The sequence below is a fragment of the Spea bombifrons genome, chromosome 2 (assembly GCF_027358695.1).
Source record: "Spea bombifrons isolate aSpeBom1 chromosome 2, aSpeBom1.2.pri, whole genome shotgun sequence".
NCBI classification, from domain to species: domain Eukaryota; kingdom Metazoa; phylum Chordata; class Amphibia; order Anura; family Pelobatidae; genus Spea; species Spea bombifrons.
Window position 1 is genome coordinate 9,353,810 of NC_071088.1, and position 72,089 is coordinate 9,425,898.

The 72,089-nt window shown below is 42.1% G+C and overlaps 2 protein-coding genes and 1 long non-coding RNA gene across 3 annotated transcripts; 2 read left to right on the forward strand and 1 right to left on the reverse strand.

The window, feature by feature from the left end:
* The first annotated feature begins 628 nt into the window (after nt 1-628).
* On the forward strand, nt 629-25,241 carry URB1 (URB1 ribosome biogenesis homolog). The gene is made up of 39 exons (XM_053456808.1): nt 629-845; nt 1,793-1,932; nt 2,232-2,383; nt 2,805-2,937; nt 3,256-3,352; nt 3,689-3,774; nt 4,067-4,192; nt 4,754-4,884; nt 5,648-5,843; nt 6,388-6,525; nt 7,056-7,229; nt 7,459-7,621; nt 7,854-7,976; nt 8,207-8,319; nt 8,753-8,869; nt 8,988-9,104; nt 9,358-9,496; nt 9,610-9,780; nt 10,025-10,224; nt 10,773-10,985; nt 11,591-11,770; nt 12,381-13,197; nt 13,410-13,611; nt 14,370-14,559; nt 14,901-14,959; nt 15,157-15,350; nt 16,322-16,432; nt 16,740-16,803; nt 17,016-17,184; nt 17,379-17,481; nt 19,734-19,894; nt 20,441-20,552; nt 20,785-20,891; nt 21,018-21,161; nt 21,378-21,487; nt 22,239-22,415; nt 23,234-23,475; nt 24,110-24,739; nt 24,915-25,241. The coding sequence occupies exons 1-39, from the start codon at nt 710-712 to the stop codon at nt 25,139-25,141; spliced, it is 6,864 nt and encodes a 2,287-aa protein (XP_053312783.1). The 5' UTR covers nt 629-709; the 3' UTR covers nt 25,142-25,241.
* LOC128474464 (uncharacterized) lies at nt 22,423-32,923 on the reverse strand. Its single transcript, XR_008346349.1, has 4 exons — nt 32,670-32,923; nt 30,632-30,731; nt 26,903-27,007; nt 22,423-22,560 (listed from the first exon to the last, which is right to left on the reverse strand). It is a non-coding gene; the product is annotated as an uncharacterized LOC128474464 (long non-coding RNA).
* A 3,220-nt stretch (nt 32,924-36,143) lies between these two features.
* MIS18A (MIS18 kinetochore protein A) lies at nt 36,144-39,190 on the forward strand. Its single transcript, XM_053455581.1, has 5 exons — nt 36,144-36,409; nt 36,940-37,006; nt 37,744-37,866; nt 38,161-38,257; nt 39,008-39,190. The coding sequence occupies exons 1-5, from the start codon at nt 36,181-36,183 to the stop codon at nt 39,080-39,082; spliced, it is 591 nt and encodes a 196-aa protein (XP_053311556.1). The 5' UTR covers nt 36,144-36,180; the 3' UTR covers nt 39,083-39,190.
* The last annotated feature ends 32,899 nt before the right edge of the window (nt 39,191-72,089 follow it).

The window sequence follows — 72,089 nt, forward strand, 5'->3', positions numbered from 1 at the left end:
AAAAGAAATAAGATTTTTATAATATTATAATAAAAAATAGAAGCAGCATCTAAATTTTTCTATTCAGCGCATGTAACAGAAACATAGAATTTGCCATCAAAACGGAAGATTGGGCGCCATTAGGTCGAATTGTTATGTTATATACTACTTGTTATGTCCTGTTTACCCGTTGTACAGCGCTGTGGAATATTATGGCGCTATATAAAACAATAATAATTGTTCTTGGTTTTGTCTTAGATTCAGCATCCATATGCCTATACCATACATTACTTACAATTATTTTTATTCCGTAGCGCTGTAAGCATATTTATTTATAATTATTATTATTTATTGCTTTTTATAGCGCCATCAAATTCCATAGCGCTGTACAATAGGAATACCCTTATTGTTATTAGCCTCAGTCACTTCTGCTAGTGCTAGGAGCTGTTCTACTTATTTACCACCCTCATGTTAAGCATACAAGATTACAAATTCTATCACTGGGAGTAAAATAGTATTTGGCAGTTAAAATAATGCTGGGGCTTACGGAGAGAACTATGCTCGTTGCTCTCTAGCTTGTGCTAACCAGGGTGCGGAACGAATAGACTGCGCGCTTTGTTTCCGAGGGAGAGGGGAGAGCGCTGGACCGTTTCCTGAATGCTGCCACACGTGGTTAGCTGACAGTGAGGATTCCCTTATGCTGTGAGTTGTGCGCTAGCTCGCACTCATCATGGGGAATAAGCGCCGGAGTTCGGCTCCTATGGAGCCTGCTGAGCAAGAAGCAAAGAAACCCAAACCCCTGGAAGTGGAGTTCACCGGGACTCACTTCAAATCCATGCTAAAGGATCCGCAGACTGCCCTGAAAGGTGAGGGGAGGAAGCAGGAGCAGTCACAGTAACTGGTCTATGTAGGGCAAACTTCGACTGGCTTCTCAGCTGCGACAGAACTACAACTCCCATGATCCCTAGAGAGTCTGCGCCTAGCCAAATTCCAGCTTACAGTCATGGGAGTTGTAGTCCTCGAAAGCTACCTGTTGGCTTAGTGATGTCAGTAAAATAATATTCAAACTGTATTTTCTCTTTATAATAGACTGCTTCTGGTATGAGATTCTGTACAGTATGAGTATGGTGTAGAGTACTTTAATAGGTGTTCTTCTTTAGTGAGGACTGTCCCTTTAAATAGTGGGTTTCATCTCACCGTTTTTATTATGCACCTTGAAGAGCCAACCTAGACTTGTACTCAGGTGAACCCCAATAAGACCAGCCAAGCATAATAGTTAACGCTGTGGGATGGAAGTTTTCATTGTTGATTGTTTTGTTTTTGTTTGTAATTTACCCCTTACATGGCAGATTACATGAAATCTATTTATATAGCGCCCACAGATTCTGTAGCGCTGTTACAATTGGGGGTAGTGTAAATATTTAACATAGACAATTTAAAATCCACACGCCAAGATGTATTGGTAAAAAAGGAGATGAGGTTTCATTTCGCCTCTTTGTATCGTTGATGCTTGGATGGGCGCCTGGTCATGTTTGTTTCACCTGTATCCTTTGTGTTTTATTCGATCAGGTTTGCTCATTTTATACACTGTGTCTTGCTGGCATGTTATATTGCAATTGCTGTATTACTTCCTTTGCCTTTGTCCCTTTCCCCTTTCCCCCTTCCCCCTTTTTTTGCCTTCTGTACCCTTCCTTACCCCATCCTGCATAAAATTTTGAAAAACCCAATAAACTTTGGATTTTGAAAAAAAAAAGGAGATGAGCTCCCTGTTTTTGTATGCTTAAAATCTATTGGATTTTTTTTGTTTTGTTAGGTTTGGGACAATTTTTAAACCTATCCAGAAAACTGCCTTCCACTGATTTGTATGACGTGGTCGAGGGGTACATCAAGATCTCTGTGGAATGCATCGAGATTCTCAAATTGTTAGATGGAGAGAGACGCCCTGAAAATGAAGTAGGTGACATCTCTTTGTAGATGTGCGTGTCGGTAACCAAGGTGGTGCCAGGAGAGTCTGATCCAGTTGTGAAAACTGTTTTAAATCATGTAAAAATAATTGTAGCAAACCATACAGTATGTTCCACGCGTTACTGTAAAGTGGCCACGTGCGTTTAGAACTGTTACGAATGCTATAAGGCAATACCTACTGTATTATTCATTGTCCCAGTGACACAAAGAAAATACAGTGTTGCTTTTATTTTCACATCATATTTTTTCGTGAAGTTTTTGCTTATCAAATTGCTTAATGATTTCAGAATATGATAATTTTTCAAGTTCTGGAGGCTATTTTATTGAGGACCGCCAGCGACCTCTCACACTTAAACGTGGCTGGTGTCAACATAGTGAAGACCATGCTGAATTCACACATGAAGATTATATATGCGTCTGTATACTCGGTGACCCACAGGTAAGTCACGGTGAGCTATGTACATTGCAATGTAAATATATATATAGTGTGTGTGTGTGTGTCTTTCTCACTCATGTTAAATATCTTAACATTACAGCACTATGTACAACCCAGTACTTAAAAGAGGTACTCCAGCCATCATATACTCATATACTTTAAAGCATGGGGGGGGGGTTCTGCAGAACTCCCTTCAAACAAATTTGCCCTTTTACCTGCCCCAGCTAATTGCCTGCAGGATATGTGTTCGGTTGAACACATGATGTATGTATGCATCACCAATGGTGGATCATTGGGGAGCAATGCAGCTCTTTTATGCTTTTTATAAAGTATGTCTAAATGTAATAAAATGGTAGTGACAAAGTTAGCTATTAATAGCATAATTCTACCTAAATCCACTTTTTGTTTGTTTTGTTTTTCTCAGGATGTCTCGAATTTGCCTTAATTTGTTGTCTGCAATGGTGACTCAAGGACCAGAGTGCGCCAGGGATGTTTTTAGCCATTTTGATTTTAACAACAAGTTCCTGCCAGGGTTGTTAAAAAAGAGAGATAAACAGGTAATGGAATATTGTGAACTCATCTGTCACAAAAAGGGATTGTTGTTATCATCCTACTGAATTGAAAGACAATAGTTTGAAATGCTGATGGGTGAATACAGTAACAAGTGCATTCTTTGTTTACTTTTAGTCTTTTAGGGAAAACAAATGCTTAAAAAATATGTATTGTAGGAAAGGCTTTTTGCAGAATTTCTTTTGAGTGCTGTGTAATTTACAAAATATAGATTATTTTAATATGTAAAATCCATTGTTTTGATGGAAGTACTTTTGCTTTTGTCTCTACGTATAAACACGCAGCCGGTTTCTTTTCCGTTACAGGGGAGACCGGATGTCAGGATGGCGTATATTCAGTTTGCTCTGTCTTTCCTGATTTCTGGAGATAACACAACCATCGTTCAAGTCCTAGAACTAAAAGGTATTTGCTTGTTGTTAACTCAACAACTTTCAATCAGAAATGTTCTGTGAATAGGACTCTGAAAACCGAGAAATAAAAAGGACATTTAGGAGAAAAATATATTGTTTATTAAAGGGGGGGGTAAGAAAACAAAATCAAGTTTCCCCATTTTTTGTTTCTGCACATGTAATTATATATTAATTTTGGGTTATTCAATAAAGGCCACTGTAAAAATAAGAAAAAAATATACTGAAATGGTGTAAAGTGGTAAATATGGCTATAGCTATCTGGTTAAATAAAATATTGTTATATCTGGCCTTTCTTCTGCTGAGTAACTCTTTGTTTTCCGTATTACAGATTTCATTGGAGAGATTTTCAGCACTGGTGTAAAGGAAGACAGAATTTCTATTGTTAATCTCCTGCTTTCGCTGCTTGGAACCAAGGTACTCGCTGTATACTATTGGTAGACGGGGATGTCCCGCTTTCGGGTTATATAAACCAGAATTAGAAACTTTGCTATAGAACCATTCCTTGAATCTTAACGATAATTTTATGATTAACACAGAAAGGTCCCAGGGACAGCCAAAATCTCCAGTTTCCTAAATAAATTTTTAAAAAAAATGTAAAAATAAATAGAAATCAGTTTGGAATTCTTGGTAAATTGAAAATGTTTGGTTATTGCTAGATATACAATCTGTATGACTATAAAAGAGTTTTTATATTTTTTTTCCCTAGGTTGTTCACAATAAAGTAATCACAAAGACGCAGAAAGTTCGCTTCTTTACATCAGTCATGTTAAATCACATTGCTTCGCTTTACCGCTGGAACGGTATCGTTGATGTGAGCACAGAGGATGTCAAGGTAGTTCACTGATTAGCAGCTCTTTTGCAGATTCATTTTCTTTATCTATTATTTTTCTAATTTAGTACTCTGCCTTTTCTTTGGCTGACCCAATCTCAACATACAACCGCCAGAGTGACCAAGGTCTGAGCTTAACCTTTAATATGTAGCACAAAAAAGTGACTGAAAATATATATTCTTGGACTGCTGTGCGTTAGTAGGTATACTTTGTGGCTGTCTGGCAACATGATTATGTTCCAGTCCTTGATCGGTGTGACGTTCTTTTGGACGCACCTGATTGCACAATGTTGTATGGTTTTCAAAAGATAAGCAATTCAAAGCCAAGTATGGTTTTAGCAGGAGTCACTTTATTTTATCTACCTCTGTTTGTTTTAAACGTTTCAGTCTTTTTTTTTTTTTTTTACCCAAAACCTTTTTTCCCCCCTTTATTCCTTTAACTCGGATGGGAAGACGAGATTTTACCTTAGTTGTATTCTAAGTATTTTGGATTTTATGTATTTTGGCTGTAAAGATGTGGATTCTGTTTTATCTGCCGATTTGCTGAAGTTCTCTACCTTTAAGAATGTCAAGGATACAAAGGAAGCTGGAAAAGTCATGGTGAGGGAATTGGTTCATGGTTTCCTTATGGACCTCTGCTGTTCGCTGAAGCATGGAATTAATTTCTACGATCCAAGTCTCGGCACGGCTGGAAGGTAAACACAAAATTCTGTTTGAAAGGGATACCAAAGAAGCAATGCTTTTCCATTTGCAGTGGATTTCCGCTGAATTTAGCATGCCTTTCAAATATGGCGGCAACCACCTGCTGGAAAGAGCTCTGGAAACGATTAACGATTGCTTTCTTTGCTCAGCTGGTGTTGCTGAAATGGCTCGATATAGACGTATTCAGCAACACCAAAAACAAATCAGGGAGCCACGTGATTGCTCTCCTGAGCGATCACAAGCACCATATTGAAAGGCAGCATGCCTCTCACAACATGGCGCCCTTCTGCAGCAAACAATAATGGTAAGAAACTTCCAAGAGTGCTGTCCAGACCCTCACGAGACCTCTGAGCTCCTTGTACTTATTGCCCCATAACTGTCAAAAAAAAACATTAAAACATTGGGTATTTCTAAACTCAACACACACCCCTCAAATAATTTGGGGAACTGACACACCCTCTGCCCTGTTCATGTATATCTAATTACCTACAAATAAGTTTGGATGATCCAAAAGGAATACAATGCAACGTATAACAGTGCCCGCTTCACATTTTGTTAATGACTTCTCTCGTCATTGTCGTGTCTCATTACCCATAGAGTACAGCGCCGTGGAATATGATGGAACTTTAAAAAAATCCATAATAAAAATATCAGAGATAGTACATGCTGTTCAATAAACATATTATCTGAATTTGTATGTATATTTTAGCTACATTTTAGATGACTGGTTCCTTCTATTTGTATTTACATTTCCAGGGCTGGGAATTTGGTACTTTTGAGGTTTTTGGTTTCCCTTAAAAGTGCCACCGAAGATGACCTGGTAGCTGAGCTCGCGGTGAATATACTCAAGGTGTGCCCTGATTTACTGGGAAGGTACTTTAAAGAAACCCAGTATTCATTCGCTCCGCGTCTCAAATCTGCCTGGCTGGACAATATCAAATTACTTAAAAAGGTGAGGAACCAGACTTTTTGATTGCACAACACCATAAATGTGTATAGTTAAAGGCAGTCGCCATTCGTAACGCATGCAGCCTTCCAAAAAAAAATAATGAAAAGGGGCTACACTATTATTGTTTTTATCAATGTCTTTTCTAGCCTCACCAACATAAAATGTACTTTATAAGCTTTGTTTATATGCAATCTTATAAAAAATTGCCTTACACGCTGTCGCCCCAGAGGTGCAGAGGCTAATGCATGAGCATAGCGGGGATTCTGAGTTCATTCATTCATTTACAAGGACAAAAGTATTCATTTAAAAAAAGACACTCGGCTATAATATGCATTAAATTGTATATGATGGCGGCAGTGTCCATTCAAGCAGAGAGGCCTGTGATTTGATAAAATGCCTTCTTTGGTTATAGCGTATGAAATAATATTGGCGTATTCCCCCATTCAGACTTTATCGTCACTTATTTAAATGTCTCGCAATCGCAATATGTGGCCGGCCGTGGCGGGTTCTGCGTATATTTACCGGTAATGTTTGTTTCTCCCTTCAGATTTATGAAGCCCTGCCACCGGTCTCTGCTGCTTTCAGGACGACCGAGTTTGTCCCGTTCCCGCGACTCATATCCATGGTGATGGTAACTACAGTAGCGCCCGTCTGTAACAAGGCCTTCTTCACACAGGGACTAAATGTGAGTGTTTTATCACCAACAACATACCAATGTAAATATAATGGTTTAAAGGCTGTGAAGCCGTTATGGTGCCATTAATATCCATGTCATTTTAGGTGTTATTAAAATATATATCTATATATCTATATATATATATAAATCTATATATATATATATATATATATCTATATATATATATATATATATATATATATATATATATATATATAAATATATGTATATATATATATATATATATATATATATATATATATATATAGATACTGTTTAAATGGGCAGCTACATTAATTTTTGATGTTATTTTCTTCATAAATCGCAGGGGATTATGAGATCTGAAATAAGAGCCATTGGACCAAAAACTTCCAAGTCAAAAAAAAACTATTGGGAAATCTGCTAATTCTGTTTGTGTTCCATTTCAACACATAAAGCCAGGGATCACTGGGTGCAGTTTAATTCACGTCTTGTGTGATTGATTTGACCGGTGACTGGTAATAAAGTGATTTTTTTTATTTTTGTCCTCACCGATTTAGCTGCCAAACAAAATAGTTAAGCACACGATCCTGTCCCTCGTGTCCGCCATACTGAAGCGGGCAGAGCAGAACATCCATCACTGCCTGCGAGAAGATGTCTGGCAAAAATCTGAAATATACACGCTGGCTGCAATGGCCGAATTCTCCCAGAAATACAAAGAAGCCCTCAGTAAGGTAAGGCGACTTACGCAGAGGCAGCTAGGCAGCTGTCTCGCTGTAGTGGAACTCTTGCTTTAATTATGTTTACTCTGCCGTGGGGGTAAGTAGGAGAGTAATACGAGGTTCTTAGATCTCAGTCACACTGGGATAGTACAGAAAACATTTCAGCCTTTAAAATAATAATAAAAAAACAAAACAAAACCAGCCCCTGATAATTTATTTTTTTATCTTATTTTGTTTGCAGCTTTTGCCAGATATGAATACCGTTGTAGCTGTATGGCAATCCCTTTTAAAGACAGAAGGCGCAGAAGCTGATGGTAAAAAGGGCGCCGAAGAGACCCCGGATGCAGAAACAAATCCAACGACCTCATTCCAGGAAATTCCCGAGGTTACGGAAGAAGAACATGGTTAGAGTACATTCTTAGACACTTCTGCGGGGGTCTGGTCCGTAGCGGAGGAGCCTTCATGGGATAGAATGCAAAAGTATCTAAAAGCAAATATAAATCACTTGGAGTGATTGGATACAGAGTGTAAATCTACTTCCTAACTCTGTTTTGTTTTTTGGGGGGAACTATCCTTTTTTTTCGTATATGTGTCCATGTTTTAGTGGGTACTGAAGCCTCTTGTCTTTCCGTCCAGGTTCAGATGACTTCCAAAGCGTTCTCCTGAAGGCCTCCCTCTTGCAGGTCCTGTGTCTGTATCAGAGGGTCGTTCCACACCTGGTAGCTCAGTGTAACTTCGATTTCAGCAAACTCCTAAAAGGTAACCTACCTTGGCGCATTCTCATCTAGATTATAAGCTTCTGGGCAGAGCCGCCACTTGTATTATAGTTTGTCCATAATAATAAAACTCTTTACTTTAGCTACCATATCCAAAATCATAAGTGCTATAAGTACACCGAGAATTAAATAGCCGGTATATAAAGAGGAAGTCCCAGAAATCATACGGTTTTGTTTATTTCATGCATCTGTTTATTCTTCCCCAAAACGCAGGTATTGTGAGTGAGAGCGGCATTCGGGAAGAGGTTCCTCCTATGCTTCAGCAGCAGATCCTTCAAGTTGCTCTTGAGCTTCCAGCCAGCAAGTTTTCTTGGTTTAAGTTCCAGGTATATTCCTTTGTTCTTGTGTTCTGATTCTCTCCACTTCACACTTCTGTGATAGATATAGATATAGATATAGATACACACACATGTAATACATAAAATACATTAATTAAGACACTTAACATTTTGCTGCTAAAATATATATTTAAGGGTCAATAAAGTCAAAACAAGGTGTGGATAAATGGTACATCGTATCCTGCATTATTCCATCTGGATCCAGCTTATACAGCCAGAAATATACAAAACAGATAAAACAATTCTGTTTTTTGAACATAATTGTTTTATCAGAACGTCTTGTGGGCCATATGAGTAGATTTGCTTTTAGTAAAGTTGTATATTCATAATTGTTAAAAATCCTTAAAGTAAAATTAAATCAGTTTTAAAGTGAAATCTCTCTTCTTTCCGTCGTGTCTTTATGTTCTTCATTTTGATTCAGTTTCAGGATGTCCCGGATGTGTGTGGAGAGAAATCTGTGTTCTATCTGCTTCTGAAAATGTTTGTGTCCTGTAACAAACCACAGCTCAAAAATTCAACCAGACTATTGATTATAAAGGTACGCTTTAATTTATGTTTTTAGTGTTTTTTATGTTATTTTTATTTATTTACTAACCTTCAGATACCACATGCTACCAGATCGTCTTCATCTATCTCTTTATTTTAACTCTTTCTAGGTTCTTCGTGACAGTGGAGTGTTTGAGTATACTTGGAAAGAGTTGGACCTCTGGTTGAGACATCTCGATAAAGTAAAAGCCGACTCAAGCGAAACGGTCATCCGGTTTTTGGAACGGGTATATAATCTTCCGCACTTGTTACATTTTTCTGATTGCGTGTAGACTGTCCGAATTCTCATGTCTAATGATCCCAGCTCTCAAGCCGTTCAGTTATTCTGCCCGATTGCTTGTGTACCGGGTGCTCTTTTCATGATGGTAGAAAAGGGGTCACTGATGGTAGAAGTGGGTCATTGGAAATTCATTCTTTATATTGACTGTTATGCTTTTAAGTCCCCCCCCCCAAGCCTAACTCCTTATCTTTTCCCTGTAGGTTTTAATTAAAGTGGTGTCTAACCCCTATCCATACTCCGACAAAGCAGCCGATTATGTCCAAGAGGCCAGCGTCCTGCAGACCAGCTCCACCAAGCAGGACTCCGATACAGTCAGCATCCCTATCTCACATATCGACGGTCAGCTCGTAGTTTACTTTGCATCATACTGAATGCACGATTTGTCGTTTTCTTGCGCTGTGTACTACCTGGTTTTTGCCGTATTCCTTTATGTCTGTTCCTTCCTTGTACAGATGTTCTGGACATGGTGGATGTCATTGTTGAGGGCAGCGAAGGACTCGATGAAGAGATTGGCTTTACCCTGGGCGAGGACCTGATCGTCCAAACGTTTCCTTTTAGTGCTGTTGTACCTGTGGCTTTGGAGGCACGGAATAAGCTGCTGGCCCTGGAGGAGAATGGAAATGGTATGCATAGCAGTGGATCATAGTATCTTCCTTATCCATTCTAGTCTTTGTGCTGCTCTACTTGGAAATTAGGAATTGCGTGGAAATGTTGTAGATGGGTCCATTCCCATTCATTTGTTTTCCCCAAAAGACTTTAACCCTTTCCGTCATTGTTAGTAAGTACTGAAAATCTTATTGTGAACTAAATTATGAAATCGGACCAAGAATCCTGCATCGCTTCACATTCTTGCGTTTTATTTCTTAGATTGTGTCCTGCAGTATCTTGTCTCGGTTTTAACGGATGTCCTTCACACCCAGAGGGACCCACTTGCTCTTTGTCTAATGATTCAGTCTTACGACAAAGAATTAAATGCTCTAGACGCAAACTCCTCCAAATATGCCTTGCTTGGGCGGTTTTATAAGTACTACAGCCTCTGGGTACCCACTTCTAACAAAGAAACCCTGGTAAGTGAGCCTGGATTATATTGGGTGTTGGAATGTTCTTCATCTAGTCTGCCTGTTTTTCCTGCTGTATTGTCCTTAATCAGTTCCTTGGTCTCATCTTAGATTCAGGATAACCATATGCCTATCCCTTGTATGTTTAAATTCATTTGCTTATTAGACTCTACCACTTCTGCTGGGTGGCTGTTCCACTAATAGCACCTTGTCAGTAAAATAAGACGTCATTATGTTGTAGCTAAACCTCTGACCCTCTAATTTAGGATCTTGAGCTCTTGTCCTCCTCAGGTAATATGCTTCCCTTTATGTATTTAAATGCCGTTCCTGATCATTTTATCCCGGAGACCATTCTCTGAACTCTTTTTAGAATGTCTGTATCCTTTTGAGATGAGTTCTGGAGATCTTAGAACATGACGCTGATGAAGATGATATTTATATCATGAAATATTTTAAAACTAAACCTTGGATTTGTATTAAAGACTGTTTGGAAGACTTAATGTTTTTATTATAAAAGGTGACACTTTAGAAATCGCGATCTTTGTACATCGTTGCAGTTCAGTGGACTTGATGACTCTGAAACTGGTCTGGCAGATGAATCCTCGTACTCCTCGTTGCTGAAGAAGACGTTTATGAAGAGTGGTCCTTCAGACAGTCACGAAGAAGAGACTCTGAAAGATGTAATCTCGCAGGTCGCACTAGAGGAGCTTCCAGTAGCTGTCAGACATACAGTGCTTTACCTCAAGACGACCGCGGACAACTTCAGCAAGGTCAGAGAAGATGAGTGAATATTCTTCCCTCAACAGAGCTGACAAAATGCCGTCCTCGCACTCTGCGCACGGTTTTCAGATTAGCACGTAATATAAATTTGAATTGAAAATATGACTCATTATTTAAGTGCAGAAGTCATAACAACAGGCAGGTTAGAAAAGATATCAAAACAAGAGAAGAGGTATACGGATTATTTTATATGTAGGAGATTTTGTAAACCATTGACCGCACAAAATCCCAGGGCCCCCCATACATGTGTCTCGTTTTGGATGTTAATGCTAATATTATATGTTATGCTAAATATTATTGAACAAATAAATGCTAAAATATATAGTGAGGCAGATTTACAGACGTTATACAAAAATGCACATGAAACAGAAGATGTAATGGTGTTTTTGTCTGTTGTTTGTTAATTTCTTAAGTACATGAGTTTCAAAGTCTACAGTGAAGCAGCATTAACAGTTCCTGAAATACTTATTAATTTATCCAAAAGGTGCAAAATCATTGTTTTTGTCTGAACTATTTTTTGGGGGTTTTTTGAGTATCCATCCAGCATGTGGCGCGCTGTCACTTTGAAGAGATATCTTTTTTTTTTCATTTCCAGGTGAAAAAAGCTTCTGGAGCAAATCTAGTCCGCCTTTTCCTGGATCTTCTACAAGGTCTCCTGCGCAGATACGAGGTGGCAAAAGCCAGTCACCAACAAGCGGTAGAAGAGACCAAGACCGAGTCGGAGCTCTTTGTGGACAGTGATTCCATAAGTGTGCTGGAGTCTCAGGAGAACACGGTAACCCGACTAAACGTTTCTTATCGATACTCGGTGGCGAGAGTGAACGTCTTCTCTGGCCCCACACAACCGGGTTACTGTCACATGCTGGTAGATCCCTGCTGGTGGATATCTAAGAATGTATTGTGATTTTCCAGACACCGTTGACCTCCATATTCTCTGTTAGCGTTCCAGGGCCTGTCGTGTCCATATATCCACTGTTTGTTTTGTTTTGTTTATTGCCTCTGATCCCAATAGGTTTATGAGAGGCTCTCCTTTTCCTTTGGGGAGCTTCCATTTACACTGCGTTTGACATCATTAAATGTTTTTTTTTTATTTGCAGCCCATGTGTTAGAATTTTCTTTTGCCTTTTGAAGTTTTGAGATTTGGTGCAAAAGAGCGCAGGGTTAATGTAACACTAATCACCTAAGGTTCCTTTTATTACATTAAGGTTTCTCTTTGCAGAAAACGTTTTCTCTGAATATGCTGACAAACTGTTGTCTCTGTTTCTAGCTAAGTTCTTGCACACACGCTACTCATTATAACTGTAGAATTGGGATAAAGATTGATACGACACCAGCTTGTGAATTAACCCGCCGCTTCCTAAACGCTTTTCCTTCCTCTGTTCTAGATTCTGGAAGATATACTCGGCGTGATCTTCAGACATCCCACTTTGGAGAACTGGTTCTTGGCTCTGGAACGCCAGTCCGTCCCACCGCATAGCTTAAGCCCTGTGAGCGTTAAATTGCTGTCCTCTAGTTTGAATCAAGGCGTCATCCAGCTGCTGACCTATAGTGCCCGTCTGCTTCAAGAAAGCAACCATTTGCAATTGGCATCCAAATATTTCGACTCCATCTCAGAAAGCGTCCTAAAGGAACTTGAGTCATTTAAGAAGAAATCGAATAAAATATCCCATCCGTTCGAAGCTTTGCAGAATTTACACCCGTACATGGACACCGCGCAACTGAATCCAATCACCCTGGCTGTTTTGAGGCTCCCTAAAGAATTTCTTCTGGTGGATAAAGAATTAAGCGCTCATGGAAGAATCCTGGTCCAGCTTCTTACTGAAGGTTGTCAGAGAAAGCAACAGCTGGCAGACTTGACCTCCTCCGTGGAGCACGTGAGAGGAGTGGGTAGCCTCCTATCCACATCTTCCGCGGGAGAGATTGAAACGGTGCTGTACGAGGCTCTGCGGAACGAACCGGCGCTCGCCCACGTTTGCGACGTGGATGTGTTGACCCACTGTCTCAACGAGATGACCGAGACGTGCCTCTCCGTGGCAGCTCTGCTGATTCAGAACAGCAGGACCCACTTGCTGCGCTTTGAGTTGTGGTGTTTAAGTCCGGGAATAGAGAAACGCCTGAAAAAACACATGGACGTCTACCTGCCGCTGATCAGCAAGTACTTAGAATGCCGGGAAAACTTCACGTTTTCACGCCCTTCCGAAGGTAAGTAATAGACGGAGCGCTCCATGAATCGAGTCGCTCAGAGCTTCTGCGCTCTTGATGCAACAATGCGTACTTTAGATATGTAAGTGCATAAACCGCTTACAAAGCAAGCATTCACATTTTATTATCTAAAATAATTTATTTAGCTTTTAAGGGCTCGCGTTCCGGCAGTATTGCCTTTATTGTCACATCTCCTGCTCCGTCTCTCTTAGTGTCTTCTGCTGTTCTGCACGTCCTGAAAGATGCCTTCTGGAGCAAACTGGTGAAGGTGGCGCTAACCCCCGAAACCCCCGAACCTTCGCTGGATCAAGCGGCGGTGCTTTCCCGGCTCATCCGAATATCCGCTTCCAACGAGTTGGAGAACGTTCTCGATCAGCTCCCGGATATTTTGGCGCAGTCTTGGAGTCGAGAAAAGTACGTGTGTTATCTGTGTGTCTTTTATAAATATTTGAAAGAAGGCAGTAAATCAGCAGCTTCTGACATCACCGACACTGCCTTATATGCAAATGGAGTACTCTAATGGAATTTACATATCAATCTCTGTATATATCTCATGCATACAATAATTCCCATAATGTTATAACGAGAACTAGAATACATGAATAGGAATTTGCCTTTGTGTTTGCCAAGTGTTAGTCTGGCAGCTATGTATTCCATCTGTTTCCTTCCTTGTTGGAAGGTTGTAATTTATTGACCAAATCTCGGTTTTCAGAAAAATAATTGATATTTGTCTAAAATAAAGAGTAAAGGGATAAGTCATAGTGTCGATCGTTCTTATGCAGTGAAAGAGTAGAAAGTTAAGATTCCCTCTCCCAAAACACGGGCAGCTATGGGGTAGCGTGACTGCCGGCGCAGGCACGGGACAGATGTCCAATAATGGCTGCTTTCACCAACTCCAAACAGGATTTTCTACACATTGGGGTTGAGCTTCTGATGAATCCTATTCTTAATGTAAATATGGCAGCCATATTCTTCTCATCTGCTGAGTGATTAGCCAAAAAAAAAAAAAAAACAACTTAAAGGGATCAACTAAAAAGGTGATATCCGACCCGTCTTACAAATGGTTGCCCGCTTCTCATTGCCTGAGCTACTTTACAATATTCTCCGATGTCTCGCAGCACTTTTTGTTAACGATGACCTTGTTTCTTTTTCCCCGATTTCACTTCCTGCAGATGGCTTTTGGCTGAATCTGTTTCACAAGCGGCAGCCTGTGCTGGGCCACGGATCTGTTCTTGGAAGCGGACGCTGTTGGCGGCGTGTATGAAGTGTCTGACTGCCGCGTACAATGCCAACAAAGAGCAGGAGGAGGGTGCCGCACCGGAAGCAGAGGCTGCCATGGCTTCCCGTCTCAAGGACCTCATGGTAGGAGAGAAGAAGGAAAACTTCCCGGTTTACTGACAAACCTTTATATAGTGATGTCATCTGTTTCTAAACGAGCGAGATTATGACATATGCATATCTAGATTTATAGGGCTGTGCTGTGTCCATACATTCTTCACTCTTCATAATCTCCATTACAAGTTGTGGAATACATGCATAAGTCTTACAATAGACTTTTTTCTACCAGCCACCTTAGAGAAAAACTTAAGTTGGATCTGAAGGTGTAGTTAACATTTTTACTTGAACTTCACGACTACGTACTTTTTCTTGTGTTTGGATACTTTGATCATCAGCTTTTTCCCTTTTTTCCCCTTCTTAAACAGCCTTTTGTTAAGGAAGATGTGCCGGATGAGTGGAACAAGCTGGTGAAAACCGGACTCAAGTAAATATTTACTAACTTTTCAGTTAAAATTGTTCAAATAGTGTGCCTTGAAGAGGGTTTGCTATACATTGTCCTACATATATAGCCGCAAAGTTAATTAGAGGCCAGCCTTGTTATTCGTAGTATCCATTTGTAACGGATTTATTAAAAGAACGTCAAATAATCATTTTATTTTTTTTGCTGCCCGTCTATTACAGATATCGTTACAAGGACTGCACTTTCTTGGATGTTCTTAACGCCGGCGTTGTCCAGTGGTACGACTCGGACGGCCCGTGCACCGCGGCCCTGGTGGAGTTACCCGTTGTTCACATGATGATAACGCAGCATTCCTTATTTTTGCCCACCCTGCTGAGGTCCCGAGAAGAAGAAGATGCGCACAGTGACACGCGAGGTGGTAGTTTGGGGGGGTTTTTTTGCGTCGTTTCCCATGCATTACCGTATTATCTTAGACATTTAAAATTGCCTTGTATAGCCTAAAGTGGGGGTTAATAATTCTGACCGGAAGCAGCAAGCTTCTGTAGGGAGACCTGCGTGGAGAATGCGTTGTGGGTTATAAAAAGCAAATTCTCAGTGGTCCCATCTGGTCATCATCATTAAAGGGAATGTTTATCCCTCAGATCCTTGGTTAATAATTGTTGAATGGTAACAACTGTCAGTTTTTAGTTTTTATTACTAAATGTGAGGTCAGCGGAAGCCCCAGAAGCTCGGATCCTTCTAAGGGATCATTTTTAAAGTTGTTGTTCCACTTAAATTCTTGGTTGCGCTGTCTAGTATGTAAAGCGGATAAGCCCTATCAGATCTGTTATTTTAGTCTTTCTTCTGAAGTTTTAATCAACACAAACTTTTAAGAGACATTTTCAGTTTCTATGGCAACAGCCTGCATTTGTGTCACATGACAATTGAGTGACTATATAAGTACGAATGAGGCAAATGTTTTACATGGTTGAAGGGTTTTTCACGCGGAGGGGATTGACAGCACTAGCGCGTTTCTAATTCTGCATTTTGTTGCCCATCCAGCTTTTAAAATGGGGGGAAATGGGCATTTATTATATGGGGGTGTGGCTAGAGGCGGTGCTTTGATTGTGAGTGATGAAAACGGTTTACTTAATGAATAATACATTATTTAATGTACAACGCTGTGATATCATACCCGGCAAGCATTCTGAGCTCCTAGAAAACATCAAGGGAGGAAAAAGTGACAGGCATTCAGATTTTAAGAGGGACTGTTTTTGGGGCTCCTTCGGAACTGCGGTGCTATGTGTCGACCATTGTCTTGTAGTAATTCTTTACAGGCTTGTGATGAGAACACAAACTCCAGTTGGTTATTATTTTTTTTTTATTATTATTTATCCCACCCAACAGAATTGTTAGTGGATCTGCTGAGGACGATTGTTAAGAAATGTCCGTCTGTCTGCGATGGCAATCACTTTGCTGTGCTACTGGGAGCCTATGGAGCAACTATGAGCAGGACAGGTAAAAGAAAACATTAATAACGTTGGATTATCGTCAGAAATGAAGCCTATAGTGCATATTTTATATGTGCTATATATATATAGTGTTATTGCTGTTGGTTCCATGAAGACTCGATGAGAACATGTTTATCGTGGCTTCCTGGTCTTTATTTGTTTCTATAGATCAGATTATCTGCTGATTCTGAAATAATTCATAGGGTAAATGCTACAACATCTAATGCTGGACTGATTCCATTGGATTTTATTGTGTTTTAATCTTTACAGCTCTTCCTTAGAATATCCAACTCTCTTTTTTTTTTTTTTCCCAGATCAGAAAATCCTGCTCCTCCTGCAGTCATATGAAAGGAATAACCTCAGTCTCACGGAATTCAGGTAACCGCTCGGCAATATTGTGGGGTTTTAATCACAGCAATGGGATTTGCGATGAGCTGTTTCATTTTACCAAACCGTTATGTAGGTCCGGCTCGGAGAAAGGAGAAAGTTGGTGGAGTTGACCATTCTTTCAAAATGCAGAGAAAAGTTGATGCTTTTAAATGTCTTATCTCACGGCAGCTTCGTGTTTAACCCCTTCTCTTTCACCCCAGACTGCTTTTATGGGGACCGGCAGCGGTCGAGCATCACAAGACGCGGAAAAGCCTCGGGAAGTCCTTGTGGCAGCAGCCGAGTATGGAGGAGATCCTCTGTCTGCTGGATCGTGACAAAATGATGAAAACCATCCTGAATTTCCCACTGCACCGAAAGCTCACCACAGAGGTACCTAACTGCTGATAACCGCGTCCCGATCCGCCGTCCGCGGGTAGCACAATGTCCTCCTACGAGTGCAGGAGCGTAGCTTCTAAGCAAAAATTAGGAAAACCTGCGTGGATTCTGCCTGTGACGTAACCGTAGAATTTCATGGCCGGTCGGAGCCGAGTCCCAGCTCTCTGAACGTCGTTTTTCTGTTTCAGGAGGGGAAAGAAGCGATATTTGAAGATCGGGAAATAAAAGATTTAGATCATCTTTACGATCCTTGTTTCCTTCTTCCTCTTTTCAGTGAATTAATTAGGCCGGGTGAGTAACGATGCAGTTATTTAAGACTATGTCCATTTGGTCATTTCATATTTAATAGAAGTTGTTGCAAAGAAAAAGTTCTATATATATATATATATATATATATATATAATAGTTGTCCATATATTGTGCTAAACCTATGGGTTGGAATTTGTGTTTTGGCCATCGGTCTGTATAGCCGGCGCGGTCACCATTCTTGTAGAATCCCAAAGTACAATGTAATACAAACATACACCACTCTATAATAAAAACATTGTAATTACCTTCCTGTTCTGGGTATCTGCATGTTTTTCCTCCCCATATCTTCTCCCCTATTAGTCTGCTGATTGCTCGGGCAGCCTTTGCATAGGCAGGAGAGAACTTTGACGGGAATCCACTACAGATATTCTAGTTCTAGTGCCATATTCCAAAATGTCCAAAATGTAATAAAAGTCAAATGAAATGCTTTTACACGTAATACATATTTCTCAATCCAGCTTTCGCCTGCTTGCGTCTCAGACTTTTCTTAGAATGCAATCAGATATGAGTTGCCATCATTTTTCCAAACTTCCTGAAATGGCCAGCATATATCTTATCGCTGCGTAAAATCTGCACATAATATTTGGATAAGACGCTCACGGCCAGTGGAAATTTTTATAGGAATCTGCTGAGCGGCTTATATGCGGCTGGCCGGTCTTCCAAGGTTATTTAAACATGGGAAGGGTAAAGCGACAACGCAAATGTGTCTGGCATCACAAGGGCACTCCCTATACAAGAGGATCATGAGCATTAACTGAAGCTCGCGTTCTGTGACCTTTTGTTATGCGGTGTGGTTTGTCTGTATGCCAAAAGGTACCACGGTGCACGCATGGGCTTTCTTTTTGTGACATGGGGTGAGCATGCTTGTTCACTAAGCTGTTTGGGGAAAACTAAACGAAGCGGAAGGCTTTAATGGGGAAAAAGTTAAGAAAGGATTGCAGTTGCACACTGGATTGTATTTTTAACAGATTCTGGCAATTTGTTTTTTTAAATTACAGTACTGCAGATATCCACTAGGGGGAGTGACGTGAGGTTTATGTATCATGCACTCCATAGCTGGATCCTTTCTGTGTGCTTTATACACAACTGTCAATATGCATACAACTCTCGCAAAATCAGTCGACACGCATTCAGACACACGCACACTGGCAATAACCCAGACACTCATCACTAACATGCACATCCAGACACTCACACTAACACTCATGCACACACTCTAACACACACACAAACATACCCAGAGATACATTGTTCACACACACTGACTTATACCCACCTACACACAAACACACGCTAACACATCCAGAAACACACTAACAGACCCAAACATACGTACATTCATAGACACACACGCAACTTACCTTGCAAATCCTCAGCCTGTCTTTGATGCGGCTCACTCAAGGATTTGCTGCGCTGCTCAAAATTCGGCATTGCGCCACCCTGGCCACCCCCGCCTCATCCTGGAAATTAGGGCGATAAAGAGTTAATTCCGGATGTCAGGACTTACCCCTTTATCTCTACTCCCGCATGATAGCTTTATCTATTTTGTATGGGGCAATTGCCCCATTGCCTACCCTTGATCCAGCAATGGTTGGAGGTTTGCTTACGCTGCAGATATCATACGGGTCACCCCCGGATGTCCGGCGGTCCTCGTTTGACCAGCGGGCCGTATGTTGGACGCTCCTGCGTTAGGTTATTGGTTGAGCATGACGAGAGTTGCAGATCCTACATGATGAGACTTAATGTGTCGTCATCCAGCGTGTTTTCATTAAGCAGTAGTCCGTTCCTCGTGAAGTCATTGATTTAGAGCAGGGGCGTCCAACCTGCGGCCCTCCAGCTGCTGCAGGACTACATCTCCCATCCTCTTCAGCCAGCCCCTTAGCTGAAAGAGCATTATGGGAGATGTAGTCCTGCAGCAGCTGGAGGGCCGTAGGTTGGACACCCCTGATTTAGAGTGTAGGAAACTGTCAGAGGAACGCTTGTTCAATATCATTCTAACGCTTTTTAGAACCAAAGGGACCTGTCGCATATCTCACTGTATTTTGAGAAAATGTGTGTGCTCCATTATATATGTCCTGATAATTTTTAAGATCAAATAAAATACCATAAAATACCATAATTCCATTTCCCGACCTTTATTTCTCTATTGATCTGCGCATTTACTGTTTAATTCATGGATACAGAGAAATATAAAGCTGAGCTGTCTTGACTTTTTCCCTGCTGATCCCTCGCAGAGCTGGTGGTTGACTGTGCAAAGTTTGTGGACGTGAACGCCTTGGGGCTGACCGTGGTGGCCCTCAGCAGTTATGATTACAATATGCGGGCGGCAGCCAATTACATCCTGGGGTCTTTTGTCTCTCAAATGGAAGGAGCGCGTTTCCGAGATAAGAAGCAGGTAAGCGCTGAGAACCACGTCCGTTATGTGGCTGGATTTTACCAGGTGCATTTATAAGACTTCACCGCAATCAAGAACACAAGTTCTTATTTATTCCAGGAATAGCACAGGTAAACAGTTTGAGAATAAGCCAGTTTTGGGCCCGTTAGCAAACTCCAATACATAATGCACGTGTTTAGAATTCTTATTGTCACTGCGCTCCAGAAAACGTATCTCAAGAATAATGGACTCCACAAGCATCTTCTGCTCGCCTCTGATTGTGTTGGCCATCACTTTCTTATCGCTGACTCCGGCTCTAATGCCGCTGCTTTTGTTGGCCTTTCATCCTCATCTCTTAAGCCCCTTTTTTTCAGCGGCTAATTTTACCCCTTCGTTTGCCCACCCGTCCTACTGTGGTCATCATGCCAATGCCCCCAGCTCTTTATCCCGTCATATGATTGGGTTATTAGTGGCTTTTGATGAGGTCTTTAAATTCCACCCTTGACTTTTGCGATCTCTTCATTCCTTTTCATGTTGGTCGCTTTGCTCTTGAATTGTGTATTACAGCTGCAGTATCTCATGGACATTGTGAAAAATGGGGTCCGGCAGGAGAACCTGCGCCTGACGTTTCTGTTGGCCCTTTATGTCGCCAAAGCTGCCCAACAAGTTCTTAAGCCAGGTAGGGCCATGTCATTCAAATCAACGGGCATAATCAACATGGGTGTTGGATTGCCAGTATATCAGTCATGAATCGCAGTGTGTCTGTGTGTAATATATACATATATGTATAAATGTATAATATATAAACACGCACTTATTGCTGGGGAGGGAAAGAACCAGTCGTAAAGGGATTAATACATATAGCAGAGGAAAAAATAAGAAAAAAATACCCCTTCTTTTCTTTGAAACAGAGGACCACATGTATATCAAGATATCCAAGTTTATTTTATCACATCAATACCTGGACATGAAGAAAGTGCCTGATTTCTATAAGCTCTTTTACAGCTTTGATTTAGAGGTAAAGTACAAATTTATTTTATTTTAATTTTATTTTTCTTAATCTTTTGCTTATGTGGTAACGAAGAGCAGTCCACTTTTTTTATGGAAAAAAAAATCTTTCTTTTTTTTTCCCCTCCCCTGTTAGCACAAAGCAGAGCGTGAATGGATTCTCGGGCTTCTGTGCGACGGACTTCGGGACAGGCACTGCTACGAGCTGTGTGATTACCAGAGGATTTTCCACGTCGTTCTGGCTTTCTATAACAGTCCTTTGTGCGACGAAACGTTTCAGGTAAAAGGAATGTTCTTCGCACGCTTCCCTCTAACCATATGATCAATAATATAAAGAAAAGGTTCCGATGTGTGTGAAATCTTTGACTTAGAGCATTGTTATTACATAGAATTAAGGAGATGAGGCATTTTTGCAGGTTTTTATATACAGAATTCTCGACGTAGTTAAGAAAAGCTTGGAAAAATTTGGCAAAAAAAATGTTTGTTCTCCTTTCAGAATCAAATCATCGAAATATTACTGAAGGCTTCTCGCGTAACCAAAGCCGCTTATCAGCTCATCCGTGACCACAGCTTGTTAACCTTCATACTGAATATCCTGGAGAAACGGTGTGTTTTACCCAAATGCCCCCCGAATTGGTCTTCTGAAAAGCAGTGATTGTTTTCTTTAGCAAAATAATATTGCAGGTTCTGCTCATGATCAGCTAACCCGTTCTTAGACTTATGATGGTCTTTAATGGTATAGAGCTAAGCATAGAAAGCTAAAAGGGCAACGTTGGTAACGGCTAACTGAAATATATTAGATTGCAAGCTTTCAAGACTACCTAGGTCTCTTCTTCAGGCATTTTATAGCAGACAGACTTAATGGAAACCGCGATCTGACAGCTGGAGGGGCCGATAGCTGAGACTCAAGGGAGAAATGCTGTGTTATTACATATAAGTCTTGTTCAATACAGAGTAATACCGAATGGCCATAACAGACAGTATGTGCGCTTCGAATGGTTAGGTGGGGCGTTCCAAACACTTGAGAAGCAAAATCAGTAACGGATATTATATTATACCTACGTGGGCAGGAGAGACCCCGACATGTGTAATCTGCCTTATTTACTGGGAGCCTGTTACACCAAATAGCATAAAATTACTTAGGTTTTTATTAATTTTTCGTACTACCCATCTGAAGTACCCTTCTCTTCAGCGCAGTCAGGATAATGACATTATTACATAATAAGGAGACTTATGGGTTTACCGGCTATGACACGGAAGCTTTGCTGGTACATATGTGTTTTATTTCCCATTCCGTCAGTAGGGAACATCCATTGCATTTACCAGAAATTATTTTATTTTATTTCTTAACTTTCAGGTATCTTGAAAATAAAACATTGTCCAATGTGGTAGCTTTAATCGCTAACTTGTGGTTAACGAATCTGGGAAATAAGGGCAGTCCGCCATCCGGCGAAGAACAGAAGCAAAAGTTCCTCCCTCTTCATCTGGTCAATGAATTTCTCGGCGTGTCGATGGCGTTGCTCAAACACATTCGGTGGGTCATCTTCTCTTATCTTCCTCGGAGTGTGGTCGGGACGGAGGGACGTCCGGGAGATGTTCTGTACGCCGTCCTTTGTCTTGTAAACATTAATGGGTTTTAAAGCTTGAATTTCCAGTGTTTCTCTAAAAGGCTCCAAAACCTTTAAAATAAAAAGGACAAGACTGAGGTTTTTTTTTTATATAAAGTTCTCAGGCATCCTTACTATTTCCATGCCACATAAAGGTTAATCCTGAGCTGGCTCTGTGTAGCAACCCCCCCAACCTTAAAAAAAAAAACAAACAAAATAAAATATATATATTTATTTAATAGGCTCTATTAAATTATCAGGAAGAGGTCCTTATCAGCATGTTCCCATTAAACCAACGAACAACATGTAAGCCCAGGAAACGGGATGAGTTAAACTTTAATATTTCTTACAACAAATACTATTCCATAGGTAATAATAAAAATAATAAAGCAAACATATTTGGTCACGCTTTCATGTAAGTAAATGGGGCTGGGAGCCTCTTTTTAATTACAGCACAATTATTTCTTGCTGGTGTCAGTAAGGACACATTTTCATCACTAAAAGTTTTCAAACTAAGAAAAACATTTCACTTAATGGGCCTGGATTTTGCATAGCGTGTAACTTTAATTAGCGCTCATCAAAGGTACATCATGCCTAGCAACCGATTCCGATCACCGTGTAACCGTGTAAGATATATTTACTTCTGCTTCTTTTTATAAGACGAAATCTGATAATGTGTTACTTTTGTTTGTTTTTTTTCTCCTTTTCGCTTACCATCTGCTGTATTCTGTTTACCGTATAACAGGCCAAATTTAGACCCCCTCCACTTGAACCAGTTTTTCAGCACCGTGAGCTCTGTGCTGCGATACCGTTCAGTGGTTCTGGGAGCCTTTAAGGAAATGGGCCGATTTGCCGTGAACGAACGGATGCTGTCGAGCAAGGACATCCTCCTCCTCCTGCATAAGTGGAGCACCGTAGAAAAGGACCTGGTCCTTCAGGAGAGGCTCGCTTCTCTGGCTCAGGAACATAAAGTCAAAGAGCTGCTAAGTATGTGGGTTCCAGAGACTCCGGGTCTCTTTCTTCTTTCTCTGGGGTCTTTTTCTTCTTTCTCTGGGGTCTCTTTCTTCCACTCCCCACTCAATTCCCCTCCTATTCCCAAACCACGTAATGCTATTTGGGGCTATCCTCACGCTAACTGCGCTCTCATGCATGGCTTGCCCCCCGCCCTCATGCATGGCTTGCCCCCCGCCCTCATGCATGGCTAGCCCCCCTCCCTCATGCATGGCTAGCCCCCCTCCCTCATGCATGGCTAGCCCCCCTCCCTCATGCATGGCTAGCCCCCCGCCCTCATGCATGGCTAGCCCCCCGCCCTCATGCATGGCTAGCCCCCCGCCCTCATGCATGGCTAGGTCCCGCCCTCATGCATGGCTAGCCCCCCGCCCTCATGCATGGCTAGCCCCCCGCCCTCATGCATGGCTAGCCCCCCGCCCTCATGCATGGCTAGCCCCCCGCCCTCATGCATGGCTAGCCCCCCGCCCTCATGCATGGCTTGGTCCTGCCCTCATGCATAGCTTGGCCCCGCCTCTTCATGAAGCTGCTCCGTGCGTAAAAGGAGAGCTCTGAGTAGCCTGAGAAGTTTGAAGGACTTAATCCCAATGAATGTATGTGAATTTGTTTTCAGGCACTATTAAGGAGAAATATAAACCTCAGGGTAACCAGCAACATAAGAAGAAGAAGGACACACGCGATGAGGCTATTGTGGAAGAACAGCTGCAGCCACCCAGCCTAGACATTTCCAGAGATCACATGAAAGCCATATTAATCCAGTGGGAGCCTGTTTTTTCAAACCCACCCATATCGGTGACCCCAGACAAGTCTGAATCAATGACCGACTCTTGCCACTCGACCAAAGACGGTGAGGCTGGGGACAGAAGCGGCGATGCAGACATCCTCGTGGGTGCCACAGCCTGCCTGGTCGCCGAGTGGATTTTAAATGCTGAAAGCGAGCATACGCCAGACGTCCAGGACATCTACAAATCTTTATCGTGGTTTCAAAGGAGTATCCTGCCACACTCCGCCGTGGTGCAGAAACTTCTGAAAAATAACACGCTGAAAAGCATCATTTTTAAGCTGTACAATAAAGTCTGCGGTCGCGTGACGCTGGAGCCTAGCAGCCTCGAGCTTTTGCACGCCTTCAACATGGTTATGGTGCGGTTAATTGAGAGCCTGGATTTGGGCAAAACCTCTTGCCATGGTGCTGTGAAAGAGCTCTGCTTGGTACCCGATAACATAGTGGACGACGGTAAGAGAGGTGGGTAAACCGCATCCGATCTTTGATATTAAGACGTTTTACTCCATGTGCCTTTAAATGGAATTAACCATTTGTAGATCTAATGTTTTAGTATTTAGTCATATAGTTGAATTGTGTTGGTTTTTTTGCTGTAGGGTTACGCTTTAGTGACCTTTTGCGTGTTTTTCTTTCCCAGCTGCAGGTAATTTCTTGGTGTCTCTTTACGTTGGAGATGTTTGGCTTGTAGAAAAGTCAACAAACATGTTTAGGACTCATGTTGAGGCTGTATGTTCCGCAAACGATGTGAAAATTCCAGTTTCCAAGGAAAAGACTCCTGCTCGGAAGAAAAGGAAAGCCGCCCAGGAAGCAATTGTGTCCATTTGTAAAGAATTGTTGCCTACGACGATGGCTTCTCCTCGTTGAATCCGTCGCCTCTTGAGAGCTGCTTCATCGGTCGACATGATGTTATCGAGCTGACCTGTGTTGTAAACTGGATCATCTGTTAAAACGTATCTGTACCGAACCTTTTAATTCTCAGACCGTTATGGAGAAGCACTTAAGAGTAACTTGTGAGGGCCGAGAGTGAAAGGATGAGCAAAATAGGAAGAAAGGGTCTGTCATAGCGGCTAGGACTCGCTACTTACCACCAAGTAATCAGTATGAACACAAAATGCCTCCAAAAAGACCCCTAAATGAAAATTCATGTTTAATTTGGGGGGTCTGTTTAAATTTAACAATATTCCCTCCATGAGATATAACGTATCAGTTACATCTACATAAGACACCTTAATAACCATTAGACTGGATCACTGAAGTACATATAATTCTCCTGAAATGTTTGTCCTCTCTGGAACATAAGTAATAATATATCCCTTTCATATCTATAAGGTAAAGCTGAGGGCAGAGTGAGCATGCGCGGCTTCTCCATGAAACTGGTTGATGAGAAAATTTAAAAATGAAAAAAAATGTACAGACACGGATTTTGTATGCATTCAATTTAATAAATCAGATATCTAGCGTTTTAATTTAGTATGGCCTTTTTGGGGCATCTCTGTATATTTTTCAGTATTCTACTACAGTATTTAAGACACTCATGCATTAGATAAATACAAAGTAACCAACCCCCTAGCTATGGAGAAACGTCAATTTCCATAACGGCTAGACGTACCAAAAAATGTGTATCTATGGCGGACTCGCTATCACTTAAGATGTAGTTTGACAACCAGGGAATATCCTTTTGGTTCTTCTCGTATGTATTTCCAGCATAGTTCTGTAAACTGAGTAGCGGACAGTTTGTAAAGGCCTCCTTTACGGGTCTCAGTGTGGCGGGGAAGAAGTTTCATCTAAAATTATTATTGATATGAATATTTTATAGCACTACACTCTGTGAGGTAAGGGAGACTTGAGCTTCTCCTGTATTAAGGTACTGACCCCTGCAGACCGGGGACGCCCCACAAGAGCTGCAGTTTTGGAGATGCTCTGACCCGGTCGTCTAGACATCACAATTTGGCCCTTGTCAAAGTGGCTCAGATCCTTACACTTTTCCTCCTTCTAACACATCTGCTTTGAGGACAAAATGTTCACTTGCTGTCTAATATAACCCCCCCCCCCCTCCAACCATGATAACAAGATCATCCGTGTTATTCACTTCACCTGTCAGCGGTCATAATGTTATGGCTGATCGGTGCATTTTCTGGCATGCCATTCAACAGTTAATTACCACTTATTACGTTTTATGACTCCAATAAAATGTTACAAGCCATAGTTAACTAAAATATAACATTTTCTGGGTTAAATAACACATGTTACATTTTATTAGAATCATAAAAAGTGGTAGTTAACTGTTGGATGACATCCCACAAAATATGGTCCAGGTCCCAAGGGGAGCAAGGGTGAGGAGCCAGAAGAAATGGATAACGAATATTCAGAGGTTTCTTCATTTTCATTTGTTAAAACTGGAGTTTGTATGAACCTGAATACACAAGTGTAGCATGTGAGTATTTAAATTCAAAAAGCTCATCCAGGGATAACTTTAACCTTGGAGTTAAAGGCTGTATTTTCTTTTTCAGAAATGCATTTTTGTCTTCACCTAGAAGATCAATGCAGTTTGAAATATTCGGGTGAAAAGGCTGAGATTTCCCCAATCCAGGTGTCTATTACGACTTTAGTCTGCAGCAGCCTTACCTTGAGAGCCTCTGATGGTTTCCATCATCGCTATCCTCTCAATCATCTCCGTTTTCTACTTCATGTGTCTGTCTCAAGTTAGCTCTGGCTGTGTACCTGTATTGACTGGAGAAGAGATATGTTACACGCTAACAGACACAACGTATTCCTGGGGGGGCTTCCCACGCGTGTGCTCAGAGGGTCTTATTAGACCCCCTCCTAATGATTGAGTGGAGGCAAGTATATAACATGGCAGGTAACGTGTTCAGCCGAATACATAGTGGGGGTTGGGGAAAGGGGCAAATGCATACAGAGGACTCTGCAGAATCCCCCCATGCATTTGCAAGAGGGGCACCATGATAATTTACCTCTTGCCTATCATGCATTAAAGCGCATAGCGCACTGGAGACTGTACGTACCCAAGTGTTCTGGGTGCACAGCCCAATCTACTTTCTGGTGACAGGTGGGGGCATCTCGGGGGTTATAGCTAAGAATTATAGGTTTTGTAGAAAAAAAGGAGGTCTGCTGTTGACATAAGCATATTAAATGTATATAAACCTTAGCAGATTTGTCTTTTTTAAAAAAAAATCCTGAATGTTTAAATACATTAAAAAAAACCAACAATATCCTATCAGTGCCTGCTTTTGTATAAAATGACAAGCATTCCCCCAAAAAGTATCCATGGCATTTGGTTATAAAAATGTTTGTATTATGAGCCAAACCATGAGATCTGCTGGGATTTTGTTGCTCCCCAAATCATTACATTTTCTCCAGCTAAAAATTGGTTGTTGTATTTTCCTTGTACTTTAAACAAAATTGGCCTTGGCTATTGGGCTACAAAGCCAAAATTTTAAGTAGATCAGAAACAAAGTACGGTAATTTACTAGAACATTCTCTTTTATGAAGGAAAAAAATCCATGACCAAACAGCCTTTTCGGTCACTTGGTATGGGCACCTATTTAAAATATTACTGAATTCATTGGAACATGAAAAAAATTTATTGGGAAATAAAAAATATAATTTCCCCCCAAAAAAATGTCATTATTATAAAACGGTCCTAGGAAGATTTGTCTATTGACATAACATCTATGTTTAAGGTCAATGTCTAAATGAGTTATGGGCACACAGTGTAATTCATCATAACGCATTCTAAATAAAGATTCTGGGAACATTAATAGTCTGAGCAAACAAAGCTAAACACATAGTTACAGAGTAATTTCCCTTCTTTTATCGTAAACCTGATGGTTGGATTATAGGATACTGCCAGACAATGACAAAGTCAAAATAAATTGCCTCTTAAGTTAAGCATAGACTTTGGGGGTTTATTCACTAAATGGAGAGTGTGCTTCAGCACCTTGACTTCACTATACATTGAGAAGCTTCAACCTCAATAAGAATCTGCTGCAGGAAAAGCTTGGTTGGCCCTGTATGATGTATAGTTAAACCAGTGATATTCCCCCCCCAGTCTCCTTATACATTATACAGGGCCAGCATTTCTCGTCGGAGAACCTCTGGCCCTGTATAATGTATGGAGGAGTGGGGCCCTTTCATAATGAATAGAGGAGTGGGGGAGATGAGGCTCCGACTCACTTGTCAACTCTCCCTTTAGAGAATAAGACCCCACCATGGAAAAGACGTGTGGAGGAGTTACTTAGTAAAGGCAGGTTGCATGCTTTTTGTATACACAGGTGGAATATATATTTAGAGGGCAGCCCTAGACAACCCTGTGGTGTAATACTAATTATGCATTATGAATAGATCTGGGCAACATTTTGAAAAAGCACTAGTTACTGATAAATAAGCTTTTTATTTTCCTTCTGCTAAGTGAAGATCCCACACAAGGAAAAACCTTTTTCTGGTTAGTCATCTGAATTTAGTTCACAAGAACCCAGGTGAAAAGTTTTGAGTTAAAAATATATGTATATATATATATATATATATATATATATTTATAACTGTATTTGTAATTTTTGTTTTACTTTTTATCAATGGGGGTCTCTGTCAGATGGGTGGGCACCTTGGTTGTCAGAATGGCTGATCGGTATATTTAAGCAGTGATCAGCTGCCAGCATGTTGTTTTTTTGTTTGTTTGTTTTTTAACGATTTCCATGGGGACCGGCGGCTAAAGTAAGCTGTCAGTTCCAGGCAGAAGGCAGCTGGTTTATTTTTTGGTAAGTGACCAGTTGTCAGCTTTCTTACACACAGAAAAACAGTGCATAATGCAGTTGTGTGCAAAATTTTGGGCAAATTTCACATTTTGTTGAAAGGAGCAAAAATAGCATATGTAGTAAACAAACTCATGACATATTTCTGCAAATTCTAAAGCACAGTTACTGTTTATTTGCTGATATTAATAAAGTACAACAGGAAACGTGACACGTGCAAAAGTCCGGGAATCCTGTCAGTCAGCACTTAGTAACATATAGAGTCATATAGGGGAGGGCAGGAAAGGGGAAAACAAATGGGTTCCTCGTTTCTATCAATAGCTAGAACTCTTTTACTACGCAGCTTGGACATCTTTACTTTACACAGCACTAAGCAGATACACCACCCCTACTTTACACAGCACTAAGCAGATACACCACCCCTACTTTACACAGCACCAAGCAGGTACACCTTTACTTTACGCAGCACTAAGCAGATACACCACCCCTACTTTACACAGCACTAAGCAGGTACAACACCAGTACTTTACACAGCACTAAACAGCTACACCTTTACTTTACGCAGCACTAGGTGGCTACAACACTTCTACTTTATGCAGCCCTAAGCAGATACAACACCTTTTATACCAGGCAGTACTAAGCAACTTGAACACTTTTACTTTTACTCTGCTGCTAGAACATCCTTTTCATCAGGTGGTACTATGTTCTATCTTAGGTTGTATTTGGTAGTAACTCTGGTAGCCATGTATTCTTTTCATAGACTGACTCTTAAAGCTGTAACAGAGGGTGATTTGTAATTGAGTTGCAAACGTAAGTTTATGTCGAAGTTTGGTAAATTTGCAACAAAAGAGTGGTTATTTTAGTGGGTCCTGCCCCACCGGGTGTGGGTTTCTTAACACCTATCTATATCATACATGAGCAGCACATACAGCCTTAGTCCAACCTGCAATGCCTGCTCTGCTGATATCTGTTTCACTTATTTGATTGGTTTTAGGGTAAATGGCTCATCCAAACTACCCCCATACCTTCCAACAGTCCCCTTTTTTTGTGAAAGTCCCAATATTCTGGGAATGTTCTGCTGTCCCAAGTTGCTGCCCCATGGACCTTTTTTTAAGGCTGTGGGGGGTCACACGCAATTCAAGGAGATCCTCTGACCTTCTTTGACTGGCCCCCAAGAGCTGTAAAAGCAATGGAGGTCTGTGCCACCAAATTTTCTGTTTTACTTTTTTAAGTATTACATTTGCAGAAATATAATACATTTTAAATTTAGTCACAGGTTAGGGATGCCCACATTGTGCACAGAACTGTATGATGTCATATCACAGCATCATCACTGACTGTATAAGTGTCTTTTAAAGAGGTGGGGAAGAGAAAGACACGATGTCACAAATCTTTTGCACCCCTGGTTAAACTGTGTGTGTGTGTGTGTGTGGTGGGGGGTAATTGCAGATACATGGGGCCATTACACACTTGCGACACAATTAAAACTGGAAGATCGCTGTCACACCACCAATAGAGACTGTAAATAGAGCACAGGATGCAGCTTTGGCCTTTAGAGTCTTGACACAGGAGATGACCTACTTACTTTGCTCGTGCTGAGAAGGTTCTGGACATGTACAGCAAAATAAGGAATAAAAACGCCACAAAAACTGCTAGACCAACCCAAAAAGCAATAACGATCGAATCTGTAAATGAAATCCAAAGAACACATGACAGCGTTAGTAACATAATGAGGTCAGTAACAGGCTTGTTATCACCGCCAATATTACAATCACAGCTGTAGTCTAAGCAGTCAGGCCAGGACAAGCCACAGACTGGGTGTTATCCACCCGTTTCTAAGCCAATCATTTCTTGTTTACATTAAAGGACCAGCGAAAATAAGGGTTTTTCGAAGTTCGACTTTCAAAGTAAAATCACATAAGCTTTCAAGATCTCAGAGGTCCCTTCTTAAGATTAACTTGCATACTATGGCATGCTAGTTGGCAGTCTATTGGTGGGGAGATGCACATATTCATAACAGACAACTCAACTGCCATCCTAAACACATTTAAGTTAGAATGGAAAGGGTACGGTCATATCAACTCAATGGAAGTCTTTTGTTAAAGCTGGTTCCTTTTATTGGCACAACATAGAAAAATATACCTATTGTACAGCACTGTGAAGTATGATGGCTCTATATAATGCAATACGTAATAAGGTAAAGTTACATAAGCTTTTGGGACCTCAGAGGTCTCTTCTTCCATCTCAGGAAGATACCTCTGATGCCTACAAAGCTTATGCAATGTTACATCTTTTCCCACGTATGCCCAATAAAAGACTCCAACGGAAAGCACTGCAACCCAGCTACTCACAAACAGAACAAACATGAACACGATGGATCTTCCAAATGGGCAACATTCAACTCAACTCAACTTCGACTTGACTTTTAGTGAATAGACTGCATTTGGAGTGGAGTCATTACCTCTATAACTCACCTGTCAACTCACATGGGAATTCCCACTAAATACCTTTTTATTACTAGTATGAGATTACAAATATATTTTGAAATCAATCTTTAAGCAGTTCTAATTTTTACATACAGTATAATGTTTTCAAGCAGCTGCATATTAACCATTTGTATGTGTTCCCAATCTACTAGCCAAACACTCTGACTTCATATCATATATAAGGCCTGTGATAAACAACGGAGTGACTCTTAATCCCCCAACCAGACACTCTGACTAATGAAATTCAATGGAGGACCAAACTTCATTAGCGTTGCCATAAAGAATCAGCTCAGTGTGGTGCTTGAGCATGAAAGTCACTGAAAATATCACATTATTGACAGTTAGTTTATTGGAACAAAATGTTGTAAAACCATTTTTTTTCCCCAACATTAACCTACGTTATTGTATACAGCGCTGTATATTATGCTCAAGGCGGAAAAAATTTCCTTTTGAAGTGAATAGACTAAATAAACTAAAGCATTCACCATGGAAAATGCATTTTTCATTCATCGGTAGAACGTACAAATATCTATATTTCTGAGAAATGTTTCTTAAAGCTGTTCAGCTCTACGCGTTGGAACTTCTTGTGTTATTGGCACAGTTGGCACGTGTGTTAATTAATCCTCCCCCACTCCATTCTCCGTATGCATTCCCTGGGGCTAAGGGCTCTCAGATATCAGCTCTTTGATATAACGCACTGTATTATTATCACACAAACATTTTTGAAGTCAAAGGAACTGGAGGTATCCCTATCGTGACCATACTTCCTAAGTATTGAAGAAGAGACCCTATTTTAACACGTTCGCCCCAAGTAGAAATCAAAGCGGTGATAGTTTTGGAGAATCGGATAAGGTCAATAAAACAAAATTGGAGACTAGAGGACAGTGTCAAGGGAAAGCTATAAAGCTGTATTCCTTATATTCAACAATGAAGATTCTATATTTGCCACCTAATTACAAAATAATCACCCTTCTGAGTTTTGGTATTGAAAGCTTTCTATACACAGTATCCTCAAAAACGCATAATTGTTATGCCGCTCACTAATGCTAATTGTTGTTAATTTTAATGTGCTTAAATCCAAACATAAAACGGATAAAACCTAATGAACGGGGAATGCGGGTGGCGTTTAGTACTCACATTTATTAGCTTTCAGCTCATTTCCATCAAAGGAAACGAAATCCACATAGTCGTAGTAGTATTCATAAGACTGGATGTAATCCGAAGCGTTGTTTACTTTGGCCATCTCCTCATTGTGACCAACATCCATATAATGAATAAAATTCACAGCTTTTACCAGATTCCGTGGGAACTCGCCGTCCTCAGTACAGGGGCATATATTTTTCAAATGTACGTTTTCTTATAAACTTTTTACAAAACAGTCCTGTGTCGGCTTTGACCGCTTATTGGCTTCTAGCTGTAATCTACCCTCCACCCTCCCTTCTTCACCGAGGAGATAAAGATCTAGAACAAACACACAAGGAATTGGGCAACCTACTACAGGAAACCGAGCTCTGCTAAGCCACGGCGGAATCGGTTAAAATATATTCAATGGAAATATGTTCGTGTGACAGGTAAAACGGGTTTGTGTTGGATTAAGGAAAGCTTACATTTCGCTAATTTGGGAAAACAATTTATTTATTATAGTAGCTGCAGAAACACACTTGGGCTTCCTGAAATTGGCCGTGAGATTAAGGGGACACTTCAGCCATCATTTGGGCTTTAATGCATATGATAGCAGAGAGGACCCTTTATACTTCCACGATGTCTATTTTGCAAATGCACAGCATTTCACCCCCCCCACCCCAGCTGAATGCCCTGAAGAAAATACACTTCTCTTCAGTCAACTCCAGAGCTGGATTGAAGAGTATTGCAAGCAGTGGACTGTTCGGACCCCCGTGCACATGTGTGGAAAGTGCTGTTGTCAATTTCAAGGAAAGCAATTTCCTTGCCACTGATTGGCTGCTTCAAGCAGCCAATCAGTGACAAGAAATGTTGCAACCTCAAGGAGAAGGGCAGCTGCTGCAGCAGCAGTGCAACTTCTAAGTTGGGTAAGTGTTTTTATTCTTGTTTTGGAAGAATGCATATTAAATTACTCACAGAGAGTTAGAGGTGTCAGGGACCTTAGACTGGATTTTCAAAAGGAGGTATTTACAAAATATTTGAATGTCCAGCAGAGCTTTTCTTGAGAAGAAATTTGCCAAAGACATTAGGTGCTTACACTGGCTTATGTCATACCAGCTATAATTGGTCATCGCAGCAATCACGTGACTCTGCCACTCATCAGTGAGGACTGTTTTGGTAGCGAGGCAGGCATTTACACTTGGTGCGAGTATGAACGAATGAGCACAGAGCACGGAGTTTCACGTGACATTGTGTTCCGTTGCAATGGATCATACCATTGACTGGGAGAAGCACCTCTTCTCTGGTTCTGCGGGTCAACACACGAATCCTACGGGTCGTGGGAGCGGGGTCTTCACACGCCTCCACCCCGCCCATTTCCCATTTAAATGGGGATATTTTGTGAGATGTCAGCAGGAACGCCGACTGACATCAGCGGGACCACCCACCGACGTCAGTGAGACCACCCACCGAGGTCAGTGGACAGTCCTGGCCGTGTCCTGCAAGGGTAGGCTCCGAGTAGCCGAAACTCAGAAGTTCTCAGGTACGCAATGGCCGATTGTTTATATGATGAAAGAAAGTTTAAGGTTTTCAGGAAACAATGGGCTGGATCCATGGGCTGAATGATTCTTATCTAACATCATAGAACTTGGGAAATGTCAAACCCACCAGTTTAGTGACCTAGTAAGAAAACAGCTGATCTGGAAACTCAGCAAAGTACAAACGTTAAAGAAATCAATATTTGCAACTTAAAATAGACCGTAAAATGACAAAAAAGTAATTTGCTTTTTCTCACTTCTTTAATTATGTAATCTTTCCATCCAGCTCTGCAGCGGGAGAAGATTGACGTGACTATGGGGACATTCTTTAAAAAGATTGTTTAAAAATAATCCTGGCGAATCATTTACACGGTCTAAAGAGAATACATTCATTTGGTTTTAATCTTTATAATTTAAAATAAAACATGGTGATTAAAAATGTCTTTTAAGAAGGAAACAGTACATTCTAATTTTGAGTGTTCTGGAACAAAGTCTATTGTTGACACAGATGGCGAGTCTTGATTTGCGTGGGGTATTCTTTCATATCTCTCTGAATGATATGACAAAAGGGAGTCAGGGGAATGGTTTGGGTAGCTTGAGGTGAATGTTTGTGAATAGCAAAGTGAGTTACGTGAAATGCTTCGTTAAAAAGATGTTGTTTTTTTAAATCTTTTTCCATGAGCTTTGAAGGCAAAATTACAAAGACAGACTGACAACGTTTAGCCAGGAGGCAATCCCAGCTTCATAACTTATATTACATTTTAAAAAATAGTGCATGAATGATTATTAAGAATGTCTACTGGTTGGTCCTGTCCAACAAACGGTGGACATTCAGTGGCTTTACACAAAAACATCCAAAAAAAAAGAAGAAAATTGGTGTAGTCTGATTAGAAATGTATTGTATGCACCAGATAATATCTTATCTTAGACCCTGGTGGTCCAGCTTTTTTACATCCAATTTGAGCACCCTGGGGGGGGAAACTGTGAAACCCAATTCGACACCCTACCGTATGCACCCCTTTCTTATTGTTGCACTCTCTCCCTCTCGCTAGGTTGGGTAACCATCGCAACTATTAATGTATACTGTTTCCATGACAACTGATCAGAAGATAACATTATCTAATCATTTACCGAGAAACTGACGATAATTAGTTTCTTATCAGTGATCACTTTTACTTGGATTCCATACTATATTTTGGAACGGACAGCAAAATGCAATTACAGAAGGTCATATGAGTGCATTAATTCGCTTAAAACTGTATCATGCACTGCTTGCTGTCATGTTTGCCCGTTGTACGGTGCTATGGAATATGACGACACTTTATAAACTAGTAAATAATAATCATACAACATGCCCATTATTTATTGAAATTCCATTAAATGTCAATCTCTGGGTTATTGTAGTTATTGTACAAATGGCAAAAAATATAGATTATGGATCCTCTAGATTGTAAGCAGGGCCCTCCTCACCTGCTCTCTCTGTAACTCAAATTGTTGTTACATACTACTTATGTCCTGTCCACCCATTGTACAGCGCTACGGAATTTGATGGCGCTATATCAAACAATAAATAATAATAATCTATTCTAAGCATTTTTATTGGTTCATGATGTTTTTTTTGAATTTTCTAATTCTATATTTCTGACGGTAGTTTGCATTCGGATAGATTTCTCCCAGAAAGGGGTGATTTGAATACCAAGAAGCGAAGCAGCAGCTGGGGGCTTTCATTTGGGATAGGCACAAATTGTCACATTGTTTGGGGGGCTCTCTAAGTCTAAGTCCTCCCCGGGGTAAATTCTAGCTGGGGGGGGGGGTGAATAGCGTTAATGCAGACATCAGCAGTAAGCACAGTTAACGACACCTACTCGCTTTTACACGCGCTGCTGCCTGCTGCTACTAATACATATATAAACGCTATATGGCGCCATCGAGACGCGGAGGTGGGATAGAGAAGCCTGTAGATGAGGGCGCTCTGGTAGTTGTCCGTCTCGATGGTAAAGGTCGTCTCCTGTTTGGCGGCAGATTTGGAGATGGAGTCTGTTGATGATTTGACCAAAGTGATAGATTCCATTCAGGACAGCGGGCTGTCAGGAGAGTCGGTGAACGCGGAGAGAGACGATGACAATGCGGTGTTCTTATGTAGCAAGTGCAAAAGGCCGCTGGGGGATACGTGTGGGTGGAAGGGCAGTGACCCGGAGGAGCACTGTATAATGCTCAAAGGTGCACGGAATAAAACGTCACGGTACAGGCGGGGGCCGGGGGAGCACAGCGTCATGGTGCAGGGGGTATACGGGGACCACAGGGTCATGATATGGGGACCGCAGCGTCGGGCTGCATGGGAGGATACGGGGAGCGCAGGGTCGGGTTGCATGGGGGCATACGGGGAGCGCAGCGTCGGGCTGCATGGTGGGGGATACGGGGGCCACAGAGTCTTGGTACGGGGACTGCAGTGTCGGGCTGCATGGGGGGGTACAGGGAGGGCAGGGTCGGGCTGCATGGGGGAGATACAGGGAGCGCAGCGTTGGGTTGCATGGGGGGGATACAGGGAGCGCAGCGTTGGGTTGCATGGGGGGGATACAGGGAGCGCAGCGTTGGGTTGCATGGGGGGGATACAGGGAGCGCAGCGTTATGTTAAGTGGTTAAAGTTTCAGGTGAAATAGTTTAGACTATAATTCACAAATCCACTCTGGACTGTAAATGTCATCAGTGACTGTATGCGTGATTCTAAACGCGACTCCGTTTCTTTCTAGCTGTCTCCACGTATGTGACCGTGGAAAAAGAACAGGTGCTGTCGAAACAGCCGTCCGAGTATGGTTGGTAAGCAAACAAGTGTAGCTCGTTATAATAGAATATTATTAATCTTATTGTCTTTTATTTAGTAAGCGCCAACAAATTGTGCAGCGCTGTACAACTACACACTGCTCCCTTTTATATATAACCCACTTATGTGACAGCTAAAACATTTATAACGCAGAACAGTTAATGTTCTGTGCGATCATAAAAGGGCTATTAATTCTGCCTCAATTTCTCTGGAATAGTGTATTTATACCGCGTTGCGTTCCCCTATATAGGCAGAATATTTTTGCGATTTACTAATCTAGTCCCTAAGAAAATCTGTAAGAAATGACTATACATTTTTTGCAGATTAAATGCGCGATATATTATTATAAGATGTGTTCTGTATACCCTCAAGATTGTAAGCTTGCGAGCCGGGCTCTCTCCACCTAATGTATCGGTTTGTCTTAGTCTGTCAATTCTCGTCTTGCCATACCCCTTGAATATATGTGTTTGTATTTAGGGCTGTGTAGATTGTTGGCGCTATATAAATAAAAGATAATAATAATAATAATAATAGTAGCCCTCTTGGACGTGATTGATGCTATGGTGACAATACCCATTTTAAGCAGGTTCCGTTCCCTTTTTGGACATGTACGGTCTGGTGTGTGAAATAATGTGGGTTCTTCTTGAAAGCATGATACTACTTTTGGGGTGGAAGTCCAGGATATAGCAATGTTATCTTAATCTGTGTGTTTTATATGTTTACATCCTTCTAGCATATTTGAAAACTTGTTGTGCAGCGGCTGCAACTCAATCATCGGCAAGATCTACAGGTGTACTCCGAAACAATTTGATTTCAAAAGGGATCTTTTCTGCCTCGATGTAGATGCTGTTGACAGGTGAGCGGGGGAAAGTACTTTCCAGTAAACGTATCTCTCTCAGTATGCTCGCCGTGATCAGTTTAATAATAATGGTAGGCTGATTAGGGCGTTACTACACCAAGTATACTATATTTGCTACATTTATTAATGTGAATGTGGCTTTACACAGGTGTAGATGGGACTGCTGAATTATTGAATACAATAAAACAAAAAAATAATTTTGGTATGTTGAATTTGTATTCTTTTTTTTTTTTTTTTTTTTTTTTTTTCACAAAAAAATGTAATATTATAAAAATGATATTTGTTTTACAGTTATATCTTCGGTTCTGCATCCCAGCAAGCTGTTCCAGAATCTGAGGAGCCTGTCCTTTTTGAAAATCGTATGGCCCTCGAGGAGGAAATAGAAAAGGTAATATAAAAATATAGGTTTCTAGCTTTAGGTAAAGTGTTAAATATACACGTCTTACAGAGCTGCGGGTAACTTATGGTGAGATAACAACTTTAGTTTTTTACAAACAGAAAGAGAATCCGTCTCTCCCGCAAATCGCTTCATTTTGACCTCAAAACAGCATTAAATGGGTCTGAGTCTGCTAAATGTTAATTATGTATTAATTTCTACCTTATATGCACACCATAGGAGCAGAGATCATTTGCTGTCTAACTGAATTGTGTTAGATTGCAAGCATTCATGAGTAAGTAGGTCTCTTCTTCAGGTATATGATGATATGCTTGAAGAATCCAAAATAAAGAAGCACTCGGGCACCATCTCACAACTGAGTGTTGTATTCCAACCTTTGTTTCTGGATATGCTTGAAGAGACCTTGGTGGTCTCAAGAGCTTGCGATCTAATGCAATTCAGTTAGCCAATAGAGGTATCATTAACACATATTCACAAACTCTGTGTAGAAGGCAGTTCCTCTTTGAAAGAATTGCGAAGGACTCTTATTGCATATTTTTCAAAGACGTCTCAATGTTATCTCACTGAATTAAGTAGGCATTATGTAGGACCTCCGTGACCTTTCTTTTGGAAGAATCTCAGTAGGATTTTCCTTTAAAACATGTGGTTTTGTTGCTATCCTATAGTATTTCAACTCACTGAATTAAAATGCTAGAGGCCCCCTGTTTAACCAGGAATTTGTGCTTTTCTTTTCTTTTGAAGGCCAAAGCAGTTCTCGCTGTATTGCAGTGCAAACTGGCGTCCCTTGAAACCAGCCTTCTACATGATAAAGGCTGACATTCTATCCGTGTTTCTGACACGGGGACCTTCCCGGGTTTGGAGATCATCATGCTTCCGCATTCTACAGCAGCTGTTCAATAAAGGTTTTTTACTTTATTTACTTAAGATTCTCTGATTCTGGGGGGAAAAAAATGTTAAGAACAGATGCAAAGAACATGTGAAAACGTCTTGGACCCTATCATTGACTTTTACCATGTTTTAATATTTGCATAATGAGAAATCTGTCGTGTATCAGCTGCTGTAGCTTGCTGGGAACGGTTGACTACACGAAGATAAGGCTTCCTCCGTTTCGCGATCCGTGCATAGCCGGCTGCAGCGTGATCTAATATCCTGTTGGTTCCAAACCAACTTGGCTGGGAAAAGCCACAGACAGTTGCCTTCCAGTCCCTACAATCCTTCTGGTATATTTTACAGTAACAAATGAATTAATGAATAAGTGGATGTTTCCAAAATCTCAATAAAAAGCACAATACATCTGTGGTGTAGAAATATATGATTTAGTCATCGAGCTTCTGTTGCATGCCCTGCATTTAATAAAATAGAATATTATCTTCAAAATGCATTTTCAATAAAAATATATTCACATCATGATACCGAGTTCAGTTAGTTTCACTTTATGTATATTAGGATCAGGAAATGGAAGCAACCAGCAGAGAGTGGTAGAACTTTATTTTTATTAATCTTTCTGGATGCACAGCACTGTTTTAAGAGGAAAAAAATCTAAATTAAATATATGGATTTGTTCAGGTCTGTATTTTGTGGACAATTGATTTTAATTGTAACCTCCAACTACTGGGTATTTATGGCACTTTAGTGAGGCGACTGCACATCTATTTGTGACGTTCGGCGCCGGCTAAAGCGTTGCTGTCCAGACAGATATTAGCTCTGAGAAAATGTGCCCCTGGCATATAAATCTGCTACTAAGATTCCTCCAAAGCTGGTAAACCACATTCCGCCAGAGCCATGGCTGCGGTCTGGGCTGAGATCACGTCGGATACGTATAATAATAATACGTGCAGAACTGATCTGCAAAGCGTCCGCTCCATGCAGGCTTTGGAAGAAAAAAAGGTTGGTGAGTCAAGTTGGGCTCTCTGTCTGCTCTCATAAAGCCTGTTTTATTATTAATAATAATAATAACCCTACATGGAAGGGAAGAGGGACTTTTTGTACGCGTTTGTCTTTCCTTTCAAGATCGGCGGCACTTGCTGCGTCTGACTGAAGACAAAGTTTCAGTTATTTTTTCTTCTCCATTTCGAGAGGTACAGTTTTTGCATTGTTAGCACTTTTAAGCATTATCCGCTTAGTTAAATACATTGTAAAGAATGAAACCTGATCATTACCGTTCTGATATTTCTATTACATTCTTGTTCTGAGTATCCTTGCAGGGAAGGAGTGATCGGCAGACCCGTATTAGTAGTACCGTATTTGCTCGATTATAAGACGAAGTTTTTTCCAGAGCAAATGCTCTGAAAAATACCCCTCGTCTTATAATCGAGGTCGTCTTCTAATCAGACCTCATTCTGCTTCGGCCGTGCTGCTTACCGGCAGGGCCGGCCCTATAATGGGGCAGACTGGGGCAATTGCCCCAGGCGGCACTTTAGAAGGGGCGGCGCTTTGCCGCCCCAAGCGTTTTTTTTTTTTTTTTTTTGAAGCGGAGGAGAGAGGGGCGCCGAGTGGTTTTCGCTTACCCGCTCGGCGCCCCTCTCTCTCTCCTCTGCGGCGAGTCTCCCTGTTCGGTCCCGGTGCCGGCTTGTAATGCAGAGCGCCGGAAGTGACGTCAATTTCCGGCGCTCAGCATTACAAGCCGGCACCGTGGCAGAGCAGGGAGACTCGCCGCAGGACTGTTTAAAAGTAAGTACGGGGGGGGGGGATCGTAGATTATGGCGTCGGCGAAGTTTAAAATGCCGCCCCCCCCCGACGTCGGCGTTTTAAACTTCGCCCCAGGCGGCGTTAAGTCTTCGGCCGGCCCTGCTTACCGGGCTTTGATCGCGAGCAGTGTCTCTGCTGTTAGCAGCAGGAAACAGGAAGCGAGCACAGTCCTCGCATAACTCTACCTCCCCCCTCCTTCCTCTGGGGGCGGGGCCAGAGAAGTTGCTCGCACAGCCGGGCCCCTGCAGAAGTCTGCGAGTGGGAGATCTGCAGTTCAGGCAGGGCCGGACTGGGACTGAAAAGCAGCCCTGGAAAAATTTGGAGACCAGCCCCATATAGTTTATCTCACGGTCAAGCTCTTATACCCACACGCACCCCTTATACACACCCGAGTCACACTATGTGCCATTCTTTTTATCTCATTATTTATATTAACATGCCAGAAAGCAAAAGTGTTAAAAGGCCCTAATAAATGAAATACATTACACATAATGGGATCAAAACATTTGCTACTGCGAACATTTTTAGATGAAAAAGTTCCATTTTATTCAGTGGAACAAAACACTGATCACATTATTCTTCACCATATTCTGGTAAGAAACTTTTATTTCTTTATTAATTCATGTAGACTATTTTTTTCCATATTTAATAAAAGCTATGATTGAGACATGTTTGGTTTTTATTTCCTTTCATTTGACAACCTATCCCCGAGTTATGCACCTCTGCCCCCAGGCTTGCCACTCTGCCCCCCTGATATGCCTTCTAACCCCCTATATACCACTCTGCCTCCAGAAATGCCTTATACCCCCTATATGCCACTCTGCCATATAGGGAGTTAAAAGGCATATCATGGGACAGAGTGGCATATAGGGGGTATAAGGCATTCCTGGAGGCAGAGTGGCATAAAGGGGGGTTAAAAGGCATATCATGGGGCACTCTTATGCACTCTGGGGCAGAAAAGCCTTATGCCCCCCTATATGCCACTCTGCCTCACTGATATGCTTTATACCCTCCTATATGCCACTCTGCCCCATAATATGCCTTTTAACCCCCTATATGCCACTCTGCCTCCAGAAATGCCTTATACCCCCCCTATATGCCACTCTGCCTCCCTGATATGCCTCAACCTTCCTATATGCCCCTCTGCCCCGTGATATGCCTTTTAACCCCCTTTTTGCCACTCTATCTCCAGATATCCCTTTTGACCCCCTATATGTCACTCTGCATCCAGAAATGCCTTATACCCCTATATGCCACTCTGTCCCATGATATGCCTTCTAACCCCTTATATGCCACTCTGCCATATAGGGGGTTAAAAGGCATATCATGGGACAGAGTGGCATATAGGGGGGTATAAGGCATTTCTGGAGGCAGAGTGGCATAAAGGGGGTTAAAAGGCATATCATGGGGCACTCTGCCTCCAGAAAAGCCTTATGTCCCCTATATGCCACTCTGCCTCCCCGATATGCTTTATACCCTCCTAAATGCCCTTCTGCCCCATGACATCCCTTTTAACTCCCTTTATGTTACTCTGCATCCAGAAATGCCTTATACCCCTATATGCCACTCTGCCATATAGAAGGTTAAAAGGCATATCATGGGACATTTTCGTTTACTTTATATGGCAAGCCTATCCAGCTTGCCATATTAAATATAAAAATAATATATGCCACTCTGTCCCATGATATGCCTACTAACCCCCTATATGCCACTCTGCCATATAGGGGGTTAAAAGGCATATCATGGGACAGAGTGGCATATAGGGGGGTATAAGGCATTTCTGGAGGCAGTGTGGCATGAAGGGGGTTGAAAGGCATATCATGGGGCACTCTGCCTCCAGAAAAGCCTTATGCCCCCTATATGCCACTCTGTCTCCCCGATATGCTTTATACCCTCCTATATGCTCCTCAGCCCCATGATATGCCTTTTAACCCCCTTTATGTCACTCTGCATCCAGAAATGCCTTATACCCCTATATGCAACTCTGGCATATAGGGGGATAAAAGGCATATCATGGGACAGAGTGGCATATAGGGGGGTATAAGGCATTTCTGGAGGCAGAGTGGCATGAAGGGGGTTGAAAGGCATATCATGGGGCACTCTGCCTCCAGAAAAGCCTTATGCCCCCTATATGCCACTCTGTCTCCCCGATATGCTTTATACCCTCCTATATGCTCCTCAGCCCCATGATATGCCTTTTAACCCCCTTTATGTCACTCTGCATCCAGAAATGCCTTATACCCCTATATGCAACTCTGGCATATAGGGGGATAAAAGGCATATCATGGGACAGAGTGGCATATAGGGGGGTATAAGGCATTTCTGGAGGCAGAGTGGCATATAGGGGGACACACTTACATACACACACATGCCGATTTTTTTTGTTTTTAACAAATAGAAAAAAATATTATACAGTACAAAAAATACATTATTTTACTCACCTTCTACTTCTCTTGACTTCCTGGTAGCTGCACACTGTTCTCCTCTATGCTGACAGGATGTCACTGACCTGACATCCGGTGCTGCAGCAGTCTGAGTGCGAGGGGGCGGAGCTTCCACCTCACGCTGCTCCCATCACTATGCAGCCATCAGACTGCTGGGAATGTAATCTAAACGGCCGGTGCGTGCTGATGCCGCCGGCCGGAGCTACTTTAACACTTTTTTTTTTTATTTATATGGTAAGCTGGATCGGCTTGCCATATAAAGTAAAAAAAAAAAAAAAAAAAAGTATTAAAGCAGAGCCGGCCGGCGGCATCAGCACGCATCGGCCGTTCAGATTACATTCCCAGCAATCTGATGGCCGCATAGTGATGGGAGCAGCGTGAGGGGTGAAAGGTCAGTGCGAGGGGGCGGAGCTTTCACCCCTCACGCTGCTCCCATCACTAGACGGCCATCGCACATGGTTGCTGGGTGCTGATGCCGGCCGGCCGCATCAGCACCCAGCGGCCGCTTTGATTAGATTTCGAGCAGCCTGGGGGCAATTGCCCCCCTGCCCAGCCCGCCCCTGGCGCCGAGGGAGGCCTTCAATGGCATTTGCAGCCGCTCAGCGGCTGTCTTCAGGGTTAGTCTGCTGGCCGCTCCAGCCCACGGACCTGCCGGCCCACCGGGAAATTTCCCGGTATCCCGGTGGGCCAGTCCGGCCCTGAGTTCAGGTAAGGGGGTGGGGGGTTTGAGCGTGTGTGTGTATGTGTGATTAATGGAATGAATGAGTATTTAAATGTTTGTGAATGAGTGTGTGTGTGTGATAGCATGGATGTGTAAGGGGGGTGGGGGTGGTAGCATGGCATAGGGAGGCTGTAATCACACTTCTAACATCCCCAGGTTCCAGTATGTACTGGATGCCTTGGCTTGATAGGAGTGGCATATAGGGGTATAAGGCATATCATGGGGCAGAGGGGCATATAGGGGGTTAAAAGGCATATCATGGGGCACAGTGGCATATAGGAGGGTATAAGACATTTCTGGAGGCAGAGTGGCATATAGAGGGTTAAAAGGCACATCATGGGGCAGAGTGGCAAATAGGGGGGTATAAGGCATTTCTGGGGGCAGAGTGGCAAGCCTGGGGGCAGATGTGCATAACTGGGGGGGGGCAGGTTGGCAAATAAAAGGAGATAAAAAATATATTTTTCTCAGTCATAGCTTTTATTAAATATGAAAATTAGTTTACATGAATTAATATGTACTAGTAAAACTTTTTTCCTATAGGGTAGTCTTATATTCAGGCTTTTTGTTTTTTTCCTAAATTAAAATTTTGATTTTGGGGGGTCGTCTTATAATCAGGGTCGTCTTATAATCGAGCAAATACGGTAATACACAGAAAATCTTACTGGGCTGCTTGAAAGAAATGTAGTGTACATCGAGAGTCGTTTTCTGGTGTGTATTAATAATTCATTGATAGTCTATCGTGTTCTTTTCTCTTTATGCGTTATATTTTTTTTTTTTTTTACCTTATGCTACCTGCTCATACCTTTTTTAAATGATGTATCACGCAGACGGATCACAGCATGGGTTATTGTCCATTCTGCTATTTCTCAACTTATTTCCTAAGAAGGAAAAATGCTGCGGCGGACTGAAAAATGTGAAATCATCAGTTTTTATTACATGTACCGGTCAGATATATGTGTAGTAAAGTGTGATGACTTCACTTTATCCAGTGCGTCTCCGCGTCTTTCCTTTGCTTGTTACGTTTTTGCTGAGAGGGATCAGAGGCAACGTTTAGTCGATGGCTGCACGGAGCTGAATTGAAAATAAAGTACTGTAGAGGTTCGCCCCTGTTAATGTTTCAGACTAGAATTATTTGCTTACCCATTCATGTTTATCAAATGCAAAAAAGTGGTCTATCGGGGGGGGGTTAATGACTCCTCTTAAAACGCTTTAACCTTTATGTAGCATGATCATAAAACAATATGTATTCCATGTATCTTTTTTTTTTTTTTTCCTTTCACTCCAATCTGAAGTTTATGTTCATAGTTTGTAATAATCGTTGTGACTTTGAACAGATTGCATAGTCTGTGACACAGGATGTCTCCATTTACAACGTGGGGCGTCCAGACAAAATAAAAAACACACAATGTGCCTGACAATAAATGAGTCTGCCATCACTAATGACTAATTAGTTCCCGAGAGAAGTGGATTTCAGCGCTGCCAGAAAAATTACTTACAAATAAGCAGCTTATGCCGGTCATTGCTAACCGTTTATCATAAAGAGTCCAATTGGTTTAAGGCTTTTCCCCCTCTTTGTTGCCTTTCATCATATAGCCTTCACATGCGCAACCATTTACTACTAATAGAAAACAATCGGTGTGACTTAGTGTGTGATAGCATACTAAACACATTATATATATATATATATAATCGCATGATCATCAGAGAATATCTTTGTACTTAGAGAAATTCACATGGGAAGCTGTAAGTACAGAGCTGTATATAGTAACATTGTTTAGCATTGAAGAAAACCTGGTTTTATTTCACTTTGTTCCAATAAACGTCCTTTCTATGCAGACCTGGAGGCCGCCATTGCTGTTGGTCATGTGATATTTTGGGTGACTTTCCTCCTCGAGCACCGCACTGAGCTGATGCTTTACGGCAGTGCTAAATGATGTCCTGCTTATTTCTTTCTTGTGTAGACGTGTATTGATTGTCCCACTGTGATTAAAGCCATACCATTCTATTGTTTACCACCAAGGGTAATGTGATAAGGAGTCGGGGTGTTTGTCTAGTAGAAAATGTGTCTTGTATGTACTTACTGTATGTCAGTTGACGCCCAATCCATAGCTTGACATCAATACTAATACATGGATGTTCTAGTCTAGTGTGGCCTGGTGTTTCATTGGTCATTTCAATAATTTTTTTTCATAACTTACTGAGAAAAATGCATATTTTTCCCCTTAACTCAGTCCTGCAGAGCGATTTAAATGTTCAGACTTGCTGGATTTTTCAAAATTTTCTAAATTTAGCTTCTTATTTACAGAACTCCTTAAGGAATACTTTTGCTGTATTTTATATAAATATAACTCAAGTATTTGTGTATAAAACACTATCGAGTGGTAATTGTAGGACCAGTTACTTTAGCTTTTGTTATGTTCATGTATAATTATTATTTATTTATTTTGTCTTATGTAGTTATTTGAATATCTTATTTAATGTCCAAGGTATTGGAAGATATAGAATCTAGATTATAAAAAAAGCCTATTGTGCTAAAAATATAATCCATGGCCACATTGGATAAGAAAAAAAACCCCAGTAATATATAATTACCGTCATGCCCACTGAGAAATATAGCGCGGAACAATGAGACAAAGCACGCATTTACGCAGATGGACTTTTTTTTAAAGCCTCATAAATACGATTTTAGAAAGAAAATTTTCAAGATGTCTTGCAAGATGAGTTCATCCAATATTATGAATAAAGATCTCTGAGGCATTTCTCCTACACAGAGCGGTGTGAATCACGCAGTTATTCTGTTCAATGGAGGAACACAACTTCAATTAATTTTTCTTAATCAGTACAGTTCCTTCCCGCAGTCTTCAAGAGGCCTGACGTCTGCTTCAATCGCATGAAACTATGGTGAGGATTCACCGGTGAATGAGTTATGGAGTTATGGCTGTTGTGCTAAATACTTTGCATGCCCTAATCTGGGGAGGGCTTTTTAAATTTACCTCCAGCAGGTGACCATGGCTTTTAAGAGTAATCATCAGTGTGTGTATGCAGTCTGAGAATTAACCCCCTAATGGGTTAAAAAAACGAGGAAGGTTGTGCCCCCATCCTCTCATCAATACAGAGCTTTAGCGAAGATGGGGAGCTTGGTCAACCTGCAGGGTGTTTCTCGTAATCGTATGTTTTTAACATCAAAATCGCTAACTATTTTTATTTTGAGTGAGTGTTGTGTTGTCTGGTCCCACCGCCAACATCATTTTCAGATTTCCATACATTTATTTCAGTAATAGCAGAGACCATTCCAAATATGGGATCTTGAGATCCTTGCTCTGATTGGTCCCTGTCCAATTTCATCTTCCTTGGCCCACCATCCACACTAATTCTGACCGGCTTCCACCTGTGCTCATTCAACCATAAAGAACTCAGCCTGGTCAACCCTCCAATATCATTATATAAGAGCCTATGACCCAGACGCAAGACTCCCAACTAAAAATAGATATTAAGTTCTAATGTTTGTGTGTGTTTATATATATATATATATATATATATATATAAATAAAATTATATATATATATATATATAAATAAAATTATATACATACACACACCCAAATGCTCTGTGAACCAAACCCTTTACAGCTCTGTACTTATTAGGTGTCAGCCGTTGCAGGAGCTGGCTGGAGATGAGTACTTTGTGAACGCCATCATATTCATTAACGTGCATATGGGGGCTGCGTGTACTTTTAATAAATTAAGAAAATTCAACAAAGGTGACTGTAAAAGGACTGCATAATAAAGCTGTCCAGAAACCGGTCTATTCAGTGTAATTTAGACAGAAGCCGAGTCTGAAACTAAGCAATTTGAATGTTTTTTATTATAAATCCATCCACTAGGGGGAGACAAAACACCTGGCAGTTACTGGAATATCTAAATCTTTCTATTTTTTGCTTTCTTAAGAGACATTAAAGCAAATGAGCCGTTTATATAGCATCTCCAGGTTGGGTCCATTCACTACGATGAAATCCAGGTACTGAACCAAAGTAAAGACATAAAAGACAGGCCCAATACGCAATGTTATCTGACGGTTGCTTTGGGCCTCTAAGGCTATCTTGGGCACGGGGCATATGCCCTTTTTATGTATTGATGGTATTTATGAGTAAAGACCAATTCTGGTGCAAAAATGGAAGGAATTAGTAGGAAGGTTTAACCGGTCGTTACTGTGATTATCCCGCTTTACCATGGCATAGACCCAAATGTAAGGTCAGACAACAGATCTGGGTCTAATATGCGGGCTGGCGTTTTCCTAAGCAACTTCAGACAAACATCCAATGCACATTTTTTATGGATGCAACTGAAAGCGGTTGGGGTAACACATAAGCCCTGCAGAGTTTAACCCCTTCTGCTTCCTTAATGGGAGCCTTTTTATGCTAGTAATATCTGTCATTGCGTCCATTAATGTGGTACTTGTAGTATTTGCATAAACTAAAATGAGTGTGATTAACAGTAAGCCAGCGCACAATGGTACAAAGCATCCCAAAGATAGTATGGAGAGTTTTTCCAGTTAAAGGGGCCATCATAGTATTTTTGTGTTAAACAGAATATAGACTTTAGGTGAATTACTAATCCAATATATAGTCGGGTTTTTATGTTTTTTCATGGTAACATTTAAAGTCCGTCTGTACTTTCAATTGGTTGAGTGCTTTCTTTATTTAAAGGAAAAAGTTGTAATGTCGGTAAGTGAAAAACACACGGGGAAACATTATGAATTGTTTATATGTCCATAATCATCTTGGCTGTCAGAGACCAATGACCCAGTTTGCATCACTTGGCTGTGTCTAGACTTTAGCATTAAATTATAATATGTCAGGAAATCCATTGGCTTTTGGGTAATGATCGGCTGCCATCTGGGACGCAGATCCATGGCGCAGAAAGAAAACTTTGCAGTGTTTTTCAGTGTATAACATCTAACAAAAAAAGAAATTAACGCGACGGTCAGTCTCGGCACTATATTGGCACGGCCAACCGTCTTCACAACACGCTTCTGGTTCATTGAGCTCCTAATGCTCTCAAACTCAATAAGGTATCTTAAGTTACTGAGCATGCACTGACTGAGGTGTACATTTAGAGCCAAGTAGCATCAGGGGCAACAGTCCCCCCACCGCAAAACCAAGGGGCAGGTCACCCTCTTAGGCAATCAGCCCCCTGGTGTCCTACTGAGTAATGGAGCCTTACAAGGGATATCTCCCCACCCGGCCCATTTACACTATGGAGGCTTGTGCGTCTTTAAGTCATGGAGTGCTAAGATATGATGTCATAGTCCGTCACTCCACAGTGAGGACAGCAGCTATGGAGGGGCACCTTTGGGTGTTGCCCTGGGTCAGGCCTAGAGCATTGACCATGGTAAATACACCTCTGCACACAGATATATTCATGCATCATATGCCGGTGTTCCCTCTGTGCTTAAAATACTACAGAACATAAAAATTAACATAATTTCATGCAAGGAGACTGAGATAAATGGAGACGTTACTGTTTAATGCAAATATTAATACACGTAATTAAAAATGAATAATCTCTAATCTTCTAGGAACTAGAAATATGCGCAAGGGTGCAAAAGCCCTTTGAAAATGACAAATTGGTAACATTATATCCAGACTGAAAGAAGGCGAGAATAGAAACGCTGAAACATGAAAGGAATTACAATGAGCGCGATAATAAATTCCCCTGAGAGGAAAGAAGCGATGGGAATGGCGTGACGTCAAGCACCAACGCGGTTTGGGCCAGTTACATAGAAACATAGCATTTGATGGCAGATAACACCCATTCTGCCCGTCTAGTCTGCCCGTTTTTCCAGATGTAAGACTCCTGATCAGTCCTTGATCTTTCCTTATATTTAGAATAGCTTCATGCCTATCCCATGCTTGTTTAAAGTTCCCCACTATATTGGCCTCTAACACATCTGATGGAAGGCTGTTCCATTTATCTAACACCCTTTCAGTAAAGTAAAACGTCCTTACATCCATGCAGTTGTGTTATTTAAGGGAACCTGACGGGTAGAATAAACACCCCAATAAAACAAACTGCTCTACCTGTCGCAAAACAAGAAGGCGTGCTAATGTTTTCCTCACCCTCTAGCATTTATCTGCTTTGCAGTCCGGGTCATAGGCACTGACTGCTCATCTGGCACACCGGCAAATGCCCGTTGGGCACTTACCCATACTGCTGCTCCAGCGGCAGATCAGGTCCTGCAGTATGTGTCGGCCGGCAGGATATAGGCGATCGCACACTGCACGACCATAAAGACTTAACACGTTGCCACATATATCCAGCCGGAGGCCACGTGTATCTCATTTTAGCGCCCATTAGCCCTAAAGTGCCATGCCAGCTTAGTCAACCCTAACCTGGCTATGCTGGGTCATGTATAAGAAATGCAGCGTGCGGCAGCAATTATAATTCAGCTCTGCTGTATACATTATACTAAGGAGGAAATCTATCAACCGGAGCCGTCGGGGTTAATATTACTGTGCATGAGCCACACTCTTTTATTTTGGGTAAACGGTTCTTGCGCTGGTAATAATTAAACATATGACACTAATCCGTGCTATGCCGAAGCTCATTAAATCTTCACAGAGCTAATGCTTTAAGTGAGATTCGCAGCTATATTGTTACCTTTTAAATCATTAAGAACAAGTGTCATACAGAAACCTTAAAGAATCCCGAAATGAGCCTAAAAATCATTTTGCTTTCAACTCTTTATTTACTTGATTCTACCAGCATGTGTTTTAAAGAAGCATACTCACGCTACAAGTGTGTTATACTGTGCTTAATACTGGTGAACTATGATGTAATAAAACATGTGACTACTGGGGGACCAACCCATTTTTTTTTTTTAGTCTTGAGGTTGGAACCCAATGGCAACCCTCTTTCTGAGGAAGATTGGAGGTTCAAGTTGCTCCTGGTCTTAACTGGTAGACCGGCGAGGGGGAGAAAGGGCTATTGCCCCCTGGGCCGCTGTGAAGATTTGGGGACACTGCCCAAGCTTGTTTTCCTTAATGGGCAAACAAGATTTTGTCTTTACCATGTGGCAAAAAGGGCAGCTTTCCAGGGCCCAGGAATACCCTAGGCAAGTAGCTGCCAATTTCCTCATTGATTGGCTTTCAGAGAAACTGCAGGGAAAGTTATGTGAAACTGAGAAGAGGTCTCCAGCCTCCCCCCCTCCGCCTCAAGTGGTTTGGTCCATAGACACATCCTGTTTGGAGTGTAAGCAGGAAGTGCTTCCTGTGACAAGGTGTCCGTCCCATAGATACTAACTTTAAAGGCTGTAATATATTTTGGAGTAATATTCGCAAGTAGTAATGCGTATTTCAGTATTTATATTGTCCGTGTTGCTACCCTTTGAGAGAATGAAGAGGTTTGTTGTGTACCAATCATATCTCTGAATGTTATCACCATAATTATACTTAATCTTCATCGAGACATTGTTTTGACTTCTGGATTGCATTTTTCGTTGGAGATTACATTTTTTTATAATGTTATTTTAAAAAGTATAGTACCCTTAGGTCTTTTTTCCACATCTGCTACTCATGAGATGGGAACAGGAACATGCACGCGAGGTTTTGGTGGCATCTATTCGGTGTGGAACGCGGACACGCATAAAACATTTTTTGCATTGATGTCAGCATACCTCATATTGTTAATAGAATCCTTAAGATGTTTCCATGGATGGGTGTCTTTACTCCCTGCGTTAAATGATGTGTCAAACCACAAAAACATGTTTACAAAATCGGGATTAGTTTTTTTCCCGTAAGGAGTACCGGAATTGGCCAATCCTCCATCAAAGGGGGTCATTGGGGGTCTATTCACTAATGTGAGGGAGAATGGGTAGGAGAGTCTCAGCTCCCTCACTTCACTATGCATTAAGAAGGGCCAACACTGGCAAGTTTCTCCAACGAGGAGTACTGAGCTAGCCCTGTATAATGTATACTTCAATGAGTGAGGAGACTTTAAGGAATCTCGCTATACATTATACAGGGCCATCCAAGCTCTTCCATGATCAGAAGCTTATTAGAGATGGACCTTAATAATGTGTTATAGAGTCAAGGAGTTGAAACCACAACCCCTACCGCAAACTACAATAAGCACGGAATATGTATTAGAAAATAACTTTATCACGGAAGCCCCCAACTTTCTGAATGATTATTCCTTCACATAATGTTATCTCTGCCCTGTTAGCTCAGCCATTCTCCAGGGCACATGCACAGGTCCGTCATTTGTGATACTATATAAACTAAGCCTAAGTTATTGGAGTCTGTAGTGGAGATAGCCAACAACTAGCAATCCAACTGTCAATGAACTACAAATCCCATGATACATAGCAAATCAAAAGTGGGCATGTAGCAGGGGTTGTGTTCATTTGAACCAGTAGGGGGCAGTCTAAGCTCTTTTTGAAAATGGGAAGCCCAACAGAGCAGATGTTTTGAAGTCTTTGAACTCAATATGTTTTTTTGGTTGCATTGGCATTGGACCATTCAAGCACAGACGTTGTTTAGCCTAGGGGAAAAGCATCAGCTGTCCCTTGGCCCGCCAACAGCCACAGCGTTATCAAGGAACATTAATGCGCTGCATGAAGGAAGGAGGAAACACTTTGAGTTGTGGGCTGCCAGAGGCAGGTATGGCCAGTTGGTTGCCCACTGAAGGCTTGCCCTATTATTACGAAGGCTAGCCCTAGCTGTGCTTTACAGAACTAGAACCATTCTTTTTAAAGGGGAAGTCCCATTTCATAGGCAACATAGTTAGTTTGTAACTAGAGTACATATTAATGAGCGCTTAATTTAAGCAGAAGAGCATAAAAATTTACCTAAGTTTCGTTTATTTCCATGGATTCTTTCCGTGTATACAGCCTGCAGTAAATGCCATCTTCACTGCCGGACTTGAGACTTCACAAGAACGGTACGAGCCAGCGCTGACGCCAGGCGCCCCATACATGAAGCCACATAATGCCATAAATAAACGCTATTTTTTGAGTATGGCGCGACAGATTGATTTGCTGAAACCTAAAATTTCATCTCAAATAACCAAATTTTGTGAATGTATTTATTTCCGATATGAAATGAATACAGTCAGTTTTACAGTTATAGTCTAGAGCCCAAGCACCATATTTGCCAAATGCGTTATATTATGTTCTATACAGGAGACGTATAAATCCATTACCCGAAAATAAATTGTTGCGGATCTTGATTTAATCTTCTTGCACGCAGACGGTATTCCCGGCTGCAATCTCTAATTACCGATCGCAAACCCGCTTAAATCCGTCTACGGCTACAACATTCTAATGCATCTGTTTTATGTTACGGTATTTTCTAAGTAGAAATTACTTAAGAAAACCATATAAGAAATCAGATATTTTGTTATAAAAGAATAACCAGCCGTCTCGAAACAAAAAAAAGTAACTTATTTTATTTCCTATATCGACTATAAGTGTTAACGTAATGTACAGTGACATATTACAAAGGACTATTTTGTGTCTTCTCTCCGGGGACCCATGCGGAGCGGGGCTGGTAACCATGAATGGCTCATAACGGTATTTGTGGGAAAATGTGAAGTTCCTGTTGAATGGAAGAGCTCGGTCAGTCTGAAAGCTAAATAAATGGAGCTCATATGGAAGGAGTTAAGGAATTCTTGGTGTGGATGGGGTTCAATAGCCGGTGATTGCATTCAAGCGAGAACCAAAGTAGGCCGAGCTTGGTGACCTCATACACTCATATGGAAGGGTTTCCTTGTGTTTGTCTGTCTTACTATCGTCTCCAGCTGCTTCCAATAAGCCCCTAGCCCGTCTCTCACATGCACATGTTTAAAGTAATTCACTCAAAGTTGACTTTCTTCCATAAAACTTGTTTAGACTGCAGAGATAAATCACACAAAGAGCCTTCTCCTCTAAGTCAACTGCAGTTTATTTGTCTTGGTGTCTTCTGCTACAACCTGTTACGTGACATTTTTTGGACAAGTTTAAAATGATTTTGAGGGTTTTTTGGTATAAGATTAATTATATTTCGATGTTTTCCATTTAAAGGTAAGCTAATGTATGTATTTATCACAAGTAAAGATCCCAACCCAGATCGGATACCGGACAGCCAATATATTATTATTGTTGGCCCCGTGTTTCTTGATATAACGCAACCAGCATTGCCATTCTATGAAAACATTTTATTTACAATATGTAAAAAAAATTAAAAAATCAAGGTGTCTGTAGTCGATGTTATCGGGCCAACATAAAAAAAAAGATATAGAAGAAGAGACCTCTGAGGTCCCGAAAGCTTATGTGGATCTACATCTTTTTCTATGTTGTCTCAAGACAAAAGACTTTTCCCGGACCAATACTGCCATATCCAGTTTTCATAATAAAAAAATGGCTGTAGCAAAGTTTTAAAGGATAACTTTAATGATAATCAGTAAAATGTACTTTCCTTTCCATATTAATTAAACTTTATTAGGGGTCTTGGTATGCACGTAAGAGAGGGTGTGTTAGGATGGGAGTAAGTGATTGCGAGGGTAAGGAAATTAGGGAAGAAGAGGGTAAGTATGTATGTACGTTAGAGTGAGAGTATATGTGTAAGTGTGTGAGTCTATATATATGTCAGACAGGGACTGGTCATCTGGCACACACGGCAAATGCCTGGCGGGCTGCTGGCCCACAATGCCGCACACTCACCTGATCGGGGGCTGCAGGTGTGGTTGCACACACTAAGTGAGCATAAAAACTGCGCTTATGTCATCAGGCGCTCACTGGCCTTAAAGTGCCAGCGTCATCACCAGTCTGGCCCTGGTCTGTGGAAGTGTGTGTGTCAGAGGGAGTGTGCGTTAGCATGACTGTGTAAGCTTTAGTATGAGAGTGTGTGTAAATATGTGTACCAGTGCTTATGGGGGTGGGGAGGCAAGGAGCTGGTGAGACCACTTGGCTCCAGACTCCAAAAGGTGTCAGCCCTCCCCTGTATAAGACATATAAGAGACATATAAGAGATAAGTAAAAGTAGAATTGCAGTATTCCATAACATGACAATAATTCATTGGATGAACCGTGAGCCGGATATCTTTCTGACCTAAGTTTTCTATTTGTGTGATACATCAGTTTTCTTTCATTGTGTGACTCACCACTCTCATCTTCAAAACTTAATGGGCATGGAGTGTTACCGCTTGACTATTATTCTATTTTAGAAGTGACATTTTTTTCCTTTTCTTTCTTTTTTTAACCAGACAGATGATAATGGATACTCATCATTGAATACTTCTTTGGATGAATTGTTAGTGAGATCACTTACCACATCATTTATCTTTAACATGTACATCTTTATCATTTAGCCTATTATTATCTTTGTTTGGGTAATACGTTGACCGTTAGACGCATACACTAAGTAGGTGGCACACTTTTATTGCTGTGGCCTGTGATTGTGGATTTATTGTTTGGGGGTATATCATTATTTCTTTTTAGTGGTTTAATCTATTCAGTAATAGGCACTATAGCTATATTGTTATATTGTAGCTCTGTAGACACTTTAATAGTCACTTTTTCTCATTTACTTATGTTTACTGGGTATTTTATATTTATACGCTTATCTTCAACGTGTTGCCACTTGCAGTGTTTTAAGCACATTACAACATACGACACACAACACAGATTCTGCACGCTAACACACAAAACAACGGAGGTATTTAATGCCTCTTTTTAATATTTACCTATGTTTTCTGTAAAGAGAAATTAAAGGCCATGGACTCTCTCCCTCTCTCTCTCTCTCTCTCTCTCTCTTTCTCTCCCCCCTCTCTCTATCTCTCCCCCTCTCTCTTTCTCTCTCTCCCCTTCCCTCTCTATCTCTCCCCTCTCTATCTCTCTCTCTCTCCCCTTCCCTCTCTCTCTCTATCTCTCCCCCCTCTCTCTATCCACCCCCCTTTCTCTCTCTATCTCTCTCCCTCTCTCTCATGCTTCAGAAACCTGAATAAGATGCCATATTCGTCTGTCACCCTTCCTACGCTAATAAGACCCAATATCTTCTCCATTTGCCCCATAGGCGCAAGTCCTGGCTTTGTCCTATTTAAGTTTGCACATTTTCCGATCTAGATCAGGGTGATTTCTCTTTAAGCAGCCTTCATGTGCATACCTGATACAGATTACTATCAACTTATCATATTACGGGGGTTCTTTACAGTAAGAGCGGTGAGACTATGGAACTCTCTGCCAGAGGAAGTGGTAATGGTAAACTCAATAAAAGAGTTTAAAAGGAGCCTGGACGTGTTTCTTGAAAGCAATAATATCACAAGTTATGGATAGTAAATTAATAGGGACAGAACGTTGATCCAGGGATTTATTCTGATTGCCATATTTGGAGTCGGGAAGGAATTTTCCCCCTGGTATGGGGCAATTGGCATCTGCTTCATAAGGGTTTTTTGCCTTCCTCTGGATCAACACGGTAGGGACACAATATGTATATAGGTTGAACTTGATGGACTTTGGTCTTTTTTCAACCTTATGAACTATGTTACTATGTTACTATGTTACAGTAAATGCACAATTTCTGACCCCACCAAGGCCTCAGTTCTCCATGTGGAAGCAGCAGATCCTGGCTTTTACGATGTACACAAAGCAGACTCTAATCAGTGATGTGGTTGTACACATGGCTCCCCTGTGTTTATATAAGTTTGCAGTTCAATGACACTCGTAAAACGAATCACATAACTTTGTCCAATTAAGTGTAATGTTTGTGGAATGACCTCGCTCAGAACGGCCCTTACGGGATACTCCCTCTCTCTGAAGACAAGAGCGTCTGTAAATGTAGCAAAAAAATAAATAAATCAGGATACATCATGGCAACTTAGAAGATTTTTAAAACATACAAAAAATGTGAAGAAACATTGGTGAAGCAAATTACAGAGATGCAGAAAACTTAAGAGGAACTGTTGCAGTCACAGATTTTAGCAACTAAACTAATTTATTAAAATAAAATATATATTTTATTTGTCAATCGGTATAATTGTTTTGGATATATTTGGTTAAAAGTTTATGTTATAGAAGCTGAAATTGACAGCAGCCCTATCTCCTTCCCACCCCTTACCAAGGCTGAACCAATAAGTAATGACAGTGTAACAGAATTATTTATTATTATTAATTCTTTTTTTTTTACATATATATATGGCCATGAAATGCAGTAGCGCTGTACAATGGGTAGACAGTACATAACAAGTAGTATATAACATAACAAATTGACTTACAGAGAAAACAGGTCAGGAGGGGCTGCTAAAACAAGCTTACAACAGTAGGGAAGAGGTAACGTTACTTGCACACCTGGGAACCTGCTGGGTTTGACCTGGAGTCTCGGGGTGACATGCTGCGTCCCTGGGTCTCCAGGTCACTTCCTTCTCTTAATATTGTTTGATGCTAGCCCCGCTCCTATGCTTGGATACCCCCACAAGGCTACCCCCCAACAAGAGGGAGAGCCCCGAGTATATTGCCCTGGGAAGTTCTCAGCAGTTATTAGCAGCAGTAGCCACAACGTGATTTTTTTACTGATTAATAGCACCATCATATTCAGCAGTGCTGTACAATGGGAAAACAGGACATAGCAAGTCGTGCTTAACATAACAATGTGGACTTCAATAAACAAGTCCTGCTCACACAAGCTAGAAGGTGAAAAGGTTTGAGGTAGAAGGGCCACATGACTGTAAGCTCATCTGAGCCGGGCCCTCCTCACCTGTTGTCTCTGTAAGTCAATTTGTTATGTTACATACTGCTTGTTATGTCCTGTCCACCCATTGTACAGCGCTACGGAATTTGATGGCGCTGTATAAAACAATAAATAATAATAATGACTGTATCCGAGTGTGAGGTTGCACTACGGTTGTGGCTGCTCTCTTTTGTGTTTGGGACCAAAAATTCATGGGCATAGGGGGGCCCGATACATGCTTGGGGCCTTCACAGCTTCGGTCTGCAACAAGTTTTGAATCAAGTAACAAGCGTGAGCGTGAGCGTGAGCGTGGCACTATAGCAAATACTTTAGCACAATGTGAACTTTTTGCCTGTGTTTTTCAATCAAGTAAAGACAGGAATTGTTTGTATAGGCCATAGGCGGATATATGCGACGTCTCGCGTATGGAATAAACACACCTCTAGTGTAGCAGAGAAATCGAGAGTTCACCAAAAGGTAAGACTGGAAAACACCTCCTGCTGCTTTAATTAAAGGTAAATGAGAACTCTCTAATGAACAGAGAACGCATTGAGTGCATGTTTAGCGGTTGTGTTGTATGAAGGAGGGGGAAGGGCATCGCATGTGGTGGGGGATAAAAAAAAAAAGGTTATTTTTTGTTCCATGCGTTAAAGGAAAAGTCAAAACCATAAGACCACTAAGTGAGTGCAAACATAACACTTTGGCCATTCAAAGCCTGGTAAATGGCCTTTATGTTGTTTTATGTGGAGAATGTCATACTAAACACTACTTTGCATTCTTATTAATGCTTAGTCGAGGTGGAGTATATATATCAGGAGGGGATTAGTATTCTTAATTAAATGTTTAACCATATCTTGGAACAAGTTTGACCCTGGTCTCCGGGTGAAGCACTGCTTCCCAGTGTCTCCAAGCTAGATTCTTGTTTCTTCATGCAGAGGGGGGGTATTGGCCGCACACGATGCCCTTCCTATGTGCTGCCCACTTGACTGTCTGAGGCTAGCCCGACTCCTATGTGCGGCTGGTCACACCCCATGCGCCTCACAGTTGCAATCCACGAGCATTGCCCCTACGTGAAGATGCCCCCCAGAAGAGGGAGAGCTCCGGGTAGCCTACCTATCTACCTACCTATGGGAATTTCCCATGTGTGGTTCACAACTTCACACATTTCACAAGACCATCCTCACACAGCCACCAGCACATTCATTTAGTCCGACAAAATAAAGGATCAGATTTAGTAAAATTTCCATAGGGTTACTTCTGTTGGCCTTAGATCAGTGACAAATTCTGGCATAGGCTGACTAGGCCTAGGGTGGCAGGTCCAGGGGGACTCACTGCAACTCCACTACTCAATCGGCCGGTTAAAAGGGAGATCTCCCCAACTGTCCCATTAAAACTACGGAGGGATGCGCTGGGTTGGCACAGTCCTCCATACTTTCCTTCAGCACCACACTACCTGTACAAGTGGGGCACATTTAGATTATAGTCTTATTATAGAGATATTTCTGATTATAATGAGTTGAGCAAAATACTGATAAAAGGTGATGATAAAATATGAGGCAGGTGAGAGTTTATGATAATAATTGTACCAGTAACGATAACAGCGTAAATATCTACCTAGAGTCCGTTTAAACCTAAAGCCACCCCTATGTACCTCGGATCAGTTCATTATATCAGTGTCTACATTGTCCATATGATATAATGCTCTTTTACTCTTATCTAAACTCTGTTCAGGAAATAAAGGAGATTTGTTTACGGATATATTCGATTTTGCTTTTTCCTATTGGCATGGAATGTGTGTATTAAAATGCTTGCGTGGTTAACAGTGCCTGAAATGTTCCAAATTTCTCAGAAAACGTTACAAAAAGTCAGGGGTGTCGGTAATCTTTTCTGCATAGAGCGCCTTCCATAAAGAGATCCTTAATTCAGTACGAGTCTGTCACACATGACAACTTTTTTCCATCTGTTGCAACGGGAACATGTTTACAATCTTTGATTCGGAAAAGCTTACAATCCTCCATTTAAACTGGGATTGCTTGCAAATAATAATCTGTTTAAAGCGGTCTACGGAACCTTAACCATTTAGTGTCAAGATTCCGGAGTGTTTTTTCCCCTTGGGAGGTCAGAACAAGTACTCAGAATTTTACTTTAGTTAGATGTAGATATCAACCTTATAAACAGTTTACACTTTACCTATGGAACCCTAAAAAATCTTGGTAGAAATGCAAAATGAAAAATGAAAGAATATATATTTATAGTTGTACATATACAGTATATGGACACACAAAGCCCAAGTGTGTGACATTATGACGTTACATTTGATTTATAGAAGATTCTGTAGCACTCGGACAACCTTACGGACTAGTTGTGACAATGTTAGTTGAGCAACAGGATAGGAACCCTCAGGACAAGGAAAAAAAAGCAATAGTCCATTCATGAACTGCAATGCAAATGTGGTAGACAGAAGGATGGTCAAGATAAATCCAAAATAAGTCAGGGCAGGGGGCAATTAGGAAATGTCAAATAAACAAAGTTGAATCAAACACAGCAGTTGATTCAAACACAGCAAATGTAAGGTGAGAGAAGACAATACAAACAACCAGGACTCTAGATGCGTGGACAGGCAACTTGCTAGGGCCTTTAAATATACGAGGGGAATCCAGACATTTTATATCTTGTGGGAAATAATTTTGGGTCAAAAGCAGCTGCTATAAATTATTCTTGAACGGATACAAATATAAGACAAAATATTCCAAAAGGTATTACAATTCTCTTTCTATTCCCGGAATAGAATTGGGAACCTCCACTATTGAAGACCTGCACATAGCCCTGGCAAGGAAGATCTAATAACTTGTCAAATATATTTGTGCCGTAGACTGCAATCTGTCACAAATCTCTCACAATTACATCTATTACAATCCCTCTACTGTTTATCTGAATAGATCAAAGGATTCCCATACAAACTCAAAGCACATAAAAATGTCTCTTTCACTTGTAGGGTAGAATAACCACCGTCGTTCAATCTCATTTTCCGTTCATGTATTATTAATGTCCACTGGATCGTTTCCTTTGTGCCACATGAATTTCCCTAGAGGCATGTTATATGTATTAAATGCCTCTAGTAACTGGAGGATGCATATTACAGATATAAACCATTTATTAGGTGTTCAATACAATTTATTCTCCTGAAATCCCACCAGAACGGATATAACCCAGCTTGTCACTTAGTCTCAATAGATTTGGTAAAGTCCTTATCTGTAAGTATGTAACATTATTGATGGAAACAAAGAACAACGAGGATATTTTTAAAGAATACAATAGTGAGTGTCATCTTATTTAAGGAACAATGAATAATGAACAGAGGTAGAAATAATAATAATAAGTTAGTGGACTAGAGTCTTCATTCAGTTGTAGAAATGTTCTCCAAGCCAAGGAAACAGGTATCATTTGAGTATCTCATTTATTTCCACAAATCTAGAGACAATTGGTGAGACTGGATGAAGATCCAGGGAGGCAAATCATCAAATACAAATAAAGCAAATTATGAAATAAGAGAAGTACAAAGGTAATTATCATTCTGTGCAGTTTAAGAAAGGGAGCTGTTCCAGACTGTAGCTGGGGCTCTGCCAGCAGACTTTGGGTCTGTTGGGGACACTTCTTCTAAAGCCATTAAGTTAGTTAATTTTAGGTTGGTCTAGAATTTCCGTGTACCATGCGAGGAATGGGCAGGACCAGGAATTGCCAAAGGCAAGACCCAGAAATCAAATGCTGCAGGAGAGGCTTGGTAATGAGCTGTGATCCCAGCATCCTTTAGCTCCTTTAAAGATGCTGAAACACAAAAAGGTAGCTGATCTGAAAACTCATGTTTTGTTGCTGCTTCGGGGTCTTGGCAGTGATACTGAGCATGCACGAAAAGTTTACACACTAATGTATCCTGGTAGTAGAGTGAAGGAAGAAAATGAGATGGAAGTTTAACAATGCATCCTCCAACACGCAATTAAATCCAATGGAGTCCATACAAATGGATTACAATATGCATTAAAAAAACTATTGTGGTCCCAAGACAGTCCTCTTAGTACCTCTGGGTCCTCATTAGCATTTTGGAACATTTCCAAACAGTTTAGTAACCCTTAGATACAGTTAAATATATATTTTTTAATGTGCACCTGTCAGCCGCAGCATGGTGAGTGGGTTGAGCTTGTTTGCACCCACAACAGCCAAGTATGGATTGCCAAGCTGACAGATGCACGTGGCGCCTCAGCTCATCCACTACAATCAGAGGTGAATGCATCTCTTCTGAGCCTTTTGACTGAGACCAAGTGAGTACCAGTGAGAGAGGGAAATCTTGCTCCTCTTGCCTTAAGGCGGAGTAGGTCCAGGAGCCCGAGGTAGTCTTTGGGCCCCCTGTTTTGGTTTACACTCAGCACTATGATGGTGTATTAAGCAGGGGCACTTTTCACTTCCTTGCTGGGTTGGTAAATGCACTAAGAAGCACTTTGGGCCCTTTCATGCATCTAACTTATATTTAAATCCCTCATGTAAATATGCCCTGGCCCATGGCTGGTGGGTGGGGGGGAGATATCAGATCACACATTCACTTGCACACTTTTTGTATGTTTTGTGCACATGTGTTTGTTTTCTGATATAGTCACTGTATTTGTTTTTCCAGTAAAAATGGCACAATGGAGCCAGGTCCCTGAAGACTCAGTTTTTAATGGACTGTGCCTTGAAGACTTCATTGGGTCAGGGAGGGAAGAAACAGGTTCCATATCTTCGTGTGGGAAGTGTGGCCCCTGACGAAGAAGATTGAGGATCCTCACTTAGCACTTCTTCAGCCAACTCGGGGAAGCATGAGGTACCTCTGACTTCTACTGCAGATAAAGAGGAAAAACAATAAATAACAGAGGGTATGCCAATGATAAGCAGGTCTAAACTAATTCAATAACATAATAACACTGTTTTATTTCTCTATTATCTGTAAAAACATATCATTTGATGGAAGATAAGAACCATTCCGCTGATCTGGTCTCTCTGTTTTTCCCACTAAAGACTCTAACCTTAATCAGTCTTTGATCTCATCTTATCTCATCTTAGATTAAACATAGCCATATGCCCATGCCATTAAAGTTTAAGTTCCATCACTGTAATAGCCCCCATTAGTAAAAGGCTCTTTCACTTATCTAGCACCCTCTCAGTACATCAAGAATACAAAATAAACCAGGACTACATTACCTAATCCCATTGTTTACATGTCACCTACAGAGAACTCCGTCGTAAACCACAGTGTATAGTCACACATAAGTGGCCACTTCTTGGGTTCCAGTCTTAGGTTTATTGAAACAAAGAAACATTGAAAGCACGTTCCAGGCCCAGCACATACGCCGCATTCCCATAAGAGTGGATAACGACTTGAGGTCAGAAGTTGAAGATATTTCCTAATCATCTAATAGATTGTAAGGTCGCATGAGCTGGGGCCTCTTCTCCTTCTGTACGGAATGTGTATTAAATGTCAGTTTTGAATACTGGGTATTTTATACCTGCTTTGTTTACCTTTATCGTTAAATAATATTGTTTCAGAATCTGCTGGCGCCGTGTAAATAAAATGTAATGTACTGATGCCTCTCCCAGCTATAACAGAATAGATATTGAGTTACCGATGAAGTCCACGGCTGTAGTAGTGGATATGCGTGTAACAGCCACCCGGAAAACCCAGCCACATTTCTGCTCTGATCGTAAGTTCTTTCTAAAACAGCTGAATTATTACTGTGGAAACTGGTGGTTTTCTTTCTTTTTAGCTACCTGACCCTCTATTTCCAGCAATGGGATACGGTAAGCCACAGAAGTATCAATATCGTGTAGTTAATAACTAGAATGTTCACCAGATCAAGGTCTCTATTTCCATAATACACATTAATGCAGAGCAGAGACGCTGGGCCCGATTCAATGACCTGCCTAAACCTTCATTGCGTTCAACAGAGGTAAAAAAATGCTCGGTTTGCAATTCAACGACCCTTCTAAAAATCTAATTCTCAGGAGTCGAATCTGGACTATGACCCCCTGAAAAAGCTAGAATGAAAACGAACCAAAATATCTGCACTGAAGCAATTCAGCGAGGACCATGGAAAATGAGCGCATGTTACATTGATACATTTTTGTTATTAATTAGATGTTAATATATTAATAATGAATTATTATTTTTACTAACGATTATTAAACACTAGATAATAGAGCCTGCTTTGACCTGATATTTGCAATAACGCAATGTATGCACTCACAACCAAAAGGTTTCTTTCGGATTATAATGGCTCAAGTACTTAAGGACAAAATACCAGGAAAATAGCCTCTAGAGCATGAAACCGGTCATCAATCAATTGTATTCCACAGTGTATTTTATATCTGTAAAAATATCACATTATATATATATATATATATGTATATATATATATATATATTTTATCTTTGTCTTATACGGAATCGATTTCATATCAAGGGAATCTGAGGTTTGTCGTAATCTACTTAGAAAATCGTTGATTTTAAATTGAAAATCGCATTTGCTATGATGAAATTCTGAATTACGTTCACTAAAAAAAATGGAAATTATATTTGATTGTTGTTTATGGGTTCGGGCAGCTTTTGCAGGGGTGCGGTGGAGAAAGGAGAGAACATTTAGAGATCCTGTGTTGATCGTGCCTTTGAATACTAGTAGCGGAGCAGCTTTTTTCTTCCCTTTTTATGTTAGATCTCCCATTCCGGCACATTAAACGTTAAAGCGAATCCTTCCCTCCATAAACAGATTAAAAGAATACTTGAATGCATCCACAGGCAGCTGTGTAACGCGAAATGTATTCATAGTGAGAACGAGGGGACAGACAGTACCGAGGCATAAATAATTACAGCTCTTTATTCTAGAACGCAGAAACTAAATTCAATCACTGGCCAAACAGAACATTGGCAGACTCCTGGGAGAAGAGCGGCCACAGAACCACAGAACGGCAGAGGATTTACATCTGTTCTTAGGAAGATGTATTTCAGCCCCTCGGCTTATAACTGGATGGTGTCCAGCATTATAGGATGGGGCATTAAATCTAAATACTGTCATGGAAGAACATTCTACGGATTCACTCCTTCACTACATAATGTATTGTGTAACGTTCACACAATAGGGATAGTGATTATATAAATATTACGTAAGAAATGGTACAATTACAAGGCTTTATTAAAAATGTTGTGTTCTTTTATTCTGTTTTAGGGAGAGACCACACTGGGGGTATAGCTGGTTTTACGTTGCAAGTTAAAATTCATAATAGGAGTGCTATACGTATCAAATGCATGCGGAGAGAAGGAATGAGTGCAATGTAGGCTGTGTTTGATTCGGTAGAAAAGGGCAGACAAGTGCACTCAACTCTCCTGTGGCATCCCAAACACATGGCACTTTAAGCATCTGCTCATGCGCCATGCTCTAGTATAGTGCGCCATGCTCCAGTATAGTTCGCCATGCTCTAGTATTGTGCACCATGCTCCAGTATAGTGCGTCATGCTCTAGTTTAGTGCGCCATGCTCCAGTATAGTGCGCCATGCTCCAGTATAGTGCGTCATGCTCTAGTTTAGTGCGCCATGTTCTAGCATAGTGCACCATGCTCTAGCATAGTGCGTCATGCTCCAGTATAGTGCGCAATGCTCTAGTATAGTGCGCCATGTTCTAGTATAGTGCGCCATGCTCTAGTATAGTGTGCCATGTTCCAGTATAGTACGCCATGCTCTAGTATAGCGCGCCATGCTCCAGTATAGTGCGCCATGCTCTAGTATAGTACGCCATGCTCTAGTATAGCGCGCCATGCGCCAGTATAGTGCGCAATGCTCCAGTATAGTGCGCAATGCTCTAATACAGTGCACGGTGTGTGCCTGGTAACCACACCACATCTGGACCCATACAACAGGTCCATGGCCATAATACAATGGTGGGGAAACTCTTCCTGAGCAGTGCCCCTAATGAAATCAATGCAAATTCAGAATGGCTCAGCAGTTGTGAGTTCACCAAGCTTTCCATTTCATGGGATAGGCGAAGGTACAGCAGAAAATTAAATAGGCAGTTAAGGGTGAAAGTAGGTAAGGGGTAAGAATGGAGGGGGGCAAGTAGTAAAGTAATATTCATTTTCTAGCCAGTCTGGTTGGAATAGTCACTTTAAGAGCGCCAGCTTTCTGCTCATGCGCACTGGTCTCCTCAGACCTCCTGGAACTCTTCCACGAGCCAATGCTGACCGGCAGTGAGTATACCGTCCGTGCCCTTTGACAAACAGGAGATGTGTTCGGCTAAACGTATCTCCGGGAGGCCTACAAACCGGACGAGGGAGAGGCTTCTGCGGAGGATTCCATAACTTAATGGCGACACAGCTATCATGTGTATTAAAGTGCATATGATCGCAGGAGTGTCCCTTTAAATCTACGAAAAAAGACACAATTTCTATAATGAGCGGAAAGTCCTAAAATTGCAAGAAGCAAAAACCCATCCTAAACCTTAAGTGCTCCGCTGCTGCCACGTTACACCGAACTTTTTTAAAAAATAAATAAAATGTTGTGGGATTTTATCGCAAAAATGTAACCTTTACCCACAATAATATGCAATCCATCCAGAAAATAAAGCTGAAAGCAGAATAAACAGGCAAATAAATTGCGGGAGAATGCGTAAAACTCCCAAATGAATACTAGACTTGGGCACCAGGGGGCTCTTCGTGTTCGTCTTCGTGCTCGTCTTCGGGGGAAAAAAAATCTTCGTATTCCGCGAATATTCGCCCGTTCCTGTCTTCTCTTCGGGCGAATATTCGCGGACATTCTTCGTGCTCGTTTAATCTTCGTTTTCCTCCTGGTTGCCTAGCAGGGGTTAATACGGGGTTAATAACACATCACAGCAGCAGCAGCTGCCGTGAAGGTACGTGTGTGCAGCTCTATTGGTCGTTTCGGCAGGGGGCTGGTCTGGCATCAACGAGTGAATTGCAGAACTGCAGAATGCACTTCATTCGTTGATGGCAGGCGAGCCCCCTGCCGAAACGACCAATAGAGTTGCACACACATACCGAGGTGTACTGTCCATAGATGTTTAATAAAAGAATAGGGAATATTTTACATTTTTAAATTGATTTTGGACCACTTTACATGCCTAACATTTGCTACCTATTTACAATGGCATACTTTGCAACAACCCAACTTACTTATTGGACAGGACTGGAAAATAGCAGGACTGTCCACCAAAATCTTGGGTGTGTTGGCAGGTATGCTGATGGAAAAATGTTGGACAAGAACTAAAAAATAGCTTAGGGTTAATGTACGGTTATGTTTAAGATTAGTAGCAGTGCACTGGTTTGGTTAAAGATGGATTATGTCTAAATAATAATAATTTAATTTTAATGTTTTTTTTAAAAAAAAAAATAGGGGTTTATTTAAATGTATTTTAAAGTTAGATTTATTATTTAGTACTTGATTATATTTATTAAATGTTTATAGTAGCGTTACCTACCAAGCTATAACTACCTATGTGTATTTGCATTTTGCATACCTAGTTTAGCTAAATTAGATGGGACAGGACTGGAAAAAAGCAGGACTGTCCCTGAAAAAGTTGGGTCTGTTGGCAGGTATGTGGATGGAAAAATGTTATAGGGTGAAGTGTGAGTTATAGTGTTAATGTAATGCTATTAGTGAGTGAAGGCCAGGGCAAATAACAAGGAAAACGTCCTTGTGTTTTGTGCATTGTAAGTGTGTGTGTATGTGTGTTATGTGTGATGTCACTGTGTGTTATATGTGTTATATGTGTTATTGTGTGTGTTATGTTTGGTTGGTTGTGTATCAGAAGGAAAATAATGAAATGGAAAAGGAAATGGGAAAGGCAAATGAGTGGGCAATTGGCGACCCGCTCACCTGTTTCACCCCAGGGCAAAGCACCCAAACACTGTCAGTCTTAGACGTTTGGCAGCAGACTTCCAGAGCTCAGACACTAGGCCCTAGCGTAAGCTGGCCACTCCGGCGGAGGTAGCAGGCGTTGCCACACCGCAAACAGAGGCAGCCAGGGGGGAGAAACTGCCCTTACCATTAGGGACATTTTGGGCATGACTCTAGCCAGGAAGTGAACTGGCAGAGAAGAGATGCTGGCACCACCACCAGCAGCAGCATTGAAAAGGCGAATGAGTGGGCAATTGGCGACCCACTCACCTGTTTCACCCCAGGGCAAAGCACCCAAACACTGTCAGTCTTAGACGTTTGGCAGCAGACTTCCAGAGCTCAGACACAAGGCCCTAGCGTAAGCTGGCCACTCCGGCGGAGGTAGCAGGCGTTGCCACACCGCAGACAGAGGCAGCCAGGGGGGAGAAACTGCCCTTACCATTAGGGACATTTGATTCATGACACTAGCCAGGAAGCGAACTGGCATCGAAGAGACACTGGCACCACCAGCAGCAGCAGCAGCAGCAGAATTGGGAAAGGCGAATGAGTGGGCAATTGGCGACCCACTCACCTGTTTCACCCCAGGGCAAAGCACCCAAACACTGTCAGTCTTAAACGTTTGGCAGCAGACTTCCAGAGCTCAGACACAAGGCCCTAGCGTAAGCTGGCCACTCCGGCGGAGGTAGCAGGCGTTGCCACACCGCAGACAGAGGCAGCCAGGGGGGAGAAACTGCCCTTACCATTAGGGACATTTGATTCATGACACTAGCCAGGAAGCGAACTGGCATCGAAGAGACACTGGCACCACCAGCAGCAGCAGCAGCAGCAGAATTGGGAAAGGCGAATGAGTGGGCAATTGGCGACCCACTCACCTGTTTCACCCCAGGGCAAAGCACCCAAACACTGTCAGTCTTAGACGTTTGGCAGCAGACTTCCAGAGCTCAGACACAAGGCCCTAGCGTAAGCTGGCCACTCCGGCGGAGGTAGCAGGCGTTGCCACACCGCAGACAGAGGCAGCCAGGGGGGAGAAACTGCCCTTACAATTAGGGACATTTTGGGCATGACTCTAGCCAGGAAGCGAACTGGCAGAGAAGAGATGCTGGCACCACCACCACCACCACCAGCAGCATTGAAAAATTGGAAAGGCGAATGAGTGGGCAATTGGCGACCCACTCACCTGTTTCACCCCAGGGCAAAGCACCCAAACACTGTCAGTCTTAGACGTTTGGCAGCAGACTTCCAGAGCTCAGACACTAGGCCCTAGCGTAAGCTGGCCACTCCGGCGGAGGTAGCAGGCGTTGCCACACCGCAGACAGAGGCAGCCAGGGGGGAGAAACTGCCCTTACCATTAGGGACATTTGATTCATGACACTAGCCAGGAAGCGAACTGGCATCGAAGAGACACTGGCACCACCAGCAGCAGCAGCAGCAGCAGAATTGGGAAAGGCGAATGAGTGGGCAATTGGCGACCCACTCACCTGTTTCACCCCAGGGCAAAGCACCCAAACACTGTCAGTCTTAGACGTTTGGCAGCAGACTTCCAGAGCTCAGACACTAGGCCCTAGCGTAAGCTGGCCACTCCGGCGGAGGTAGCAGGCGTTGCCACACCGCAGACAGAGGCAGCCAGGGGGGAGAAACTGCCCTTACCATTAGGGACATTTGATTCATGACACTAGCCAGGAAGCGAACTGGCATCGAAGAGACACTGGCACCACCAGCAGCAGCAGCAGCAGCAGAATTGGGAAAGGCGAATGAGTGGGCAATTGGCGACCCACTCACCTGTTTCACCCCAGGGCAAAGTACCCAAACACTGTCAGTCTTAGACGTTTGGCAGCAGACTTCCAGAGCTCAGACACTAGGCCCTAGCGTAAGCTGGCCACTCCGGCGGAGGTAGCAGGCGTTGCCACACCGCAGACAGACGCAGCCAGAGGGGAGAAACTGCCCTTACCACTAGGGACATTTTGGGCATGACTCTAGCCAGGAAGCGAACTGGCAGAGAAGAGATGCTGGCACCACCACCAGCAGCAGCTTTGAAAAGGCGAATGAGTGGGCAATTGGCGACCCACTCACCTGTTTCACCCCAGGGCAAAGCATCCAAACACTGTCAATCCTTGGCGTTTGGGAGCGGACTTCCAGAGCTCAGACACAAGGCGGAGGTAGCAGGCGTTGCCACACCGCAGCAAGTGCAACCAGGGGGGAGAAACTGCCCTCACCATCAGGGACATTCGAGGCATGACACTAGCCAGGAAGCGAACTGGCATTGAAGAGAGACACTGGCACCACCACCAGCAGCAGCAGAATTGGGAAAGGCGAATGAGTGGGCAATTGACGACCCGCTCACCTGTTTCACCCCAGGGCAAAGCATCCAAACACTGTCAGTCCTTGGCGTTTGGGAGCGGACTTCCAGAGCTCAGACACAAGGCCCTAGCGTAAGCTGGCTACATTGGCGGAGGTAGCAGGTGTTGCCACACCGCAGCAAGTGCAACCAGGGGGGAGAAACTGCCCTCACCATCAGGGACATTCGAGGCATGACACTAGCCAGGAAGCGAACTGGCATTGAAGAGAGACACTGGCACCACCACCAGCAGCAGCAGAATTGGGAAAGGCGAATGAGTGGGCAATTGACGACCCGCTCACCTGTTTCACCCCAGGGCAAAGCATCCAAACACTGTCAGTCCTTGGCGTTTGGGAGCGGACTTCCAGAACTCAGACACAAGGCCCTAGCGTAAGCTGGCTACATTGGCGGAGGTAGCAGGCGTTGCCACACCGCAGCAAGTGCAACCAGGGGGGAGAAACTGCCCTTACCATAAGGGACATTTGAGGCATGACACTAGCCAGGAAGCGAACTGGCAGAGAAGAGACACTGGCACCACCACCAGCAGCAGCATTGGAAAAGGCGAATGAGTGGGCAATTGACGACCCGCTCACCTGTTTCACCCCAGGGCAAAGCATCCAAAGACTGTCAGTCCTTGGCGTTTGGGAGCGGACTTCCAGAACTCAGACACAAGGCCCTAGCGTAAGCTGGCTACACCGGCGGAGGTAGCAGGCGTTGCCACACCGCAGCAAGTGCAACCAGGGGGGAGAAACTGCCCTTACCATAAGGGACATTTGAGGCATGACACTAGCCAGGAAGCGAACTGGCAGAGAAGAGACACTGGCACCACCACCAGCAGCAGCATTGGAAAAGGCGAATGAGTGGGCAATTGACGACCCGCTCACCTGTTTCACCCCAGGGCAAAGCATCCAAAAACTGTCAGTCCTTGGCGTTTGGGAGCGGACTTCCAGAACTCAGACACAAGGCCCTAGCGTAAGCTGGCTACACCGGCGGAGGTAGCAGGCGTTGCCACACCGCAGCAAGTGCAACCAGGGGGGAGAAACTACCCTCACCATCAGGGACATTCGAGGCATGACACTAGCCAGGAAGCGAACTGGCATTGAAGAGAGACACTGGCACCACCACCAGCAGCAGCAGAATTGGGAAAGGCGAATGAGTGGGCAATTGACGACCCGCTCACCTGTTTCACCCCAGGGCAAAGCATCCAAGCACTGTCAGTCCTTGGCGTTTGGGAGCAGACCTACAGAACTCAGACACAAGGCCCTAGCGTAAGCTGGCTACACCGGCGGAGGTAGCAGGCGTTGCCACACCGCAGCAAGTGCAACCAGGGGGGAGAAACTACCCTCACCATCAGGGACATTCGAGGCATGACACTAGCCAGGAAGCGAACTGGCATTGAAGAGAGACACTGGCACCACCACCAGCAGCAGCAGAATTGGGAAAGGCGAATGAGTGGGCAATTGACGACCCGCTCACCTGTTTCACCCCAGGGCAAAGCATCCAAGCACTGTCAGTCCTTGGCGTTTGGGAGCAGACCTACAGAACTCAGACACAAGGCCCTAGCATAAGCTAGCTACACCGGCGGAGGTAGCAGGCGTTGCCACACCGCAGCAAGTGCAACCAGGGGGGAGAAACTACCCTTTCCATTAGGGACATCTGAGGCATGATTTCAGCCAGGAAGCGAACTGGCAAAAGATACTGGCACCACCACCAGCAGCAGCGTTGGAAACGGAAAAAGGTGAATGAGTGGGCAATTGACGACCCACTCACCTGTTTCACCCCAGGGCAAAGCATCCAAAGACTGTCAGTCCTAGGCGTTTGGGAGCGGACTTACAGAGCTCAGACACTAGGCCCTAGCGTAAATTGGCTACACCAGCGGAGGTAGCAGGCATTGCCACACCGCAGCAAGTGCAACCAGGGGGAGAAACTACCTTAAACATTAGAGAGAAAAAATTTAACTTTCCAAGCTAAGAGCTGGGTAACCCAATTTGGGCAGATTGAATTTAAGA

What these genes read in the sequence shown, in the direction of transcription:
- MIS18A (XM_053455581.1), top strand. Translation starts at nt 36,181, where the DNA reads ATGGTAAAGGTCGTCTCCTGTTTGGCGGCAGATTTGGAGATGGAGTCT. An exon ending in GCACTGTATAATGCTCAAAG is followed by an intron (nt 36,410 to 36,939) that starts GTGCACGGAATA and finishes GTTTCTTTCTAG; the next exon opens with CTGTCTCCACGTATGTGACC. An exon ending in CAGCCGTCCGAGTATGGTTG is followed by an intron (nt 37,007 to 37,743) that starts GTAAGCAAACAA and finishes ACATCCTTCTAG; the next exon opens with CATATTTGAAAACTTGTTGT.
- URB1 (XM_053456808.1), top strand. Translation starts at nt 710, where the DNA reads ATGGGGAATAAGCGCCGGAGTTCGGCTCCTATGGAGCCTGCTGAGCAA. An exon ending in TTTCTTGGTTTAAGTTCCAG is followed by an intron (nt 8,320 to 8,752) that starts GTATATTCCTTT and finishes ATTTTGATTCAG; the next exon opens with TTTCAGGATGTCCCGGATGT. An exon ending in TGGAGTCTCAGGAGAACACG is followed by an intron (nt 11,771 to 12,380) that starts GTAACCCGACTA and finishes CCTCTGTTCTAG; the next exon opens with ATTCTGGAAGATATACTCGG.